Source organism: Quercus robur, chromosome 3, assembly GCF_932294415.1.
Source record: "Quercus robur chromosome 3, dhQueRobu3.1, whole genome shotgun sequence".
In the NCBI taxonomy this organism is placed as follows: Eukaryota; Viridiplantae; Streptophyta; class Magnoliopsida; order Fagales; family Fagaceae; genus Quercus; species Quercus robur.
This window is the reverse complement of record NC_065536.1, coordinates 58,463,817-58,522,568: the sequence shown is the minus strand read 5'-3', so window position 1 is coordinate 58,522,568 and position 58,752 is coordinate 58,463,817. Positions and strand designations below refer to the sequence as shown.

The 58,752-nt window shown below is 36.5% G+C and overlaps 7 protein-coding genes and 2 non-coding genes across 14 annotated transcripts; 5 read left to right on the top strand and 4 right to left on the bottom strand.

Moving 5' to 3' along the window:
• Positions 1 to 3,849: 3,849 nt before the first annotated feature.
• On the top strand, positions 3,850 to 10,653 carry LOC126718584 (DNA polymerase lambda). Of its 4 annotated transcripts, none has more exons than XM_050420872.1 (14): positions 3,850 to 4,031; positions 4,340 to 4,477; positions 5,271 to 5,618; positions 5,748 to 5,841; positions 5,931 to 6,061; positions 6,652 to 6,714; positions 7,076 to 7,255; positions 7,357 to 7,410; positions 7,720 to 7,808; positions 8,586 to 8,676; positions 9,004 to 9,093; positions 9,418 to 9,485; positions 10,137 to 10,221; positions 10,303 to 10,653. In XM_050420872.1, the coding sequence occupies exons 1-14, from the start codon at positions 3,921 to 3,923 to the stop codon at positions 10,399 to 10,401; spliced, it is 1,641 nt and encodes a 546-aa protein (XP_050276829.1). In that variant the 5' UTR covers positions 3,850 to 3,920; the 3' UTR covers positions 10,402 to 10,653. The 4 variants fall into 4 exon arrangements, with proteins under 4 accessions (XP_050276829.1, XP_050276828.1, XP_050276827.1 ...); XM_050420869.1 differs by having other exon boundaries at positions 3,852 to 4,031; positions 9,013 to 9,093; XM_050420871.1 differs by lacking the exon at positions 7,076 to 7,255 and having other exon boundaries at positions 3,851 to 4,031.
• A 972-nt stretch (positions 10,654 to 11,625) lies between these two features.
• Positions 11,626 to 14,155, top strand: LOC126718593 (protein PLASTID REDOX INSENSITIVE 2, chloroplastic-like). 2 transcript variants are annotated; one of them, XM_050420891.1, is made up of 3 exons: positions 11,626 to 11,996; positions 12,124 to 12,216; positions 13,726 to 14,155. In XM_050420891.1, the coding sequence occupies exons 1-3, from the start codon at positions 11,721 to 11,723 to the stop codon at positions 13,918 to 13,920; spliced, it is 564 nt and encodes a 187-aa protein (XP_050276848.1). In that variant the 5' UTR covers positions 11,626 to 11,720; the 3' UTR covers positions 13,921 to 14,155. The 2 variants fall into 2 exon arrangements, with proteins under 2 accessions (XP_050276848.1, XP_050276847.1); XM_050420890.1 differs by having other exon boundaries at positions 11,657 to 11,996; positions 12,121 to 12,216.
• A 629-nt stretch (positions 14,156 to 14,784) lies between these two features.
• On the bottom strand, positions 14,785 to 18,280 carry LOC126718592 (uncharacterized). The gene is made up of 3 exons (XM_050420889.1): positions 17,835 to 18,280; positions 16,515 to 16,682; positions 14,785 to 15,142 (listed from the first exon to the last, which is right to left on the bottom strand). The coding sequence occupies exons 1-3, from the start codon at positions 18,151 to 18,153 to the stop codon at positions 14,931 to 14,933; spliced, it is 699 nt and encodes a 232-aa protein (XP_050276846.1). The 5' UTR covers positions 18,154 to 18,280; the 3' UTR covers positions 14,785 to 14,930.
• Positions 18,281 to 20,724: 2,444 nt separating this feature from the next.
• On the bottom strand, positions 20,725 to 27,699 carry LOC126718587 (uncharacterized). Of its 2 annotated transcripts, XM_050420878.1 has the most exons (11): positions 27,467 to 27,696; positions 26,697 to 27,078; positions 26,329 to 26,487; positions 25,631 to 25,714; positions 24,152 to 24,247; positions 23,686 to 23,778; positions 23,467 to 23,610; positions 22,421 to 22,528; positions 21,362 to 21,413; positions 21,228 to 21,269; positions 20,725 to 21,126 (listed from the first exon to the last, which is right to left on the bottom strand). In XM_050420878.1, exons 2-10 carry the CDS (start codon positions 27,039 to 27,041, stop codon positions 21,238 to 21,240), a joined length of 1,113 nt encoding a protein of 370 aa, XP_050276835.1. In that variant the 5' UTR covers positions 27,042 to 27,078; positions 27,467 to 27,696; the 3' UTR covers positions 20,725 to 21,126; positions 21,228 to 21,237. The 2 variants fall into 2 exon arrangements, with proteins under 2 accessions (XP_050276835.1, XP_050276836.1); XM_050420879.1 differs by lacking the exon at positions 22,421 to 22,528 and having other exon boundaries at positions 27,467 to 27,699.
• A 13,591-nt stretch (positions 27,700 to 41,290) lies between these two features.
• Positions 41,291 to 44,780, bottom strand: LOC126718581 (uncharacterized). Its single transcript, XM_050420867.1, has 4 exons — positions 44,150 to 44,780; positions 42,318 to 42,525; positions 41,567 to 42,112; positions 41,291 to 41,464 (listed from the first exon to the last, which is right to left on the bottom strand). Exons 1-4 carry the CDS (start codon positions 44,712 to 44,714, stop codon positions 41,377 to 41,379), a joined length of 1,407 nt encoding a protein of 468 aa, XP_050276824.1. The 5' UTR covers positions 44,715 to 44,780; the 3' UTR covers positions 41,291 to 41,376.
• A 77-nt stretch (positions 44,781 to 44,857) lies between these two features.
• Positions 44,858 to 44,931, top strand: TRNAV-AAC (transfer RNA valine (anticodon AAC)). The gene has a single exon. It is a non-coding gene; the product is annotated as a tRNA-Val (tRNA).
• A 4,537-nt stretch (positions 44,932 to 49,468) lies between these two features.
• LOC126719852 (uncharacterized) lies at positions 49,469 to 50,125 on the top strand. The gene has a single exon (XM_050422363.1). It carries the CDS (start codon positions 49,469 to 49,471, stop codon positions 50,123 to 50,125), a length of 657 nt encoding a protein of 218 aa, XP_050278320.1.
• Positions 50,126 to 50,714: 589 nt separating this feature from the next.
• On the bottom strand, positions 50,715 to 54,777 carry LOC126719851 (uncharacterized). Its single transcript, XM_050422362.1, has 2 exons — positions 52,137 to 54,777; positions 50,715 to 50,794 (listed from the first exon to the last, which is right to left on the bottom strand). Exons 1-2 carry the CDS (start codon positions 54,775 to 54,777, stop codon positions 50,715 to 50,717), a joined length of 2,721 nt encoding a protein of 906 aa, XP_050278319.1.
• On the top strand, positions 54,290 to 54,398 carry LOC126720081 (small nucleolar RNA R71). Its single transcript, XR_007653247.1, has one exon. It is a non-coding gene; the product is annotated as a small nucleolar RNA R71 (small nucleolar RNA).
• Positions 54,778 to 58,752: the final 3,975 nt, after the last annotated feature.

Below are 58,752 nucleotides of genomic sequence, written 5' to 3'. Positions count from 1 at the left end.
AAATAGCACCCTAAAACTCAAATCAATAACAATAAATAAGTAGAAATTAAATAACAAGCACACACAAAGAACACAAGAATTTACATGGTTCAACAAACTGCCTACCTCCATGGTGACGATGGAGAAATTTCATTATAAAATAGGGAGATACAATAGTGACAAGAACACTCTCAAGAAGCCCAAATCTCAATTATACCCTAGCACTCTCTCACAAAAGAAACAATAAGACTAGAAGCTGATTGCCTCTCTAATTCTCTATTTTCCTATGTGACTGCACTGCTAGGTTATTAGAATATTTGATGCTCTTTTGATTGCCTCACATAACAACATATATATATATATATATATATGTGTGTGTGTGTGTGTGTGTGTGTGTGTGTGTGTGTGTGTTATTAACCAAGTCAGCAAAGGAGTCTTCTTTTACTACTCCTATTCAGTCAAATTTAGGTTTGTCACTAAAATTACTGAAGTGGGCTTGTGTTAAAGCCAAGCCACACATGGGCCCACATCAACAAATCTCCACCTTGGCTTGAATTAACTCAAGCTACACGAGCAAACTCTTCCATCACCTCCACCTTAGCCCTTAAGGGCTTACAAATTGCAAACACTAATCAAGTCCAAGTAGTTCTTGAACTTGTTTGTTGGAATTGGCTTTGGCAACATATCTGGGGCATTCTCTTCCCCTCTCTCTAAGTAATCCTTAGCCACTAACTGTGCCTTGAATTTTTCACCTTCATTTTCTGATAATGCTGTTTTCTTGCGGTATACCCACTTGCAACCAATAGCCTAATTTCTCTTGGACAATTTCATTGATTTCCAACTCTTATTCTTCTATAGTGACCCAGTCTCTTCTACATCCTTATAAAGACGATGGATCTCCACTACTGGTTATAAGAGCAAAGCTAACAATATCTTCAAAGCCATATCTCTGTAGTGCTTTGTGAACTCGCTTCTCTCTACCTTTAGCAAAAGAATAAGGCTATTCTTATTGCTGCTGTGGATCAATATCATTATCATCACCCTCATCACTGGGTGAACTATTTTTGTCAAACTCCATCTCAACAGTTAATTTCTCCTGTGGACTATCATCACATGTCTCTGCTTCATTTTGTCTCAATATAAAGGTTTCATCAAATATGACATCTCTATTGGTCATCGTTTTCTTTGAGATTGGATCCCAAAACCTGGAGCCTTTAACACCTTTTTCATAACCAAGAAATACACATTTTTCTTGACTATGAATCCAATTTAGAACGTTCCCCACTCGACGCATGCACATAAGCTAGACAACCAAAGATTTTTAGACTCAAATAATCAACTGGTCTACCTGACCAAACCTCTTCTAGAATCATGAAATCAATGGCTAATGATGGAGATCTATTAATAATGAAGCTTGTCGTGAAATCAACTGGTCTACCTGACCAAATCTCTTCTTTCCATTCCTCTTTTCCTCTAAATGCTCTTTCAACTCTCTACACTAATTCTTGTAGTGTCATTTCTTGTGACAATAAAAGCACTCTACATCTTTCTTTGCACGTGATCTAGACTGAGATCTGTTCCCGTTGGATCTTGACTCGCTCCTACCCCGATTGCTTGACTTTGACTTTACAATAAGTCCATCAGCCTAAGAACCATCACCATCTTGCTTCATCTTTACATGTGACAAGAGAGCACTAGTCATCTCATCGAGTACTATAGTCTCTTTCCCGTACATCAACATAGTCACTAGATGATCAAAATGTGTAGGAAGCGATGCTAATAAGAGTAACAATTTATCTTCGTCCTCATAATTCACCCCAAAACTTGACAATTGGGTGTTCAACATGTTAAACATGTTGAGATGCTCTAACATATCCAAACCCTCCTTCATATGCAAACTATACAATTGCTTCTTCACGTACAACTTGATTGTCAGATTCTTTCTTATATAAAGACCTTCTAGTTTTTCCCAAACTTCCTTTGCGGTCTTTACTTCTAGGATGTTGTGAATGATCTCATCACCTAGGTTAAGACGAATAGTGTTAGCTGCTTTCTCATCCATCTCTATCCATTCTTCACCCTTCATCATTTCCGGTTTCTTCTTCTTTCTAAGTAAGGCCTTATGAACTCCTTGTTGAATTAGAAGATCCTTCATCCGCCTTTGCCAAAGGGAAAAATTTCCCTTACCACAAAACTTCTTTACGTCTTACTTTGTGCTTGACATCTTTACTATATTCAAAGGATTGAATCCTAACCTTCCTCTGATACCACTTAGCACCCTAAGACTCAAATTAATAACAGTAAATAAGTGGAAATTAAATAACAAGTACACACAAAGAACACAAAAATTTACGTGGTTCGGCAAACTGTCTACCTCTACGGCGACGACAGAGAAATTTCATTATAAAATAAGGAGATAAAATAGTGCACAAGAATACTCTTATGGCCTTTTTGGATAGAGAGGTGAAGGAGGGAGAGTGAAGGGGAGTAGAGTAGAGTTAGCTTAAAATAGACTAATTTTGAGCTAAATCTACTTTACTCTACTCTACTCTCCCTCCCTCTCCCTCAATCGAAACGGGCCATTAAGAAATCCAAATCCTAATTATACCCTAACACTCTCTCACTAAAGAAACACGTGTGTGTTATTAACCAAGTCGGCAAAGGAGTCTTCTTTTACTACTCCTATTTGGTCAAATAAAAGGTTGGGCTTGTCACTAAAATTATCGAAGAGGGCTTGTGTCAAATCCAATCCACACACGGGCCTACATCAACAGTATAAAACACTTAATAGACACACAGTTATGGTCTAATTCAACTTGCCCCCTTTATAGAGGAAACCTTTACACACCTGGGCCGGACTTTACGTAGTTTTTGTTTAAAGGACCCAACGGACGAAGATGGGTTTTCAAGCAATGGGGCAAGTGAGTTTCTTTCTAGTCAAAAACCTGTAGAAAATGCCATTGTTAGTGAAAAGAGGGTATTTTCTATGAGACTTGGCAAATTTAGAAGTGGAGTAGGAGTTGTAGTGGAGAAAGGAGTGGAAGTGGGAAAGAGTAGTAGTTTGGATGCATGAAGAGCTGCAAGTTGCTCTATGTGCCAATGGAGTTGGTGGTAGTATGAGAATTGTGAAAGGGAGAGGTGGACAAAATGGGACTTCCATAATTGATGGGGATGGTGAGGGGAAGAAGATTAACATTACAAGTAAAGTTGTAGTTTTTCTGTTTCTAAGATCTATTAATGGTCCAAGTAGAGTAAAACCGGATTTGAATAAAGAAATGAATACATCATTTATCCCCTAAAGTTTCAATCCATTAATTTGCTCCCCATACGTTAAGATTAGGCATGTTTTTTTTAGAAACATGAAGGTATGGTTTAGATTTACTCCATATTGGCATTTTGTCAATGTGTCATGCCTAATTGTCCGTTAATTGTCAAATTAATAAGTTCACAATATTTTCACAACAAATCATAGATGGTTAGTTGTTATTGGTTTAAATTTGAACTTAGCACTAAGATTACTTTTTTGCCTCAACAATAACAACCAGTAACAACCTGCCACTTAAGATTTGTTGTTAAAATGTTGTGAAAATGTTATGGACATATCATTTCTCAATTAATAATAACAATAAAAAAAAAACTCCAAACATAAAGGGTTTAATATCACAAAATCCCAAAGATAAAAAAGGTGTAAAATCAAAAGAAATACAAATACAGTGGGTGTATTTTTATGCCAATTTGGTATAGTATAGTACTGGAACACTACAATACATTGACATGAGGGGGCAAATAAAAAATTGAAACTTTAAAGAACAAAATAAAAAATTACCCCAAATTTTAGGGTATAATTTGTAATTAGAAAAAATACCATCATTTTCGGTTACCAGTTTCAACTTACAAAAGTCACTTGGATTGTAGGAGAAGAAGCAAAGGGACTGATACCAATGGCGCCAAAGACAACGAAAAACAAAATTATCCCTCAAGACCCAGATGGGATTTTCGCAGGAATGGTTGTTTTCTTAGTCCAACATGGAGTTCAGCCTCGCCGATTACAGGTTCTAACTCCATCTACGTTTGTGCTTTGTTTCTAGTATATTATCAAACAAAACTTAGTTACAGTTCCTAGGTGTTCTACATTAGCTTCTCCAATTATATTCTAACACATACATAACTGCATTTATTTTCATTCTCTTTGAGAAAGTTAACATTAATTTTGTTGTATTGGTCAATGCAAGAATTTTATTGTTAACTAAGGAATTTGTACTTCAGTTTTGCCCATATATCACAAACCCCACCTAGCTACACAATATTTATTTGCATTTGAATCTTTCTGTCTCTCTTTTTTTTTTTGGTATATAAAAAGATTTGGAAGCAGAAACTGGTGCAAATGGGGGCTGCAATAGAAGAGCGCTTATCCAAAAGGGTCACTCATGTATTTGCTATGAACTCAGAAGCTCTTCTCAAACAAGTGGCTACCGAACGATTGGAACGCTTTAAGGGAGTGAGTCTCAGTTCTTGTCTCTCTGTTTGAGCATGATTTTCATTTTGTATGATGGTTTACATATTCCTACATGGTTGCATCATTTAATTTAATATGGTCTTACTTACAAGTTTGACATATAACTTTAAGTCTAATTATATTGCTTAAAATTTTATTACTTCCATTCAGTTTCTTAGTTAGAGTTCTTGATTAATATTTTTACTGAAGGACCAAATTAGCAGCTAAATTTGCTTGCTAAGATTGAAGTTTGAATGCGATTTGCTGTTTGCTTAAGGGGATTTTTTTAATATGGGGCCCACCAAAATATGCTCGAAAGCCCAAAAAACTGGCCTTTTTGTGCTTGCAAAATACACACAAGTGTGCTTAAAATCATAGCAGCTGACAAAGATTGTAATCAAAGTGGTGTACTTATAAAAAAAAAGTGGTGTACAGTGTACTTTACCTCTATGTTATCTTATGTTGGACTCTTGTTAGTTGAGTTTAATGACCCACCTCAATTATGGGAAATCAGTTATGGTCTAAGGAGTTACACTTAAACTACTACATTGCCTACACTAAAATCCTCAGAGGCTATTTTTCAGGAACATAGATTTTGGATATAAAGGACATGTCATGGCAAGACTCTCTAGTTAGGTATAGGCCAAGTTCAACATTCAACTCTGTAGGACTTCTCTATCAAGTAGTTTCTGATAAATTATTTTGACTTGTTTCTTGAGAAAACTTGATAATTTTGTTAGATTAGATTTTTTGTCTTCATATATCATATTCATCTATGTACTACATCTTTTTGCAGAGGGCTCTCCTTTATCAGTGGCTAGAGGACAGCTTGAGATTAGGAGAAAAGGTATCTGAGGATTTGTACAATATTAAAGTGGACCGAGAAGGAGATAACATCCCAGCCAAGTCTTTAGTTCCTAAAGAAGCCAACAAAAACACTACTAGCGACGAAGAACCATCACATAGCAAAAAAATCAGATCCTCTCCTGAAGATTCAAAAAATGTAAATGCAGAAAGCAAGGAAGATGCAAAAAGTAGTGCTCTATATGACGCACTGAGTACTCCTGGAAGTTCTGAGGATTCACCCAGTACTCTAAGCCCAGTGAATACCAGTCCACTGACCCCAGATCCTTCTAATAAGGATGTAAGATGCCAATAATTCAGATATTCTCTGGAACTTTGAATTGGAAATTTTGTAGCCATGGCAATTGTTTTGTGGAATTTAGGCTTTCTTTTCTCTTTGCAACTAAATACTTTTACTATTTTCAATCAGGTTGACACAATGCAAACATCCTTGCCATATAGTCCTCCTGATTTAAACAGGAATATAACCGAGATATTTGGAAAGCTTGTTAACATATATAGAGGTGAGACTAAAATTAATTCTTTATTTTTGGTTGTCTTTTTTCTTTGACCTCTTGGTGATCTGATTCCTTGTGATTATTGCTAATGGAAGCATTGGGTGAAGACCGGAGGTCATTTAGCTACTACAAGGCCATTGCAGTTATTGAGAAGTTGTCCTTTAAAATTGACAGTGCAGACCAGGTCAAAGACCTACCCTCAATTGGGAAGTCACTGCAAGATCATGTAAGTGAACATGCTCATGAGTAGGTGTTTGCATTATTGGCCTAGGTTGTTTACTTGGCTTGTCTTTTAAAGCTTAGTCTTTTATCTCAAGTTGGTCATCACATTAATTCTATACAAATGTTTTTTTTTGATAGGTATGAATTCTATACAAATGTTAAACATTGCACTTCTAAGAATGGTACAGCTGACTAGTTTCTTAGTCAGCTGACCCCTTTTAAGTTTGAATAATAGGGTAGTTTATTATTTGCTTATATGAATGTTGAATATATGATTATGAGTCACCAGGAAATTTTTTTGCTAAGTCATGAGTCTCATCATGATATTGTTACATGCTTAGCTGAATTGTGGTCTGTTATGTAAAATTATCTACATTGTGTGCTTCGAACATTGAAGATTAATGTGGTGAGATATTTAATTCCAATCTTGAAACTCAAAACTTTGTACATTAGTTTTGGATCCTTACACATAAGAGTTACAATCAGAATTTAGAGAAGACTATGTTGTAAGATTATGCACTCTCTGGTGTACAGGATGCTTTAAATTCTATCATCTAAAGTTTATAGATTTTTTTTTTTTGTAATTACTTGCAGATCCAGGAGATAGTAACAACTGGGAAGTTATCCAAGCTGGAGCACTTTGAAAAAGATGAAAAGGTGTTGCAAAGGTCCTCAGTAAAACTAGAATTTACTATCATGAACTGCTAAATGCATCATGAGTTATTTACATTCTTTCTGATTGTTAAGTATCTTCTTCCTTGTTATCACATTTTTGAATAAAATGATTATTCCATTAATTTGGACTTGCTTTCGTGAATCTAGTCTTTGTATGCCAATGATTGAAGATCTTATTCTTTTAATATTTTTTTGAAGTTTTATATTTGGAGTGGGTTTTAAATTGTTTATCCACTTACGCAGTATTGGAGATTATGAATATATATACATATATACAAGCTATATCTGACCATAATTCTTATCTTTTTAATAATCTTTCTTTCAACTGCGTTACCATTTGCAGGTAAGAACAATCACCTTATTTGGCGAAGTTTGGGGTATTGGTCCTGCCACTGCCCTTAAATTATATGAGAAAGGACATCGTACACTAGATGATCTGAAAAATGAGAATTCATTAACAAATTTACAAAGAATTGGGTTAAAATATTTTGATGATATCAAGCAAAGGATTCCACGCCAGGAGGTCTGATATCCATGTTACTTCTTGGAATTTTGCATTGCTAATCTGGAAGGTCTAGATTTACTTCACCTTGGATGTATTTGAAGTTATTTCTGATTCCACAGGTTCAAGAGATGGATCTTCTTCTTCAGAAAGTTGGGGAGGATATTTTGCATGGGGTGAGCACTGTAACTTTTTCTTTGGTGCAAATGCTTTCTGCCCAAACTTTCTTTTAGCAATAGATATGATTTCTTTTTCTCTCTGTGTGTTTAGCATTGTAAATTAGTTGGTTAATATCAGGTGACAATGTTAAATGAATTGATTATATGCGAATTTAATTTGGTTCATCATTGTTATTCAATTAGATGTGGATCGAGATATATTCATTGGCAATCAAATTTCAGGGCAAAAGCATGGTTTATAATTCTAGCATTAATTATGCATATTTGTATATGGGTTATCCTACTATTTTGATGTCTGTCTTGAAGGTGAACATAGTCTGTGGAGGATCATTTAGACGTGGAAAAGCTTCCTGTGGGGATTTAGACATTATAATTACACATCCTGATGGGAGAAGGTACAAAATTATTTCATCTCTTAGTGTGTCACCTTATATTTTGTTTCATTGACAATGTTCACTTGTCTTGATCTTAGAGAAGATCAGTTGCTTTTAGGTAAACTGTTTTCTTCTTTCCTGAATTCAGCTTTGTTCTCTTTATGACATCTCTTTCTTCCCTTGACAGAATGAAATATAAATGTAAATGGTAGAAGAAATATACTTATAAAAAAATTTATCTTCAAATATCCAATGAGTTGTCAAATGGCACCTTTCCCCCCTATAAGAAAAGGGTAGGGGTGAGGTCGTGGGTTTCAAACCCAATGAGTGTATGTGTAAGCTGCCAATAAAAAAAATGTTATGGTCAATTAGTATAAGAAATCCAAGACATTTTTCTACAGACCCTTTTTTTTTAATAAGAACTCAAACATAGACCTTATCTATTTGTTTTTACCTATCAAATAAGTTTTTGATTACCCACCATATATCTGGCTGATCTTGGTTCCAAAGAGTGTAGATTAAATTACTGCATGCCTTCAAATTCCAACAAACAGTTTTTCTACAAACATAAAAGATTCTATGAAAGACATTATTTCTTATGACCTAATTGAATTAACCCTTGATTGCTGCAGATCTTGTCACTTTCTGCCCCAATTCTTTGACATGCCTTTTTTTTTTAATGTTATCATTTTTGTTTTATGTCACCCCTTTACCTGTCTTACATTCTTTTATGACTTATAGTCTTTCTGCTTTGTAAATTCTAACTGTCATATATGTGTTATTACTCTGTACTCACAGTCATAGAGGTTTTTTATCAAAATATGTTGAGCGTTTAAAGGATATGAAGTTCTTAAGAGAGGATTTGATTTTCACTACTCACAGTGAGGAGGTAATATCATTTTTCTTCTGTTTGATTGACCTATCTCTCTCCCTCCCTCTTTGCAGAATGCATGACTCTCTTATTTCTTGTATTCTATGTTATATGTGAGAAGAAGAGATAAATGAAGTTTATAGGTATTTATTTTTTGGATGCTTCCTTTTTTATTTTTGGTCATCTTGTGTAGCATATTTTAAGAACCATTGTTTTACAATAAAACTTGTGAATTTTGAGAGCTATTAGTTTGTTTCTGCAAATTGCATTTTGCAATCATAAGAAATGAGATCCTCGTGATTGTCAGACTTGCTGTAATATGCCCACATTAACTTTATGCAAAAGTTTGCACAGGGTACTGATTCTGGTGTTGACACTTACTTTGGTCTATGCACATATCCTGGGTGTGAGCTGCGGCACCGCATAGATTTGAAGGTACTTGATTGTTTCCTTAATTTCAGACAAAATACCAGAAGGAACAATGTGGGAGAAGAACCCCTCTTCCAATCCTTTTTTCATGCTTGAAACCACGCCCCCACCACCCCTCCCCCACCCACGCAAAAAAAATGCGTTACTTCTAACAGGGAGGGAAAAAGAAGGCGGCCAGTCTTTTCTGGTTAATTCTCTTAGTTGACTATCTGTTCACATATACACAGCCACCTTTGGTTGTACACAGCTTTTAATTGTTATACGTAGAATTGCAGAAATGTATATGATTGATTTCGTGATACTTTTAATGCATATATTACATTTTTGTAGGTATACCCAAGGGATATATATGCATTTGGACTTATAGCTTGGACAGGGAATGATGTGTTAAATAGGAGGTATAATCTCCTTACTGACTATTGAATTCTGTAGTTTCTTAAATATTCTACCTTATGAAGCATTTGCCTAATGAAAACAAAAGAAGTTCACAGAATGTATGTCTGATCCCTCTGCATAAGATATTGTAGGCTTAAAAAAAAACGTGTCAGCTGTGCCAAATGTTGTATATTTGCAAATGAACAAAGGATGAGGATGATGCATCTATCAAAAATATTTAATATTGGAAAGAGTGTAGTGCTGTTGTTGAATAACATGTCTAGCAATTGTTGTATAAGTTTCTAAGTAATATGCTATATTGCTATAAACAGAATTTGCTGAACTAACATCTTTTGGAAAGCAGTAGATTAAATTAGGGGGAAAAAAACAACTAGCTTTTTTGATAGTACTGACAATTATTGCTACCAACAGAATGGTGTTGAGTCTTCCAGAACCATTCCTTGTACCTACTTTTCTCTCATACCAAATTGATTCACTTTCTATACGTACTCCATATTTTGCATCAATTTTAGAATGTCTTCATTATGCTTGGGAAATATTTATGACAAATAGACTTATGGATCAATCAAGAAAGTTTTTTTTTTTTTTAAAGAAATTCAAAACCACCCAAAGTTGAGTAAAAGTTTTACGATTTACTTGATACTTGGGTGTAGGTTGAGATTGCTGGCAGAATCTAAAGGATTCAGGCTTGATGATACAGGGCTGTTTCCAGCTACTCATGGTTCAGGCGGTAAACGGGTAATGAGTTTATATGAGTTTGTTGTACTTTCACTTGTTTACATGGTTCATCTAGCTTTAGCATGCATTGTTCAATTGCAGGGAACAAGAGCTAGTGCAAGTTTGAAATTTAACACGGAGAAAGAGGTGTTTGACTTCCTGGGATTTCCTTGGCTTGAACCACACGAAAGGAATCTGTGAGCTGTGAATAGTTTGTATAAGCATGCTGTACATAAGAGTTACCATGCTTGGTTTTGCATCATTCTTCCCTCACTCTTTGTTGCTGAGAGTTTTTTGGCATGCTTTCCTTGTAAATTATGATATAGCAACAGGTTAGAAATAGAGGGATTTTTCTTTGGCATGCTAGCCTTTTAAGCCATGTAATTCAAACAAAGGGGTCCAAGTAAAAACAGTGATGCCACCACAGGGTTGAGCTTTCGCTTTGGTCCTCAATTTCCGCTGCATTATAATTTTTTTTAGCACTAGAAATATACGGCAAGGAAAGGATTAGAGGGAACTGGGAAGAAAGGATGAGGGTGAATAACAAGAAAAGAAGAAACCATCCATGTGATATGATAATGAATCAGTGGTTAGATAGCCAACTTGCCTTGGGTGGCACTAGTGTGGCATTGGGTTAAGAATTCTGATGCCTAAGGTAGTGATGATCTAACCAAAAAAAATAGTTTTAGGAGGTATTATGCACTTAAATTCAACTACATTATGTGGGCTTAGAAAATTCAAGCGTGGTTAAATCCAAACTGTATAATCTATATACTTTATTTGTTGGATATTTATTTTTCTGAACAAATGAATTCATTAAGCATAGACAAAGAGGGTAACGAGGAGATGGTTGGAAGCTCCCATTCATCACAAGAGGTCACATGCATCATAAGAGGCAACCCAAAGTTGCTAAGTTATGAGCTACAAAATTAAATTCTTGCCAACATAGAAAAAATCTGTCCACAAAAAGGGGCTAACCTTATTAGTGTAGTCTAATATTATTATTAATATTTACCTAAAGTCATGAGTGAATCCTGTTGTGTGGGTTTTAGTTAACTTTGTATATCAGAATTATATCAGTCCTATTTAAATAAATAAATAAATATATATATATATATATATTAAAAATTGATTAATATCATGGTTCAATAATAAAAGAGGATTTATTATCATGAAGTATAACATGTGGTTTAATTAGTAAAATCTTTTATCGTTGAATTACACTTATATAACCCCCCAAAAAAAAAAAAAATCAATCAATAGCTATCATGCCATAATAATACTAAAAAACAATCATGGAACAATACTTTTTAGATTTTAAATCAAAAATCTTGTCCTTCCATGTTACTATTTTACCATTCCGAACTTAAACACAAAAGCCACAAACGAGGGGCTGAATCTGTAAAATGCTATGGTAATAGTAAGTAGCAACTGGTATAAGTACGTTATAAAAGTTTTAAAACCTCCCTTATTAGCAGCAGGGTTTATCTGGATAGACCACAGAGAGTAGACAGAAGAGAATGGCTTTGAGAATAGGCACAGCTCCTTCAACTTGTCACTCATCCTTCCCTTTCTTTTCTTCTTCTTCTTCTTCTTCCTCTTCTTCTTCATCTCCATACAGTAGCTCAACTGGTTTTGGGTACATATGTTCCTATCCATACCCTTCTTCTTCTTCTTCTTCGTTAACCAAAAAACCACAAAGCTTGCCACTCTCGCTCTCCTCCTCTTTCACAAACCATATTTGCAAAGCAGCCGAGTATAAATTTCCAGACCCAATTCCTGAATTCGCTGATTCAGTAAGTCTCTTTTCCATTTTACGTGTATAACGTTGTGTTAAACCATTTTATACTGTTAATACTTACTATTATTTAAGTTTGGTTGCTACTTTTTATTTTTTTATATTATTAAAATTGGGTTCAGGAGACAAAAAAATTTAAGACCCATCTCCACAAGAAGTTTGTTAAGAATGAAATATATGGAGACTCAGCTGAAGAAGTTGTTGAAATCTGCACTGAGGTACTCTCAATTTCCCTGCATAAAATTTACATTTTGCTTGTTATGGCATTTTTATGGGTTAAGGTCAAGTTGTACCAAATTTTTGTGCTGCTCAACTGCATGTTCGACTCCGTAAAGATTAATGCCAAGGACACAATATTTTTCACAATTGTTAACATGGTTTGTTATAATTGGAACAATGTCACTTTAACATAGGGCTAGCACTGACATCAATTTTATCATGTCCAATGATAACTGGCTATGTCAGCAGTTGTTTTGTTACATGTAATACACAATTCGTTGTCATAAAACATTAGTTTTAATGCTATCTTTGTTGTACAAGAAAATCAATATCTTGGGGTTCACTAGAAAAGTAGTTGCTATGGAAAAGTAATTTCTAATTTTAGGTTTTCTTTGGTATTTGGCAGAAAATTATTCATAGTGCTTATCCTACATTGTTGTAAATAAAGCTTTGTTGAGTTAATGTAACAAATTTCTTGGTTTGAGTAGCAGTGTTGCAATGTACAAATTACAATGCCACTTTGTGTAGGACCTGGACTATATGTAACAGGCCTGTTGGCTAGCAAGACATCATTGCATTTGATTGCATTGGCATTTAATTTATCATGTAGAAGAGACCCAATTATATGTGATCTTCCTTAGGGTGACAGTAGATGGAGAGATCACTTTTGTTGATACTGATCCAGTGATCCTAAAAGTATCCTTGCCTTCCTGAATTTCATAGTACTGAATGCCCCTATATATCCTTGCTCTCTAGTATAAATAACAGCTAGAAATAGGTACCACTTATTGCCGTTAATTTGATTTGTTGGTTTCTGAACTGCTTCACAAGCAAGCCACTATAGCCTGCTTTAGAAACACCCAACAAAATTTCAGGAAACTCTCTTGACCCTGATTTGTTTACCAGTAGAATTTGTAGCCTTTGTGTGTTGTCTTCTACAAATTGACTGGTGTTATCTTGACTAGACCTGTAAAATGTTGAAGGGATATGCAGAGACTCCTATAGTCGAATAGTAATAATTTTAATGTTGTAAAAGAAGAAGAAAAAAAAGGGGGGGTCCAGTTACTCACTGGATGTATCAATAAAATGCATCCAATCAGTTGTATTCTGTTGTTGAATGGTGAAATCTTAAATAATGTAAACGTTATTGTTTACACTTCTTTGAAAAAAGAGATTGATCAAATGGGTTTGGGGGGGTACCTAGGACACCGACTTTTTCCAAACCACTCATTATGGCAAAATGTCTCCTACTCAACAAATTGTGGAAATTTTATTCTGTATTCTTCTAGAATTTTGTAGGTATAATTTTGCTCTGAATCTTTCAAGTGTCATACTTTTGTCTGACCTAAAAAATAGAAATATTGAGCCTCTAATTTTGTAACCTATTTTGTTGCAAATGTATGTTTGATTGTCTATTTATCTGAATCTTTGCTGATGAACTTGTTCAGTTGATGTGTGGAAGTACACTGGTACTTAAACTATGTTGCCTGTGATAATATTTTTAACAGATATTCAAAAACTTTTTACACACTCATTATGGTGGTCCTGGAACACTATTGGTCCTTCCATTTATTGACATGGCTGATACTATAAATGAGCGGGGATTGCCGGGAGGATCACAGGCTGCACGTACTGCAGTCAAATGGGCACAAAAACATGTTGACAAGGACTGGAATGAATGGACTGGTGGTGATAGTGATTAAGCTGAATGCCTCTTGCTGGCATGAGTATTATCTCCCTAGTATTGTCAATGTGTGTTGTAAGAGCTATTCATTAATTTTGAATTTTTGATATGTACGGCATTTCCTTATGACAAATGAAATTCGAGTAGGTTTTGGGGTGTTACTAGTTGTAGGGAAAGCATAAGCTTGAAAGTGTATCATTAAGTGTAAAACTAATAGCATTTTAGATCAACAGAAGCTATTCAATTTCAGTGAACCCCTCCTTTCCTTCGGCTAAAAAGGTGTGACTGCTTGTGTTTCTTTAAAAACCAAAAGTGCAATGCAAACTTGCCATGTTTTCAATGGAGCAAACCACACGCAAAATTATTGCCCATCCTAGAATCAAGAATTCAGCAAACTTGATTCAGATCCTGCATTTCTATGATCAAATTTTGTTGAAATTTTAAAATTTCTTGCATCTAGAGCTTAAGACAATCTTGTGCATTGGTATTTCTCAGTACTTGAAAGAGATCACAACTAGCAACACAGTTTTAGGCAATTGTATGTTTTTGAAGTTATGTTTTACTAGAATTTCCTGAGTCAAGTAATCAAGTAACCAACACTGTTTCAGCAAAACAGCTATGGATTTACCTTGTTCTTAGAGCAGGAAGGTTTATGCTGATAGGTGTTCAGCAGTTCACTGATAAATCAGTTTGCATCAAGTTATTTCCATTGTACAATTATACAGACTCTTCAGGCTATAACAGCTGGCATTATTAAGTTTTAAATATTCAACGGCTGACTGCATTCTAATTACTGGTGCTCCAAACCAGGCAGCTTGAATTTAGTCAGTGCAATCAATCTAGAGGGCCAAAGAAAACACGATCATTTTTAAAAACTGTATAATTGACAGAATAGTGCGTGTTGAATATTATTGCAGTAGTATCTTATCATCGGGTAACAAAACTCATTGTTTGGACAAAAATAGGCTTGGCTAATTAGCAACTGGCATGTACAAGCAAAACATGGGTGATGGCTAGTTACAAATCTGATCAACTCCGGTCCATCATTTCTTCCCTATCAATGAAACGTTCAAGCAACTCTTTCTCTTTCAAAACTAAACAATCTTCACTCTTCCCGAACCAATTATAGCGTCGCTTGGCAATGTAATCGTAGACAGGATCCCTAAGCGGAGTTGGAACTACCAAGAGTGCGCTTAAGGCAGAGTATGGTAGCGGCAAATATGACATAACTTTCAAGGCAGCTGCAGAATCACATCACAACAAAAGTTAAGACCTTGGCACTTGGCAATAATAATGTTAAAATGTAGATTATAGGAGTAGGAGAAGCAGCCTGGTCAAAGAAAAGCAATAGTAACTGACATGATATGCATTCACATGTCTGTAAGCACAACAATCTGCACAAACATTCATAAGTTTGTCCTCTAATGGATGTTCCAATTTTGATACACATGCATTGAAAGTTGAAACCACAAAATTCTCTTAAGTCACTAAAACTTGAAACTGAAATTCAGTAACAGAAGAAATTCATTTTGGAACTTATGCAGCATAAAGTTTCTAGTTACAAATATGTAATGGGATCGGCTGTTATAAGGAAAATAAGCAAGAATCTAATAGCTTTTAAATAAAACTGTTTCATCAACTGAATCTTCCAAGATAAAGTGCAAGCAGTGTTCAATTACACTTCTTTCACTCTCATAATTTGGCCAAAGATCAAACCAGCAGTAGTGTTAATCAACCCAGATTTGCAGCAAAGTAATCCAAAGGATACAGATTTAAAAGGACAGTAAGGATGCCAAGGATATTTAGCCAGACCCAAGTACTTGGTAAAAAAACATTCATTCCTGAAAAGAATTATGCATTACCAATCTAGACAATACTATTTAATAGGCACAGGGTGTAAAAAATTAAATAACACTGTCCCTGGGAGTTAAATCTAACTCAAGTTTTGGGAGAATCACTGTAAACTGTTTCCACCATTATATTTAAAATAAGTATTCTGTACCCTGATAAAAGCTATCATTTATATATGAGCGGATCTTAGAGTAATCATCAGTAGTCAATGAAAATCAAGTTGATTTTCAAATCCATAACTAGGATAATTGATAAAGAGCCCCCCAAAAAAAAACTTCACCATGTTGACTTTGAGCTGCATTTATATGGTGGTTTCTATCATCCTCACAGTCGAGGGATGGAAAGGGAAGACACTAGGAGAACAAGTGGGAGGGGATAGCCAGTGATCCAATAACTTCCACAATTTAAACCAATAGAGTTCTATTGAACAAACATATGCATAGAAGAGTAGATAATGCAAGAAAGAGTTATGATAGGCATTCTCCAACAACATTAAGAAAACTTCTTCCCTCCTTTAATCAAATACTATTTAGCAAGGAGAACATAGATCCACTGCAATCTATATTCTGCAGACTGATATGTTTAGATAGCTTGCAGCTACAAGGTAAGTACAGATGAATCAAAATTTTAAGCAGTCAAGATGGAGAAATCCTTAAAAAACTAAGTCTAACCAAATGTGAAGGAACACTTTTAGATAAAGCTTTTCATTAAAAACTAATACATTTAGTTGAAAAGTAATACAAAGCTGATGAGGTTTCTAACCAGTTGATGCTTGGTGATACAAGCCAGGGCCTTCAACAAACAAAAAGCGACGGAGAACATCCTCTCGTTCAAGACCACACAATCGCAAGTATGGTTCAGCAGCCTTTGACTGAACGCAACAATACCTGATTTTCTTATACTTGTCTGCTTGAATCACCCATTTCACCCCTGTAAACATAAAATATCTAATTTTAAATCACTACATTAGATACCAGAAGCTACAATCCAAGCAATCATTGCAGTAATGCAAAAAGCATCTCAAAAACCAGCATCAAAATTCATTAACAAATGAACCTAAACAAAATGTGACTACTCTCTGGGTTTTGAAAAAGAGACAAGGTCTTGAAGAAAGTAACAAGAAAGAACATTAAGGATCATTATGGTTTTGAATTATTGTTTTGCTTGAAGCATTAGAATGTAAGTAACAAAACTATTAACAATTTATTTTGTTGCCAAATTGATGTAGGTCATGTGACTTTTCAGATACCCATTACTAAATATCAAGCTATCAATCCATACCTACGACCTAACATCCTTGTTTTTCATTAGCTTTTACAGAGTTATGAATGGTAGGATTGCAAAATAGAGCCTAATCAAACATCACATACATTTGCCATTTGTGATTCGATTCCTATCAAAACAACAAAACTCATATCCAATTTATTGCCAAAAAAAAAAAAAAAAAAATGAAGACACTAAAAGTTCATGATCCTCAATAAAAAAAATAAAAAATAGACATAATCTTAGCTATCAAACATTAAAACAATGGGGGTCATTTGAAATGTGCACTTTAAACTAAATATTCTTGCAACCCGACACATCGATTTGAGACCAAATTTCCATGCCCATGCCACCATAAAAAAATAAAATTAGTAAACTAATTGGGGTGGCATTGCAAATCAACAGGACATTAGTTCACTCCACCTCTACCACCCAACCAACCCACTAAACTTTGCCTAATTTTGGCACTAAATTGGAACAATGGGATAGGATAGACATTGTCAATCAATCTCAAATTCAAACTGTTAATTATAAACCTTTTCACAGTTTAAAGTTTTGTTTCAGCATATTTTCAAGCTTAAAGTTTCAATTTTTTTTTTTATTGGTTCTTAAAAAATAAAAAATAAAAAAAGTTTCATTTTTTAGGTGCAACTGTGCAAGTGTAACCGTACTTTTAAACAGTTTAATTTTTTTTTTTTAATAAATAAATGAATATAAGCTAATCCAAACATGGGTTTTTCACATAACAGTGAACAAAATTTTTTTAAAAATAAATAAAGCCTTAATAAGAGAAACACTCTGAAAAAACAAGTAAAGTACCTCCGTGACAAAGGTGGCAGACACCGTCATAGACGAGGACACGTGGCTGAAGGAGAGTGGGTTCCACCGCGGTCTTCTCCGTGTTCGAGAACACCACCTCTTCTTCTTCATCTTCATCGACATCGGCCGCGTCAGGTACAGCGTCCGAAACGACGTCGGACGGTATTGCTGCTGCTTTTGCTGTTGTCGTTGTAGTTGTTGCGGTTAAGGTTGAAGAAATGGAGCGATTGTAAAAGGAGGAAGGTGTTTTTGACTTAGTTGTTAATAATAAGTTTCGAACAACACCTCGCGTCAACGTTGTCATGTTGTTCCTCATCATTTAAATTTTGGCTTCTTCTTTCTTTCTTTCTTTTCTGATCTCTCAAATTTTGGGTTCTGATTTTGAGAGATTGGTGCATTTCTTGATGCGCAAGTCCTGCAGGGACCGCAATTACAGTTTACAATAGGAAAGGGTCCCAAAACAAATATTTTGGTGAAATTAGTTTTTACTATTTTAAATTATACCATTATTACATTTTACCTTTTAAAATTTAGAGTATACGTTTTATGCTCTAAATTATGATTCTTATTACATTTTTACATCTCAACACCAAGTTTGCTGTTAGTACAAAATGAAATTAATGGTATTCTATCAACAACAAAAAATAAATAACAGTATAGTTTAGGTAAATGTGGCAATTTTTATCCAAATTCATTAACTCACACATGATCCACTTGATTTAGATAAGTCTTAACCCAACCTAATTAGGTATTTGAGTTAAATGGAGAAGAGCCAAATGGGTAATTCAATTAAATGAACCTTAATGGGTAAACCAGTTGCCACTTTCTCCACTTCTTGCATCTAACATAAAATTTTCTCCTTCATTTTCTTGCACATTTTCTCAACTACCAAACGGGACAAAATATAAACCATTTTCTCTCTCTTTAACTCTGTCTTGTAGAACACGCCACAAAACCTCACTCACTCACATAAAAAGAAGGAAATCATAGAATGAAAATCAGAGGCAACATCATTGGACTATGATTTGGATTCCATGGAGTCAAAAATCGAACTCCATGGTGTCAAAACCGTGGATCTCATCCACTTGAATCCACTTACCAATCTATAATTACTCTTTTTTTTTTTTTTTTAAATTAATCCTATGTTTGGTTGCCAAAAAAAAGTTAGGGGAAAGGGAAAAATAGCTAGGTTAGGTTTAGTTTGGCATTGTGTATTTGCTATTTTGCTTTGTTTTAGGGAACAACTTGTTTTAAAAAAAAAAATCTGGGAAAATTTGAATTAGTTTTTTATTGAAAATTTTATGTGATTTGCACATTTTAGATCAAGATGGATAGACTTGAGAATGATTCCTCAATTCTTATATTTAATTTATATTTTTTTTACTTATCCTCTATTTGGTTGCCAAGAAAAGTTAGGAGTAAAGAAAATTTGCAAGTTAGATTCAGTTTCGGTGTTCTTATTTTTGTTCTCTTAGCTCTAATTGTTTTAAGGGAAAGGTAAATTAGTTTTTCCAAGAAATAAAAAACTCAAATGATTTGCATAGTATGGGTGAGAACAAGTGAAAATTTTGATAATTGGTTAAATGGGTGGGTTGCACATTAAATCGGTTGGGTGGGTAATGGATATTTAAAATTTTTTAAAATGGATAATAAATGGTTAAAAGGGTACCACCCTTAAATTTAAGGTGGTAAAGTATAATTTCTTCTTATTTTTAAGAGATTAATAAGAGGGGCAATAGAGTTTATACACGTGATGTTATTTTTTTTTCATTTAAGTTAACAACAAACTTAATTTTAGAGTGTAAAATGTAATAATGGTTATAGTTTAATGTGCAAAATATGTATTTTTGAACAATTTAAGATGCAAAGTATAATTTATGATATAGTTTACAGTGATAAATGGTAATTTCCCTCTTCTTCCTTTTTTATTTGTTTTCTGTACATGGATAAAAAAAAGTGTGTAATGAGGCCTAATTTTATTTTATTTTAATTTTTGATCAGAAGAGGCCCAATTTTAAGGTAATTTTTTTAATCAGAAAGGCCCAATTTTAAGCCCAAAGTGAAAGTGAAACCCAAAAAGGGCAGTCCCGTTATTATGTACATAGATAGAGCGCTAGAGGAAGGGCTCGACCTTGTGGTTAACAGCCACACGCTCCAACCAACTGAGCTACTCCAGCCACTGACTTTTTCTCAAAAGTTAAAAATATCAATCTGTTTCTTTTTCTTAACAAAAAAAGAAAAGTAATTTATTGCTTTCTGTGCCAAATTGCCAATCTTGAGGCTCTATTGAAATCCATTTATAATGAATTAATGGATTTGGATTATCCCTCTCTACTCACAAAATATTTTTACTACTTTTAACTTTTAACTTTAATTTTATTTTATTTTATTTTTTACTTTTTCTCACTTAAAAAAGAAATTCAATGTCTGAATATCATTTTTACTAGACATTCTTATTTTCACTACTTTGCATCTAGTGCAATACTCCTAATCTTAATCATGAATTAATGATAACGTCATAACCTATTGTGAACTGTAATCTCATAATAACACTTTTTTTGGAGATAAAAAACTACTGGTGAACTTCTCTTAACAATGATCATGGTATAGTCCTATTTATTGATAATTTTATATAGATGGTCTCCATCAAACAGATGAGTAAAGAACTATGATGTTAAAGCAAGGTATAACGTGCCAATTTTTTTGAAAGAAAGCCAGTAAACATTAAACACTGTCAACGAGTGAATCCCACTTATTGTGAGAGGATCATAAGACCAAATACCCGTCCTAGGTATATTACATGCCCTGTCATTTTATGAATTTGCCTCCTCCTTGATTTTCATCACTGAAGGGATATGATACAAAAATAAACTTTAAAAAATAACACAGATTTTAACGACAAGTGAAATAATGATTATTAAAGCAAGTAGGAATACAAATAGGTATGACAAATTTCTTCACTTGTTTCTTTGTGTACCACATTCTATTAGTTGGCTGGATAAATTTCTATAAATTTGAGGTTCACTTGCATCACTATGAAAAATCAAAACCATGTTAATTTACCCCGGTTCCTGCCAAGGGGTTCAACCAACAAAAAAATTTCCCATCTCTTGCTATGACATTAAAAAATACTCCAAATTTGGTTAAGATGCAGAGATCATGCTAATGCTTCTTGATATGATGCCCAATCATCTATGTGCTTGTAAACCAGCAACTCCCACGGCTCATCGTGGCAGTGAGTTTTAGACAGAAATCCCACTCTTCAGGGTTTGATTGTCATAATTCAGGTAACCTACATAAAGCAAAACAATTTAGCCCAAAGAGTAACACAAACTTGTCAATGTATAACATTTTCTATAGTACAAAACAAAATAAGCATATCCAGAAGCCTACCATAAATTGATTACTTCTCCATATCCACCTGGATTTGACCATCTGCAGCAGTAGACAGGTTACACAGAAATCAATGAAATTAATTGTATATGACTAAAAGCCAAAAAAAGCTATATAATTCTTGAGAGCCTCACCAGCAAGATTGACTGCCAAGTTTGCTTGAGCATCAGCCTCAGAGTTTAGTTCCTTTGAGAGGTGAAAAGAAAATGTCAGAAAATTGAAAAAGAAGCAATGACATAAAAGCAGCAGTATCAGGATTCTTCTGCAACAAGTAACAAAGAAGTACATGTTTCTACACATAAATCCAGGCTGAAAGCATGAAGAGCACAAAGAGTACACCAAAAGGGACATTGATAAAGACGGTAAGAATAAACAGGAATCCTATGGATTTACCAGAAAATTTGGTCCTAGGTGAAAGCTGCATGGTGAATAGGAATTGTCTAACACATCCCAAGTAGTTGAAATTAAGGCTTCCTTGAGTTGAAAAGTCCATGCTATTATGTTATAAAATACTGAACAACCAACATAAGAGGCCTCTATCGTGGGTTCTGAGCTGCAAACCTCAAAATGAACTAAATCAATAGGTTCTGGCATATTTAGAATCCTATAACAGAGGTCACTAAATGCCGAGTAAACCAACCAAAATGGGAGATCAGATTTAGGTCCAGACTTAGATGCACAAGACATAGTTTCCTCCCTTAGGCATAATATACTCTTTGATAAGGTAGCTTGTTTCAAGCAGTATAACCCAATAGATGGATGCTTTTCTTATCCTAATTAGGCCTTCCATTGAAACACCTATGATTAATGGCAATTTGGGGCTTTATCAAAACGTTGTTATTCTTCTGCTTTGCCAGGGACAGATGATCAAACTTGGCTGAATGATAAGCCCGCACTTTTTTCTTTATCGATAGTCTTAAACTGCACAACTATGTTACACTAAGCAACGGTTGTATGCATGCTACAACTACAAAAGCACTCTGCATGAAAAGTTCGACATTTTTTTTTTTTTTTTTTTTTTATTATTATTTTTTTTTATGGATTATTCCCTCTTTATTTATATTATGATTCCATTTGTTGTGAGGGAAGTGATGATCAAGTTCCATCTGAATTCTGTTTACAAAATCTATAGTGAAGGGCCCATAAGAACTACCATATAGCATTAAAACCAAAAAAAAATCAACTGTGCCCACCCTTAAGACATGATTTATCTGGAAGGAAAGAAATTGATCCTTCAGTTTTTTGGCCTCCTCAAACAAGTCAGACATGTTCTGGTTTTTGACTTTCCACAAACCCTGAACCTGTTCCATGAAATATCATTAGTCATTGAAAAGTAAGGGTAAAAAAGGCCAAGCACAGGAATTGGCAACCAATAAAATAACTAAAACCAGAAGAACAGTATCACTGATATCATTGGGCACCAACTTATGCATTGGCCCCTGTGATATGGCCCTTTTCACTTCACTACTCTGAGGTTTGAAATTTCACTGAGGTTTATTCCACAAGACATCAAAATTAATATAGATTTAATTACACATATAAGGATATGCAGCAGGTAGGTAAACTGTAAACTGTCTACAGCCAAAAATAATGGAACAAACCTGTCAAACTTCCAAATTGTAAGGTCATCTCACAAAAGAAAAATGTATGATTTGATCCTTTGAGGTTAAATGTCAAGGTGTAGTAATACCAAAGCCAAAATTTTGCTTTAAACTTAAAACCCCAAATAAAGTAACATCATATCAAGTGATCACCTTGTAAATCAAGCCAGGAAAAAACATCAATCTGAGTATTACAACTCATAACATCACTGGAAAACGCAAATGAGAGCCTAAAAATGTGGCAAAAATCCTTGTAATTGACAATTAAATATTGTAATAGATACATAATCTCTTTAGTCTCCAAGAAATTTGGGACTAAGGCTTGGCTGTTTTTGTCGTTGTTGTTGTATATAATATCTCTTTAATCAAACTCTTTTTGACAAGAATTGAATTTCTTCAGGCTTTTTTGACATTTAGTCCCAACTCCTAAGTAGTGGCAACCAAAATATCTATTTGTATTAGATAAAATTTTTTGTTAAGTATTGTATTAAGTATTTTAACCTATATTGCGGAGAAAAAAGGCTGGAAAGTGGAAGAAACATATCACAAGAAAAATCTACAGCAGAAGATAATTTCTAGATAAAAATGTATTATTGACAACCAATGCACATGAAAGGGGAAAAAAAATATCAACAAACCTGCATACAGACGAGCTTGGAGTCTCCTTGGACACGGATGCTAGTAAAACCCCTTTTAAGAGCATATCTCATCCCTAAAATCATAGCTCGATATTCAGCAACATTATTGGTTGCTATGCCCAAACCTTCCCGCACTCTACCAATCTATGAAGAATGCAAAGTTAGATATAGATATTAAATATAAGATACAATATAAACCCCAAAAGGTCAAATGCATACCAAACTGCCATCGTCAGTTCGCAACACAGCTCCTGCACCAGCTTGTCCTGGATTCCCTTTTGATGCACCATCAAACTCAAGAATACAAGTTCGCTGCACAGACACATGATTGAAGGGTCAAGTTTTTGAGTTCTACCACACATGCAAAGCATGAATACATTGCCAGACTTTAAACAAAGAATTACAAATTTCTGTCCACAGGCTTGGATAGGTTCTGAGGAGGGTCCCCAGTAAAAGAGCCCATAATTAAATACATTCATTAATAAGAAAATGAAATAAGAATGGTCCAATTCTCAGCCACTTATTTGGCTTCATCCAGATTATAAGGCGAGAAAATAAGACTCGCATGAGTACAAAGGATGGTTTGGAGGAGCATAAATTGGGGTTGAAATAAGGGCAACCTAGAGGGGGTTTTTTTTTTTTTTTTTTTTTTTTTTAATTATGCACCATCACAATATCCACTTACAGAAGCAGTGGATGGTGCAAAAGCCAGAGCAGAATGATCTAGCTTGAGATGCTTCGCAGAGGGATCAGTTGAAATAGATGCAGAACCGCTTACTTCCTGCAAAGCATTAGAAATAAAGGACAACAACATAGATCATCAGGGGAAAAGAGTATGATCAACCTTCTACTGAATAAAGTATGAGTCATAATATTAAAGAAGCAAATATCAGTTTGCATCATACACCATGGTCATAAAGTTAGCCTAGGAAAAACAAATGACTCAATTACTTTAGTCAATAGTAAAGGAAAAGTACAAAAAAGAAGGATAAGTACAAGTCAAAGGAATCCTACGATGAGGAAAATACTGCCACATAAAGAATGACTATAAACCTTTGGAATATTACCACCCACCCTTTAGATAAATCAGCCCCATTCTAGCATATTTAGACACCTATCTAACCCCCAGCACTAAATAAAAGTAACAAATATCTATTCTCTGGCATCAAATGCCCGCACTGACAAGGCCCTAGACAACCAGATCTCACCTAGTCAATGACAGAAAAATCATCCTCAAGAAAAAGATATTCATAGCAATAGCTTCCTTTAGGCCATCATAAAAGACTCAGATATATGCTTAGGAAGTATGTCAAAACATTTCTGATAGAACTAACAAATAATCTTAAAAAAAAAAAAAAGGAATATTATGAGAGCATTAAGAATAAAAGTTGCTAATTGCTCCTACAAAATCATATGAGATTCCTCAATCAGGCAACAAAGAATCAAACCGTCCACCTAACATCTAATCCTGCATCTAAGAAGAGGTTTCCTAACAAATTAACTAATTAATATAGTGTCTGCCTTTGATTAAAATATTTGAATCTCCAACCTTAAAAATGCAGAAAAATTTTAAGTATGAAGATTATTCACTAAACCTTTCCATAGATGACAGCCTCCTCAAGGCACTTAATAATTTTGTATTTTTCATTGGATGTGCTTAGTTTCTACCTCCACAGGCCCACACAGACGCCCCCAACTCCCCCCCCCCCCCCCCCAAAAAAGATAGAAAAACAAAAAGAAAAGAAAGAAGAAAGATGTGCTCCTCTAACTGATGATAAGATGTGAGCAATTAAAACTGTTACATGTACTGCTTCTAGAATTTAGAAGAGGTTATTACTTCCAACTTTTTAACTACTGACAATGACAAAGATTCAACTCAAAGTTCTGCTAAATAGCAAACCAATAACAACACTTTCAAATCATTACTGTAGACATATGTGCCATCCATGGTTCTTTATGATCTTTTTCTGTTGACGTGGAACCTCACCAAGGCAGGGCCCTTTGGACCCACCCTTGGGGAGTAAACCACAAATACACAACCCCACCCACTAGAACCGTGTATCAAGTAATTCAAAGGAGCTAGTATTGGGGATTGAACCCCGGATGTCTTTATGTTCTTGAACAAGGATTTCTATTTAAAAATATGTGAGTACACCCAACTTACCGCAATTTCCAATCCAAGGGCTGCCTGTGATCTTTTTTTAGAAGCATCCTTGCTAATTGTTTCACCTCTAAAAGAAGCTGGATCCTGATACATAAAAGAGAATTTAGTCTTCTCAATTATATAAGCCACCAATCTCAAACTTCTCTGATGCAGTAGGCACACATTAAGCATATAACTTTTGGTTGAGCTGTTAAGAACTCAGATTCCATATTTTAGCGTGTAAATCAAAATCAACCCTAGAGAGGCAATGTCGTCATAAAAACTACTAGGTAATTCTTGACATAATAAAGAATGTTTTGGATATACAAAATAAACAATGAAGATGAACTAGTAACCAAAATGAACAGGAAAAAAGGGTCAAATAAGGGGCAAAGTTCATATAAATACAAAGGCCAGCATGATCATCATCTTCAACCTTGAGAATAAGAAACAAAGTAACTAACAAGAAGTAAGGTTACATATAAAATGATGCCTCATTTAGCTTTTCAAAGTATAAGCAGAGCAGTTTATGGCTGGCACATTCAACTGTTTAGGACATTGTTAGAGATCCAAAGGAACTAGTCGAGAAGTTAAACCCACAGAGAGAGTAAAACAAATATGTTTGCATCAAATTGGCACAGATAACTATTTTCCTTCACAGTACGAGTGATAAAAAGAACAGTTTACAATTCAAGAAATTCACAAATAAGTCATCTTACTTGAAAAGGGCAAGGCATAAGTGTGCCGAAAAGATCTTCTTTCAAGTCTGCAGCTCTAATAGTGTAGACAGCATTCTTAAGCCCACGGGAGAGAAGATATTCCTCAGTGTCCTTAGGCAAAGAGTTTCCTTTATAGACACTAACAGGAGGATCACATATCTACCAGGAGAAGTACAATCATCTGTTCAGTAATCATAGGTGTAACATCTACACAATAAGAATCGGATACATTTGTAACTCTACACTCTTTTAAATACTTCGCAACAAAGCAACAAGCTTTAAAATATGACAACAACTTGGAAAATCCAATCAAGGAGGTAATATTCAATAAAATTACAGTAAATTATAGGGTGGCAAAAGGGAATTACTGAAGATCCAACTTGAGCCTGGCAATCAGTCAAATTCTTATAAATACCGACAATATCCCCTTTCCGCACAACAAAGAATGCATCCTTCTCTTGTTCCATCACCGGCTCAGAATCCAACTTCCGTGTACGCGATGATGCACTCTTGGCGCCCCTTTTAGACGAATAGCACTGAACACGAAGCCTTGTCAGCACAAGTTCTAAACTGATAGCCTTAACACCAATATGTTTTCTTTGCCCTCCTGAGAAAGTAGCACCACATCCATACAAAGAACTCCTCGGCACGAAATGACTGGTCCTCCTAAATATAGCCGCGGTATACGAAGAAACTTGCGACAAGCAGTTCATCAGAGTGTAAACCTTCCCAGATTGTCCAGATTTTTTTCTGAAATTTAAAAAAAAAAAAAAAAAAAAAAAAAATCCCATATTTAATTTTGGATTCCCTAATTCTACATTTGGTTGCTAAGCAAAAAATTAACAACAACATGATTAAAATAATTATTTCCTCTATTTCTCATCTTTTTTTTTTTTTTTTTTAACTTCAAAATTTTGATTCCATGGTCTTTACGCAATTTCTGATATGGGCACAGTAACACAAAGCTAATTGAAGAGAAAAAAACGTGAATGGGATCATTGACAAGCCAATTAGGGAGAGATGAGATAAAGTGATAAACCCTAAAAATGAGCAAAATTGAATTAGTGTGCTATTTTGATAGTGAAAGAGAATAGTTAATACTAAATGAGAAGGTTGGGAAAAGTGTAATGTAAAGTACCAGATGATCAGCAGTGAATAGTGATGAATGTTTGCGCCTTTGCGGAGATACTGGAGCAGTGGCCTCTAACGTCAGTCAACTCCGGAGAGAATCAGAAAATGCAGAGGACAGTGTGTGGGTTTTGGGTGGGTTTTTGGGATTCAATCATTTTGTGTTGGGTCGATAGGCGAGTATAAGGAGTGCGGGTCGGTTTTTTTTTTCAAAAATACTTTTATTTTTTTTGAGAAACAAAAAAATACCATCTTTCGATCTGCATTTTTGAGTTGCATCATGGCCACGTAGTTCCCTCATTTTTGTAGAAGTCGGTCTTTACCGTCAATCACATCATTTTTCTTTTCTTGCATTTTTTGGGCAACCAAATACAAAAGTATGAATCAAATTTACTAATTTTTAATTTCAGTTAAGACAAATATCAACTTAGTAACTAAAACAAACTCATATTTGAACCTAAAATGATTGTAAATTAAAAATAACATAGATCAAATTAACTGTAAGTTGAAAATAACAAAGATCAATTTGAATACTACTAAAATGTGTTGACCAAATTGATAATAACTCCAAAATGGTATTTTCACCTAGTTTTATAATCAATTTACAACACCATTTATAATGGATAAAACTTAGATTTTTTTTTTTTTTTTTAACAATTCTGTAAGGACAAAGTTTGGAGCCCAAGCCCACACCGTATGGAGTCCTAGTCCAAAAAGCCCAATACAATGAATTTTGTAGAGTATGGGTCAGAGAACTAGGTTTAGATGAGTTAAGCAGTGGCTTGCATGGGATTAAGGAACACACAGACAAGAACAAAAGCTATTATAATCAAAAGACCTTCTGTCCGAGGAGACTTAGAATTTTATTTATGGATACAGATCACTACATTAGGGTTCTTTTGCATGTTACAGTATTTTCTCCTTCTTTTTCTCGCCCCCTCCTCATGGGGGCTTCTATACATTATATAGATTCTTCTTGATCATCTAAACCCCCACCTGAGCACCTATCCCATCAGACACCCCTTTCAGTCCTTTATGAGTTGCGGCAGCCAAGGTAACACTGTTCAGGGGTCTTCTTCACATTAATGCGGCTAGGAAAGTAGCTGCAATGCATTTAATGTGGTGGTGACAGCTTTTGCTTAGATATTTTGAGTTTTCTTCCTTTTCACGTGTTTAGGGGGTGTGCTTTAGCGGTTTGAACATACATCTGCTCCGGATTTTCAGTGTCCAAGGAGGAGTTCCTCCTTGGACCCTCTTTCTTTGTCTCTCGTGATAAAGCTTATAACGTAGATCATCTAAGCCATGTTGTCTCCTCGGACTCGCTAGTGTCCTCGGACAAGCCCAAGGCCCAACTCGTTACTTTGGGCCATAGCCCCCACAAATTCAATGGTTACAATGAAAAGAGAGATTCATTTTGATGTCCCTATTTGAAATACAGACAGGTGTCAATTGAGTTCTATTGGAAATACTAAAATGATTATTAATTATGAATAAAAATAAGAATTACAAATAATACAAGATAATTAGAATAATTATTCATATATATATTTTGGTGATATCATATAATTAGAATCATGAATTATTTTTTTTCATAGCTTGATATAGCATGATTTGAGGATATAATTGAGCTATATTTTAATCAAATTTCTTAAAGTTAAAATACTCTTATATAATTATATTTATAAAATGGGTCTCACTTAACATTTAATTATGTATAAATTAAATAATTGTATAATTTTTTTTAGGAACAAATAATTGTATAATTGTATAATTGATATCATTGTTCTTTGTCCAAAATTTCTATCTTCATAAGTGTACCAAAAAAAAAATCTGCCAACATCTCCTCTAAATATTAAATTCTAATAAATGACAAATTTACTTTTTTAAATTTTAAACAAAAGGGTGATATATAAAAATTAAAAAAAAAATATTGAAATTTTCCAAAAAGACATGTTTCATAAAAAGTCAAAACATATTTGAAATTTAAATTAATAAATAAAAAAACGAGTTCATAGTTTTTTTTATTAAATGTATAACCAAAAGATAAATTGATTAGGTTTATACTTGTCAAAAGTTTTTTAATTAAATTATTACATGGTTCTAAAAAAATGAAATTATTTCCATCAATAGTTAAGATGTCACATTTTATTGAAAAATAATAATCTTATATTATTTCATAAATGAATTTATAAATACCATTGCCATCTTTATTAAATACCAAAAAAAAAAAAAAAAAAAACTTGGAATGATCTTAGGCCAGGCCCAAAAATTCATTTTTCACCACTAATAATAAAACCCAAAACATGAATAAATCCTGAAGATTCATCCCCACCGAGTTTTATTTTTTGGTGAGAAAACTTCACCAATTGACAAACTAAGGTGGGCATTGAGACCTCATTTGGACTGTAAAAACTTGGCCACAATCCAAAACATATTGTAGACTTCAAGACAAGCTCAAATTTATATGAATTGCTTTGAGATTTCCATGGTTTCTATAAAAACAAAAGTTTTGGATTCAGGCTGGATCAATAAGTGCCCAGAAAATGGAAAAATGTATCAGAATATTTTTCTTCCATGGTTTCGCCGTACCGGTTGTCAATTCATCTTGTCTATATAAAGGCAGTGCCAATAAATTCATACGGGGCCATCTTTTCTTAATGTAATCTTCACTCTCTTTTCTTTTACGACTAGCTTTTTCTCGGGAACCTTTTCTCGGTTTACTTTCGCACGTAGTTTTTTCTCAGGAACCTTCTTTCCTTTTCCTTTAGCAACTAGCTTCTTCTCAAGTACCTGGACTCTTTCTAGCTTTGAGGAAGAGGAATCAGTTAAAGAATCCTTCCTTGGTTGCATATTATTATTGCCAAAATTTATCTTCAATATACCAACCGTTGCCAGGTTCTCTCTACTATCTCCCACTTCTACTCTTACAAACTCATCATCTCTGTCATTAGATTCGTCAGAAATGGTCTCCTCCCATGAACCCAGAGAAGAATCATCCACATTGGAAGCTGTGTTTAGGTCTTCTTCCATGCCAAGAACTGCTAGCTGGCGAGAACTGTTGGAAATGTCTGTTGATTGTACATGAGCCAAACTTGGAGACTGTACCAAACTCAGTTTGTCTAGAAAATATTTGTACAAACCTGCCATAAGAGGATTATTGTTTTAGTGAATACGATTCTAGCAAACTTAAAAACTTTGGCTCACTTTGAACCAGCAGAGAAGTCTGTCCGTGCCAATCAGATGCAATGTTTAGTATGGAATAATGTCATGTATTACAAGCAATTGAAATGAGAGAGAGAATTGCTCTAGAAAATGCTCTTGATGTATGGAGGATGAGAGAATCAAGGATTTATGTGCATGTGCTTGGGAGAGAATTTAGGTTGTGCTTGTTTCGGGTGTAAATGGATTTGGGAAAATATTTTACACCCCATGCGTGTTTGGTTGCACATGTAAAATATGGTCAAACTGAAAATCTTTTCACTTGACCGTAAAATAGGGCCCCTTGACCTGTAAAATATTTTACACATTAATTTTACCTTCAATTTGTTTTCTGGACTCACACACCTGAAGACAGAGACAGAACTATAAAGGGAAAGTAAAGAAGACAACCCAACCTTCGCCAGTCTGATTGCACCACAAGTTCATGCCTAAGCCTCATCAGACCGTCATCGTCTTTGCTACAAATCTACATCGCCGGTCAAGGAAGCTTTCTCTTCTCTCTTCCTCTCTCTTTCCCTCTAACCAACCAAAGTTGAGAAGCTAACACGATCTTTGATCTACAAACCAATCTCGTCGTCGTCACCTCCTTCAGACCCACCCACCGATCTCACTACTATCAGACCCACCCGCAAATCTCGCCGCTATCAGACCCACCCGCAAATCTCGCCGCTATCAGACCCACCCACCCATCTTGCCTCCTTCAGACCCACCCATCGATCTGTGGTCCTTTACCTCTCTCTTTCTCTCAATCTATCTCTCCCTCTCCCTCTCTCACAATTGGTGCTTATTTTTAAGAAAGACTGATATTTTTTTTTAATGTTTTTTTTGTTGATTTGGTTTATATATTCAGATTTCCTATTATAATATTTGTTTGGAAGCTGAGAAAATGTGAGAGAATGTGTTTTTTAGAGGATTTTCAGAAACATAACCAAACACCTTAAAATATTTTCCAAAACATTTTTTGTGATGTGACTAAACACCTGAAATCAAATTTACCAATCTTCAACTTCAGTAGACACATATATCAGCTTAGCAACTAAAACAAACTCATATTAGGACCTAGAATAACTACAAGTTGAAAATAGAAAATAACATAGACCAATATGAATGCTACCAAAATTGTATCAATCAAAATTGTATTTTAACCTAATTTTATTATCGATTTGCTATCATACCCCATCAATGGATAAAAAAAAAACTTGGGTACTTTTTTTGTTTTTAATTCAATGGTTACAATGAAAAAGGGGAGGTTCAAACCCTGGATATCCCCATTCGAAACACCAATAGGTGTCAATTGAGACTATTTGAAATACTAAAATGATCATTATTTGTGAATAAAAATAAGTACTACAATGAATACAAGATATTTAAATAATTATTCATATGTATCTATTTGGTGATAACACATAAATAGAATCGTGAATTTGTATTTCATAGATTGATATAGCATGATGGAGTTGTATTTCAATAAAATTTCTTAAAATATCCTTATATAATTATATTTATAAAATTTATGCGAGTTTCACTTAACATTTAATTATGTATAAATTAAAAATTGTATGATTAATAACACTGTTCTTTGTTCAAAATTTCTATCTCCTTCAATATAAAAAATAAATCTGCCAACATCTCCTTTAAATGTTAAATTATAATAAATGAAAATTTTATTTGTTTCAACTTTAAATAAAGGGGTGATATATAAAACAATCTTTATTTTTTTTTCCAAATAAGACATGTTTCAAAAAAATTCAACACATATTTGAAATCTTAATTAATAAATAAAAAATGAGTTTATAGTTTTTCTATTAAATTTATAACCAAAATATAAACTGATTAGGTTTACTTATTAAAAAGTTTTTGTAATTAAAATTGTAAAGACTCAATTTGTAGCGACCCCAAAATGGTATTGGGTTCACACGTTAAGGGTCCAAACAATATAATTTGTAGAGCGTGGGCTTAGAAGGCTAGGCCTTGGTCACCGGACGGTGGTTAGTCATAGTACTCATGGTGGACGCGTAGAGACGAGCTAAGGTTGTCCATGGATCTTGTCCATGAAGCTTAATGTTCTCATTCTTCCTCTCCCTTTTTGGGTACCCTGGTTTCAGGCCCCCCTTTTTTTGGCGCATAAGCCTTTACATTATATAGCCCTTCTCGGTTGATCCTAACCTTCCATCTGTTGATCAGGAAGGTAACTACTCGAGTACCTGTCCCATCAGCCGCCTCCACCTACTTTCTGTTAGTTGCAATAATCGAAACCACACTGTTCAGGAGTCTTTTCCCACCAATATGGCTAGGACGTTTGTTGGCGCATTCAATGTGGAAGTGACGTCTTTTCCTTGAACCACTCCCACTCCGTACCCCTATGCGAGTCACATTCTACTCGCATTTTCTTCTGGAAGCGCTTTGGAGGCTGCCTTTGATGACATGTCGTTCTTCCCTTTTAAGCCTTGGGATGCCGAGGACAGGGTCATCCTCGGCTGTATCTCTAGGCTACTTGGCCTTTCATTACTTGTCCTCGGTAACTACTCTCCTCGAAACGGGCCTTGGGTCCTAATGAAAAGTGGGTCGGGACATAAATTCTCTGGCCCCACAATAGCCCCTCAAAATCCTGCTGTTCGGATCCTCAGACGGATAGGAGGGTTTTGATGACATCAGACCTCTATCAAAGCTTGTTAATCCTTGTCACCTATCGGTTCCCAAGACTCTTCGTTTGCCCGAGACACGTTCTTGGAGCCTTTGGAAGGTGAAACATGTCCACATTAAATGCGGGCGGCTCTGTACTTCCCACATTCAACGGCGCGATGGTGATCTAACGGTGAAGATTTCCTTACCTTTATGGGTGGGAAAATTCGTGCAGTTACTTTCGATGGGAGGTATAAATGATTTTTGGAACTGATTTGTCTCTTCACTTTTGCACTTAAGAGTTCTAGCGCATATATCCTGGGTTCATCCAAACTTTCATCCAAATTCAAGTCTATCTCCAGCACAAAAAGCCTGTCCGAGGCACCTTTCCCCTTTTCTGTAAGTTCTCTACCTTCACTAACTCACACTTTTTCTTTTCTGGGTTTATTTTTCTCTTGTTCCTCTCCTTCTTCCGTCATCCACTGAGTTTGTTTAGTAGCTCTTAGAGATGGTTAAATTGAGAAAATTAGTTAATACTGAAGAGGTGATGGAAAAGTTCATCGCTGATTATAGGATTCCCCCCAATGTAAGTTTGAGGCACTGTAAGATGGGGGAGTGGCATCTTTTGAGAAGGACGGGCGAGGTGGTAATTCCCATTCTCGCCTTCGTAGAGGGGGGTATGAGAATCCCCATGAGGCCGGTAATGAAGAGTTACCTTAAGCATTTCCGATTAGCCTCACCCAGTGCGCTGCCAATATGTTTAGGATTCTGGGTTGTGTGGATGCCTTAAACGAAAAAATGGGGCTAAGACTAACCCATCATGACGTAAATTGGTGCTACAATCTCCAAAATTTGAAGGACAAATCCTACTACATAAAGACGAGAGACGATAGGGTTCGGCTAATCCAGTGCCTTCCCGACTCCAACAAGGGGTTGAATAAGGACTTTCTTATCGTTTCCGGGGAATGGCATGATGGCCTTCCATGCCCAATGGTGGAGAGAGAACCAGGTGGGGTATAGAGAGTAGAAGGGTGCCAATCCTTTGCGCCATTTTAATTTGGTGTGGTTCGGTTACTAACCATGCACATGCCTCTTTTTGCAGATCCAAACGCCTTTCACCGACACTTTCATCTGGTTAACCGGGTTGATTTAGAGATTGTTCTTTAAGCGGCAGTTTTTGTAAATGACGAGGATGGTCAAGTCAGAGCCGCTCACAAAATCTTAGGGTACGATCCCATTCAGAAGTCATTTGCCGACCCAAAGCACGTGGTCAGCGCTAACCATCCTCGGCTTCCAAAAATTACCGTAGTCGAACAAGGGTTTTTGATCTCCAAAAGATCTCCTATCCCAGAGGGCATCCCATTGGTGGACTCTTCGTTGTCTCATAGGCAACGGAGGACGAAGGTAATTTGGGTCTATCCGAGGAGGGTTTTGGGGCATTTGACCAAGCTGACCTATTCGAGGATCCTTCTGGTGATCTAGGTGACCCTGACTTGTCCAAAGCGGAACTATTGTCAGTGGGAACATCCTCCCGAGCCGAGATGGGTCTTAAGAGAAAGCCCCGACCAGCTTGTTCGACTTCATCGAGGGTCAGCCGGGGAAGGGTGCACAGGGAAAACCGCAATCCAATGCTTCAACTCCGCCACCTCAGCCCCAGCCCGACCAGATTAGGTCCTCCTCTACTAAGTCGCAGCCACAATCTCCCCGTCCCAAACTTCCTGCTCCTCCCCAATCAGCTCTACCTCCTCGGCCGGAGCCTACTGACTCAAAGAGAAAGAGGAGTCCCAAGGGTAAGGAACCCATGGATGGGGGAAAATCCCAATCCTCTCAGGAGAAGGACGAAGCCCCGCGAGCTCAGAAACAGTTAAAAATCGGGCACCAAAGCCAAGAGAAAGGGATCGAAGCCCAATCTGTGCCGAGTGCTTGGCTTCCCGCCCCAATGCTCCACGGGGAGCCATTGTTGGAGAACGCATCCATGAGGAACCTTGGAAACGGCGAAGGCGGTTATGTGGCCGACGCGTTAGGGAGGACAATGCTGTTTCCTACTAATATGGAGGAGTTGAAGAATATGAGGATGCAGGAGGTTTTCCTCAGCGCGAAGAGGTACTTGGGTATGGTAAGACTCTTGAAACCTAAGACTCTATCAATTCTTACTCCCGGATTTTCATTCACAATATACTTGTCTCAATTGGCAGGCTATCCAGGCCACCTATAGGATGGAGGAAGAAGTTAAGGGGCAGAGTAAGACCGCCGAGGTTGAGCGCACCAAACGCATAGATGCTGCGCGAACCCTCAAAGCTTCCGAGACTGACCTCGCGAAGGCTAGGGAGGACTTAAAGGAGGCTGCCCGAGACAGGGATAGTGCCTTGGCAGGTTTAACTGGTGCCCAAAAACAGGTCGAGGAACAGATAAAGTGCCTACTCCCTGCCGAGGAGCAATTGCAGATAGCTAAAGAGTAGATCAATAATTTGAAGAAGAAACTGATCATGGCAGACAATGCTAAGGGCGTGGCGGAGTTTGCCAGGGATGAAGTCGTGAGGGCCAAGCAGGAGGCTGAGTTTGCCAGAACTGAGGCTGAAACTGCTAAGGACAAGGCCAAGGAGGAGGGTTACGAGGCGGGGGTGGCTGATACCCAGGCCTCCCTTAAAGCTCAAATCCCAGGAGTATGCAGGCTATACTGCTCCCAGGTTTGGGAAGAGGCCTTCAAACAAGCTGGGGTGGAAGCTTCGTTCGACTTATGGAAGGCGGAGAGCGTATTTTATCCTCCAGCCATCCGTGAGACCGCCTCCACCAGCTCTAAGGCTATGAGCGCTCCAAAGGAGGCTGATGCTGCTCAATCAGAAGCTGCTCAGATCGTCGTCTCTCTTGGCGAGTCAACTGAAAGAGGAGAGCCTCATGCTGCGACAGAAGCACTTGGAGGTCTGAATCCCGAGATGCCTCAGGAGTTCGCCCTGTCTATAGTCAGTGCCCAGATCTCCTGTGCCGAGAAGTCAGCCATCTTTGTTCAGCCCCTTCAGGTCATTCCCCTTACTGATGTCCCCCAAGGCACCGAGGCTGATCTTGCTAAGCCTTCCCAAGAAGGGGATGTCTCCCAGGGCTCTGAGGCTAATCCCGTTCAGCCTTCCCAGGATGTGGCCCAAACGAAATTGAAGAAGTAAAAGCCCTGGCCGACTTTTGTATTTGTTTCTGGTTTAACTGTTAACTAGTTTCCTTTTTGTTTTGAAGACTTTATAATTTGCTTGTAGTTGAACTCCTTGACCACATATATGAAATTCTTTTCCTCCTTTTTTCCTTTAAATTACATGTTGGTTATCCTTGCCGATATTTATTATGGTTACGAATCTCATGGTTTTTGATCTAGTTATCTTAACATGGATGAATAGTTGTACACATAACATACTTGGGATCATATCTCAGAGTTTGAATTTGTACCTATACATACTTCTAAGGGACTAAAGGCATCATCCGAGGTGCCATGCGTGTTATTGGGCCGTATCTGGTACTTAGATTTTCTTGGAGTATCTAGTTTCCCCATAGGCCTGAGTCCGAAGACCATGCAATACCTTGGTTCTATCCACAACTTAAATTTTTCTTTAAGTAGTTGGTTTCCTCATAGGTTTGAGTCCGAGGACCATGCAATACTTTGGTTCTGTCCAAAACTTAGAATTTTCTTTAAGTAGTTGGTTTCCCCATAAGTTTGAGTCCGAGGACCATACAATACCTTGGTTCTGTCCAAAACACATAATATTCTTTTTAAGTAGTTGGTTTCCTCATAGGTTTGAGTCCGAGGACCATGCAATACCTTGGTTCTGTCCAAAACTTAGAATTTTCTTTAAGTAGTTAGTTTCCCCATAAGTTTGAGTCCGAGGACCATACAATACCTTGGTTCTGTCCAAAACTCATAATATTCTTTTTAAGTAATTGGTTTCCCCATAGGTTTGAGTCCGAGGACCATGCAATACCTTGGTTCTGTCCAAAACTTAGAATTTTCTTTAAGTAGTTGGTTTCCTCATAGGTTTGAGTCCGAGGACCATGCAATACCTTGGTTCTGTCCAAAACTTAGATCCTTTTTAAGTAGTTGGTTCCTCCATAGGTTTGAGTCCGAGGACCATGCAATACCTTGGTTCTGTCCAAAACTTAGAATTTTCTTTAAGTAGTTGGTTTTCCCATAGATTTGAGTCCGAGAACCATACAATACCTTGGTTTTGTCCAAAACTCATAATATTCTTTTTAAGTAGTTAGTTTCCCCATAGGTTTGAGTCCAAGGACCATGCAATACCTTGGTTCTGTCCAAAACTTAGAATTTTCTTTAAGTAGTTGGTTTTCCCATAGGTTTGAGTCCGAGGACCTTACAATACCTTGGTTCTGTCCAAAACTTAGATCCTCTTTAAGTAGTTGGTTTCCCCATAGGTTTGAGTCCGAAGACCATGCAATACCTTGGTTCTGTTCAAAACTTAGAATTTTCTTTAAGCAGTTGGTTTCCCCATAGGTTTGAGTCCGAGGACCATACAATACCTTGGTTCTGTCCAAAACTCATAATATTCATTTTAAGTAGTTGGTTTCCCTATAGGTTTGAGTCCGAGGACCATGCAATACCTTAATTCTATCCAAAACTTAGATCCTCTTTAAGTAGTTGGTTCTCCCATAGGTTTGAGTCCGAGGACCATGCAATACCTTGGTTCTGTCCAAAACTTAGAATTTTCTTTAAGTAGTTGGTTTCTCCATAGGTTTGAGTCCGAGAACCACACAATACCTTGGTTATGTCCAAAACTCATAATATTCTTTTTAAGTAGTTGGTTTCCCCATAGGTTTGAGTCCGAGGACCATGCAATACCTTGGTTCTGTCCAAAACTTATAATCTTCTTTAAGTAGTTGGCTTCCCCATAGGTTTGAGTCTGAGGACCATGCAATACCTTAGTTCTGTCCAAAATTTAGAATTTTCTTTAAGTAGTTGGTTTCCCCATAGATTTGAGTCCGAGGACCATGCAATACCTTGGTTCTGTCCTAAACTTAGAATTTTCTTTAAGTTTCGAGGATTAGCCCCTCGGCCTAAGTGTGGAGCGTTGACTTGATGTTGGAACCCCCTAGAACTGCTCATGCCACTGGTGCTTCGAAGCGCAGCCCCTAGTGGAACTTTATATGAGGGTAACAACAGCGGTTTGCTGGAGATGACGGAGGGGCTTTCTCAGTCCCTTGTCTGACAGGAGCTCGATCCTTCCATCGCCTGTGCTAACGCACGGGCCTTCCTCACAGACGGCGCCAATTGTAAGGACTCAATTTGTAGCGACCCCAAAATAGTATTGGGTTCGTACATTAAGGGCCCAAACAATATAATTTGTAGAGCGTGGGCTTGGAAGACTAGGCTTTGATCACCGGACGGTAGTTAGTCATGGTACTCATGGTGGATGCGTAGAGACGAGTTAAGGTTGTCCGTGGATCTTATCCATGAAGCTTAATGTTCTCATTCTTCCTCTCCCTTTTTTGGGTACCCTAGTTTCAAGCCCCCCTTTTTTTGGCGCATAAGCCTTTACATTATATAGTCCTTCTCGGTTGATCCTGACCTTCCATCTGTTAATCAGGCAGGTAACTACTCGAGTACCTGTCCCATCAGCCACCTCCACCTACTTTCTGTTAGTTGCAATAACCAAAGCCACACTGTTCAAGAGTCTTTTCCCATCAATATGGCTGGGACGTTTGTTAGCGCATTCAATGTGGAGGTGACGTCTTTTCCTTGAACCATTCCCACTCCGTACCCCTATGCGAGTTTCATTCTACTCGCATTTTCTTCTGGGAGCGCTTTGGAGGCTGCCTTTGATGACATGTTGTTCTTCCCTTTTAAGCCTTGGGATGCCGAGGATAGGGTCATCCTCGCCTGCATCTCTAGGCTACTTGGCCTTTCATTACTTGTCCTCGGCAACTACTCTCCTCAGCACGAGCCCTGGGTCCTAATGGAAAGTGGGCCGGGACATAAATTCTCTGGTCCCACAAAAATATTACATGGTTCTTAAAAAATTAAATTATTACAATCAACACTTAAGATGTCACATTTTATTGAAAAATAATAATCTTACATTATTCCATAAATTAATTTTATATATGATATAGTCCAAGTTATACTTTGCGTATCTTAAGAAATGTTACACCATATAATAACTTTTTATTGTGTTAATATTTTGAAAATCTCAATGTTAGATTACATGTTCTTTGATGTTCTTAACATGCATGTTGAATTTCATGCCAATAAATTTTTGTTTACTATTCGATCTATAAAGTCATATTTTATGTTTTAAAACACAAAAACATGAAATTAAACATTTGATTGATGGTTAGTTATTGATCTTTGATTATTTTGAAAATGAAACCCAACAATAAAATTTGTTAAAATTCACATTTAATAAAATAAAATAAAAAGATTGAATAGTGTAACCTTGTTTAATGCTATACCATTTGTAACTTGAACCTAACTCATATATATATTATCTTTCCCAAGACACACATCTATCTTAGCACTCTCATTATCGCTCATCTCCTTTCTCTCTCATTACTATTCCATTGTAAAAGCCACTTCATTAAGGATAGCAAAATGCATCCACTCATCCTGCTTCGCCCTAACTTGTCGCACTCTTACCTTTTATAGGTTTACACATATTCTATTATCTTTCCCAAAACACTCATCTTTCTTAGCACTTTCATTGTTACTCATCCCCTTTTTCTCTCATTACTATTCCATTGCAAAAGCCACTTCATTAAGAATGGCAAAATAGATGCACTCATCCCGATTCGCCCTAACTTGTCCCGCTCTTACCTTATATAGGTTTTCCTCTTCTCGTAGAGAATACAATGCAAGGACGAGATTCCCAAGAAAAACCCAAAAATACCTTGGAATGATCTTAGGCCAGGCCCAAAAGATCATTTTTCACCACTAATAATAAAACCCAAAGCAAGAATAAGGCTGCGTTTGTTTCGGCAGTAAATAGTTTCCGGAAAATATTTTACACCACTGGGCGTGTTTGGATTGTCTCAGAAAATTCAATCAAATGGAAAATGATTTTCGTTGACTGTAAATCATGCCCCAAAACCCTGTAAAATATTGTACACTTTTATTTTCCCTACAATTGATTTCCATCCCAGGAAAATAGAAGAGAGAGAGAAATAGCAAAACCGACGAGAGCTCCGATCACCACCTCCAAGCACCGACGAGAGCTCTGATCGCACATCCAAGCACCGACGAGTCGCACCCCAGCATCGACGAGATCGTCGCACCCCAACACCGCCTAGATCGTCACCACCCAAAACCGATCTCGTTCTCGACTCAAAGCTCACCTGCGCCGCCGTTCTCTCCATCGCTCTCGACTGCCGATCTATCTCTCTTTCCCTCGACCGCCGGATTTGATGGATTTTTTTTTGTTGGGTTTTGTTTCTCAATCTTGACTGCCGATCTATTGAGAAAATTTGGTATTATATATTTGTTTGGAAGCTGAGAAAATGTGAGTAACAAGTAAAAAAATGTGTTTTCTATAGTATTTTCAAGAATACAACAAAACACTAGAAAATATTTTTCAAAGCATTTTTTGAAATGCAACCAAACATTTGAAAATATTTTCATTTCCTGAAAATATTTTACACTGAAGCAAACGCAGCCTAAATCTTGAAAACACTTTTCCATTGAGGGTTTTTTTTTTTTTTTTTTTTTTGGAGAAAACTTCCCACTGAGTTAGACGAGCTAAGTTGGGCATAGAAGCCTCATTTGGACTGTAAAAACTTGGCCACAATCCAAAACATATTTTTAGACTTCAGGACAAGGTCAAATGATAAGAATTGTTTTGAGATTTCCGTGGTTTCTTTAAAAACAAAGGTTTTGGATTCAGGCTGGATCAAAAAGTGCCCAGAAAATGGAAAACTGTATCCAGGATATTCTTCTTCCATGGTTTTGCCGTACAGGTTGTCAATTCATGTGGTGGTGGTGGGGTGGGGGGGGGGGGGGGGGGGCATCTTTTCTTAATGCATATGCAATTTACACTCCATATGTCTAGTAACGGTCTCATCTTATCAAAATTTAACTGATTTACACTACATTGGTTAGCTCCCTTCCTTTGAAGCCGTCGCAACTTGTACTCGATATTTAGAGAAAACATCAGCTAAGATAGCCTTCTCCCTGACCTTTAACCTGCATAATGATCAACAGAAATTATATGAATTAAAAATTAATATAAAAATAAATTAGGAAAATCAATCGAGTCAACAACAAAATGCAAATGCAGGAGATTACGTCTTGGCAGATCCTGGAATGCCTAACTTCGGAATCTTCACTCTCTTTTCTTTTACGGCTAGCTTTTTCTCGGGAACCTTTTCTCCTTTTACTTTCGCATGTAGCTTTTTCTCTGGAGCCTTCACTCCTTTTCCTTTAGCAACTAGCTTCTTCTCAAGTACCTGGACTCTTTCTAGCTTTGAGGAAGAGGAATCAGTTAAAGAATCCTTCCTTGGTTCCATACTATTATTACCAACATTTATCTTCAATACACCAACGGTTTCCAGGTTCTCTCTACTATCTCCCACTTCTGCTCTTATAAACTCATCATCTCTGTCATTAGATTCATCAGAGGTGGTCTCCTCCCATGAATCCAGAGAAGAACCGTCCACATTGGAAGCTGTGTTTAGGTCTTCTTCCAAACCAAGAACTGCTAGCCGGGGAGAAATGTTGGAAATGCCTGTTGATTGTACATGAGCCGAACTTGGAGACTGTATAATATCACAGTTTATCTGCTTCTGAATTTTACCAAACTCAATAGTTTGTCTAGAAAATATTTGTACAAACCTGCCATAAGAGGATTATTGTTTTAGTGAATACAATTCTAGCAAACTGAAAAAATTAGGCTCACTTATGAACCAGCAGAGAAGTCTGACCATGCCAATCAGATGCAATGGTTAGTATGGAATAATGTCATGCATTACAAGTAACTGAAAAACTTTTTGTTTGATTGAACTCCTTTCAGAAGGAAAAAAAAGAAGATAACAAGTACCTAGTTGCATCCTCCTCAGACTTGAAATCAACAAAAGCAAAACCCTTACAGATGGGTTCCCTAGTCTTCTTGTTCCCATAAACTGCTGGGACTATATTAAGTATGCCAGGGACCCCTACAAAAGCAGATTTCAAATCCCTATGAATGTTCTTTTTCTTAGGAAGGTTGACAACTCGTACTCGAACTCCACTTGGAACAACTTCAGGAGCTGCATAAGTCCAATGCAGTAAACTCAGACTCACTTTGGTAAAAATGGAGAAGTAAATAATTCAATGCTATAAATTAACCTGAAAATAGTTATTGATTAAATGTTTAATGAATATCACCAACAGCTTCGCCAAAGCACATAAAAAAAGCAACCTATGAAATAATTTTTCACAGGCAAAAGAGTATTAGTTTAGCAACATAAATGACTGATATTACAGACACAAGGGTATCCTATTAGTCTCTGTTGGCTATTGTTGCTGGCTTGGTGCAGAGATTTTCTGTCACCTAATTGGAGTAGGTCATTGGACCTAACTTTGTTTTCTTTTCAGTTGAATGAAAATCCTTACTGATTCATACAGAAAAAAAGAAAGAAAAAAAAAATGTACAGTTTGCATGGCCATAGTGTAAGACAGATGCTCTTCAGTCTCTATAAACCACATGCCAAGAATTTTATTGGAGAAAATTTAGAGAATGTATTTGAGCAGGGAAAGAAATTCAACAAAGAAAGGAGAATGATGACTTCCAATTCTATATCCTAATGCTGTCAAAGTGTTGACAGATGTTCTTCAGTCTCCACAAACAAAAATGATATTCCATTAACAATAGAGAAAATCAATAGAGTGAACTTAATTGGGAAAACCATGCAAAAATAGAAGTTCCTTAGAATTGAAAGCCAATTGGAGATGCATAATAAACGAGGGTTTTAAAAAAAGCTTCACTCCCATCATACATTTTGAACATAACAAAATCATAAACTGGTAGGAACACTAAAAAATTATGCATTTTCAGATGAGAACTGTGCTTAAGGCTATTGAAATTGAACTAAGGATAAGGAACAATGGTCTTTCGGAAGGGCTGAAATACTGCTGATGGTGATGAGGACAAAGTGAATATTATTTTGGTTTCTAAAGAATATGAAAAGGTGGCTGAAGAATAACCACCGAAGCATTGAAATGAGCGTCTACCATTATAGCCATGATACTAAGCCATAAAGCTAAACTTAGATTAGCTCAATTAAGGATAAACTACTTAAACAAGATGAAAAGGTAGACTGGCTTTGCTTGCCATTATTAACATCCTTATTGGTAAGAGGAGAAAACAAAAGCCTCTTCGTAATCAGGCTACACTAATCTTCCTAAGTTCTTGACATTAGCAAGCTAAGGTAGTTCACTACCTTTCCTAGAATGCTTGTAACTGCATAACATGAGAGTAAATTGATTCTTTTTCTTTGGAAGCTTTGGTCCCATCGACCACAAATGAATGCTTGAGCAAGACTTTGAGTAAAACTATACTGTTCTGTTCTGTACTTCTGTTTTCCACTTACCAATCAAAACCACTAATGTCCAGCATCCATAACCATACATACACACACACACTTTTTATAGGATGTGCTATGTGCATTTCTATGATATACAGTGAATCACAGTGTCATTCTTGACAACCTTACTATCACCAACAATAAAACACTACTTGTACAAACATTATAGTCAGATAAGATGAAAATCCAACAGATATATTCCAACAAAAATACAAAATCAGCAAGACCCATTTGAGCAAATGGGTATATCAACAAATAAACCAACCAAAACATTCATCCCCTCACAATTCAACCAAAAAAAACTAACCTGTACTCTTTTGATTGTCTTTCTTGGAACTGGGCATTATGGGGTTTTTCTTAAGATTTCTAACATTAGTAGCCTGTGCTTGTATACTGTGCTCCAATTCCTCAAGCAGCTTGTCCTCAATACCAGTGTCGTACACCTTGCCTTCACCAAACCCACGTGGCTTGTTCTTCGTCCAATTCTTCATATTCTCAAAAGGTACAAACATCTCCTCCTCTTCCTCTTCCTCTTCCTCTTCCTCCTCCTCCTCATCATCATCATCTTCTTCTTCTTCTTCCACATTATCATGATTAAAGGCATGAATGGCAGCTTGGCCACGCTTATTCAAAGCATGTAGGGGCAACCCAGAACGTGGATGCCCAATAAAGAGAGGAAATTGGAGATGGGTTTGGTGGAATTTGGAAAACACAGTGAAGAGAGGAACAATTGAGGTTGAGCATGTGTTTGTGGCAAAAAAGAGGTGGGTTTTGGTTGGGAATGAGAGAGAGGTAGTGTTGGTACATTGAGATGTTAGAAAAGAGTTTGAATTGGAGAGTGGTGGAGACACTACTGTGCTCAGCTTCACCATCTGTTTGAGATTCTGCCTCTCAGGCTTCGCTTCAAGTTCCTCTATTTTCTGAAATCCACTGTTACTAGAAGATAATTATGCCACACTAAAGAAAAACTGAACACATTGGATTTATATTAAAAGTTGAGTAGCTGTTTCATCATGGTGTCGTGGTGTAGTTGGTTATCACGTCAGTCTAACACACTGAAGGTCTCCGGTTCGAACCCGGGCGACGCCACAAAGTTCATTTCCAATTTTTATTTTCCTCTTGTCTGACTTGCCGATCATCCTCTTTTTTTCATATAATTTACTGAATGTACAAACATTTGTTGATTGGTGGACCGGGTAGGACCAAGGTGGCAAGCTGTAAGCTCAAGGGGAAAAATTCAAACTAACTGAAATCAGTCATTTAAATTTGTAGAAGAAACGATGAAATTTAGTATCTAGATTCTAGGGTATGTGCTTAATGTGTATGCAGTAGGGACGTGCACATGCCATGAATACCAATTATATTTTGTTCCATGAGTGGACAACAAGGTGGTCAAATCTCAAAGTGATTAGAGAGCTAATATTGAGAAAAAGATAATACATGGTATTACACCTAAAGAAGATTAATTAAGTCCCATTAATTGTGTGCAGCTATTTTAATTTGAGTGATACTATAAATACTACAAATGTTATTATATAAATTTTACAAACTGATATATCAACTATTATATAAATCTCACTACGACCTAGAATCGCCTTACCCTATCTGATAAGGAGGGTCCGAGGTGCTACCTAGATGAAGAATTTAGCTTGGAGGAATATCTAATAGTCTCACATTTTCTCACAAAGCGTGCCTTAAACATCGATGCAATTGCAAAAACTTTTACTCCCTTATGGTGGTCATGTAATGGCTTTAAGATTCATAATGTGGGTAATCACAAGATTTTGTTTATGTTTGATAATAAGACTAATGTTGATTTCCTTATAAGCGAGCCCTGGAGCTTCGACAAACACCTGGTGGTTATGCAGCGTTATGACAATGCCCTCTTAGTTGACGAACTCTCTTTTAATAAGACAACTTTTTGGGTGCAAGTCCATGGCATGCCAACTCGGTATATGAATGTTAAGGAAACGGAAAAAATATGTGGGGTGTTGGGGTAGATTATACCACCTAAGGATCTTGCTGAATGTGAGGGAGAGAACTTTATCCGGATTAGAGTTTCAGTGGATATTTCTGGTCCCTTGTGCCGTGGCCGCCTAGTCTCTCAAGGGAAAGAAAAAGAAGTGTGGGTAAGTTTCAAATACGAGCGCTTACCAAACATATGCTACTAGTGCGGATGCCTCAACCACGACGACAAGGATTATGGGCTCTGGTTGGATAGTAAAGGAATGTTCTTACCAAACTAGAGGTAGTTTGGGCAGAGCTTGAAAGCCCCACCTTTCGCTCCATCACGTAGAACGGTGATCTCTATTCCAGGCTTCTACAAGTCCAAAATGGGGCCATCACGTCACGCGACAAACAAAGATCAGGTACATGCATCCAACGAACACAAGACTGATGTCCATCAGTCAGAGCAGGGGGTGAAGCCGCCAACGACAAGCAGGGAACCAATAAATGATCCGTTACAAAAATTCTCTGAGGTTTTTATCACAATTAATCCAGCGTCAGTGTTAAGGGATACATTACACACTCAACATCCAGCTAATGAGGGTGTTATCGAGATTGTAGGAAACCCTAATTATCTCTTTAATGAGATGAATGAGGCGTTAAAGGAGGTCGAGCCAATCAGGTCAACAGCCACAATAGGAAATTTCGGGTCCACCCCAAATTTGAATTCCTGCCTTTTTAAAACTTCTACAGATGTAGGTAAGTCATCACGTGAGGAGCATGGGGAGTTAAAAAATAATACACAAACATCCCTTCTTTCTGCCAACCCGAGATGGAAAAGGACTGCAAGACCAGATGCCCTAGACAACGAGGTCTTAAAGGAAGCACTACCAGGGTTAGGCAAACGTGACCTAATGCAAGTTGATGTCCACCCCAGGTTACCAAGCAAAAGACAATTGGTTTCAAGGAGTGATGAGGTTCTTAATTTGGTGGAGTTTGCCAAGCAGCCCCACCAGTCACAATGAATTGTTTAGTGTGGAACTGTCATGGGCTTGGGAACCCACGTACAGTGAAAGAGCTTGGAGACCTTATCCGGGCAAAAGATTCTTTTGTTGTGTTTGTAGCCAAGACATGGACAAACGAAGCTAGGCTAGATCAGATTCTCAGAGATATTAATTTTGATAATAAGTGGGTGGAACCTAGAGAGGGGCATGGAGGGGGCCTTACTCTCTTTTGGAAGTCTTCAGTCGACCTTGTGATTAAAGATTCATCAAAATGCTATATTGATACATGGATAGACAAGCATAAGGAGAGTGAATGGCGTTTCACAGGGTTTTACGGTGAGCCAGAAACTTCCAGGAGAGGTGAAGTGTGAGAGACCATGCCCCCCGGCCTATTTTTAGGATGTAAGGCCAAACCCACGTGAATGGGTGGAATCGTGTTATTACCTCTCAAAATGGAGGTTCGATTAGTACATAGGATTTTACAATGAAGTCGCCACTTATTTAATTATTGGGATAAATAAAAAAACTAAAATTGAAAAATTCCTCATTTTATTAATTTCCAATTGAATTTACATTGATCATAGGAAAATTATATGGCTTTGGTCCTAGATACAATCTAAGATAAAGTACATAGTTTTGTTTCCTAGTTACAATCTAGAAATTGAAAATTACAAGGATAAACATTGGTCTATCAACCCTTGATCTAAGTTCGGAGGCTATGTTACAAGGTGGGAAGATGTTAGGCACCCACATTGCCCGGTGAAACCGGTCTTCTAGACTATGGTGGCCAACATTCATATCACATCATCCAATATGTTATCCATCAATTTGCATGTTGAATTCATTGTGTGTGCATGTGATAAATCCTAATTCAATTTATTAAGTATTTCATTTGGATTGAAAAATAAATTCTAATGAATGTGTGTGGATGATGATAGCCTAGATTCAAGGATTTGAAAGAATTATTAAGCAAACATATTTTTCATATTTTTGATGTGGATTTAAGATTAAAATTAGTGTTATACATAAACATGTGATGAACAACTAAGAACATTGTGAAGAACATATAAGAACAATTAAGAACATTCAAACATATTCAAGGGAATTTAAATGATTACTATCATACTTTAATCTTAAACTCTCATCGTGGAAACATAAAAAACAATTAGGGAAATAGATTATACCTTCATGCAAGATCCATATGGTGGAGGAGAAGACTCTTGAGGGAGGTCCTAAGGGTAGAGGAAAAGAAGAGTTAGGAGAAGGAGAGTGAGTCTCACTCAATACCTTGAGTCTAGGAAGATCAAGATATGACAAGAATACTCAACTTCACTAAAAGTCAAGAGAGGAGAAAAGATGGAGGTTTTTTTGTGTGTCTTGGAATGAAGGAGAGAGGGGGGTTTATATAGTAGTAGTGGAGAAAATATGAATGAAATGTCATTTATGAGGGTTGACAAAGAATCATGAACTTAGACCTCATTTTAGCATTTGGGGAAATCTAGTGCATTAAATGTGGAGATTGGTGAGAGTGAGGAGCAAGCAAAGTTTGGTTTTCCCGTAGCTACTGTAATAGCTTGTAGAGCCAACTTCAAAAAATCACATCTTACTCAATTCTGATCGGAATTGTTTCGTTCTTGTGCTCAAATTGAAGCCCCGGATGTCCAGTTTTTGGAAACATTAACCTCATTCATAGATTCAAAATATTCTGAGAGATATCAACGAAATAGTGAGTAGAGATCATTTGTTAGAAAACAATTTTAACACAATTAGTATTAATAGGTCCCAAATTAGTTTCCAATTAACATTAATAGGATCCAATCATTCCCATTTCAGACCTAATTAGTTCCAAATTCACCCTAATTAAAAGATAATTGCACAAATTACTTATTGAATGATTAATGTTTAACTATTTAGTTAATTAGGTGTGTGCAACCCTACCATAAAATGTAGTCCTAACCAATCAAATTATGACACATCATCGTTCTCAAATTGATTATACTTATAATCAATTGAAATCAATTGTTCATAATCACATATAGTCCGACTCAATTTGTGATAGTGCATCTCGACTATTAGAACTTGATTTGATAATAACTTTCAATCTGATGGTCTGATTAGGGCTTATGACCAATCGATTTGATTGTTACAATATCAAGATCATTTTGGTAAAATGAGATTAAGAATCTAGTGACCAAAATCAAAATGCATATTTCCAAGGTGAAATTACCCTTTTACTCTTCATGTGAGATTAAATGCGGGTTGCAAAATGGGGTGTCAACATGAAGCATGGGATAGCCCTCATTCCTTAAATCATCATCCTAATATCCCATGGCTATGCGCAGGTGATTTCAATGAACTGACTAGGCAAGATGAAAATTTGGGTGGTGCTATTTGGAGCCATGGACAAATGCAATCTTTCCAAAACGTGTTGGATGAATGTGGGTTTATTGATCTTAGCTTTGTAGGACCACGTTTCACATGGAGTAAAAAAATTTCAGATGGTCATTCCATATGGGAAAGACTCGATAGAGGCCTAGCAAATAATAATTGGTTTCACAAATCCTCGGATCAAGAGTGCATCATCTACAATGCTTCGCATCTGACCATTGCCCTTTGCTGATCACCTTGTCAGGCCTTAATCCTCTTCCCACAAAAAAGAATTTTGCTTCGAAGAGATGTGGCTTTTCGAAAAGCGTTGTACTAAAATTGTGGAAGCAACATGGTCCCATCATGATTTCGGCACAAATGATAGCAATATCTTAAGGCGAGTTGAATCTTGTGGTAAGGAATTTGCATGGTGGAACCGAAATATATTTGGCAACGTGAAAAGGGAGTTAGAAAAGAAGATAGCACTTTTGACACAAGCTGAGAGTGCAGCCAGGTATACAGGTTTAAACCATCGGGTTAGAGCTTTAAGGGAGGAAATTAACACCCTCATGGAGTGGGAAGAACGCTTATGGTGCCAAATATCACGTGTGTTATGGCTAAAAAATGGGGACAACAATACAAGATTCTTTCACAGCCATGCTACCCGAAGATACAGGAAAAACCGAATCCGTGGAGTAAGGGATGAGTTGGACGTGTGGCAGGACCAATCGGATAGAATTGGCTCTACTATACTTGGGTATTATGAGAATCTTTTCTCCACATCCACTAGAACATCATACACGGCCCACCTGGACCATATTCCCCATTTGATATTTGAAGAAATGAATCAAGTTCTTATGGGTTATTTCTTAAAAGCAGAGGTCTCTTTAGCTTTAAAGCAGATGGCACCACTCAAAGAACCTGGCCCAGACGGGACGCCACCATTGTTTTATCAACACTACTAGAGAGTTTTTGCTATTCCTCGAGCAAAACAGATAAAGAGTAAAACAAAACAAAGAAATTAAAAAACAAAGAAAAAGGAAATCCTAACTAATCCACTTTCGCTGGAATTTTCGATTGCATTTAGCGTATGCAACAAGCCTTTAAACCCCTAGCTTACACTAGTGGACGAGTTGTAGTCTCGTGAGGGTTTGCAGGGAATATACCCACAGAATTCTGAGAATGAATACTAAAAAAAACAAATAAATAAATAACTAAACAAAACAAAGAAAATCACTTTTTTTTTTCAATTGCCTTTTGCAAAGAGGATTAGTTGAAGTTCAAAAACACTACAAATGCTAAAGAAATTTCTCATGCCATCAAAACTCAATGTGAGTGAAAGTGGTAGCCAACCCAAACATACTCTTAGTTTTAGAATAAACTTGACTCGAATCTCTATTTGAAAGTATGTTTCAACTCAAATCTTTCCGGTGTTATCACTCAACAATTGAAATCACTCTAAAATGGGGTGTAACACTCTCAACAATATATGTGAGCGGAATAATGTAAGCAAAATCAAACACCTCACATATAAATCACATGAAAAACGCTTAATCAAGAAAGAACAAGTAGTCTCATGAAAGGATGCCAAAAGTATTCATACCACACCTTTTTCTTCTCAGTCATATCAATATCTGAATTACACAATCTTCAAGATCAAATAAGGACTTTATTAGGACGTAATGTAAGGTAAAAGCAAAGGGAATGAAATAAAAATGGGTGAAGGTAAATAATAAGAAGTGTTTTCAAGATTTGTCGGAATGTCAACTCTTTTTGGAATTTCCATTCAACAATTTTTTTTTAACTCTTCTTCTTCAAAGCAATACTCCTTCCTTACATTTCACTTCTCAAAATTTGATGAGAACCCTTTTTATTTTCTTCTTTTTGACACTTTTTTTTTTTTTTTGAATTTTTTTTTCTTCTTTGAATTCTCACACAAACCACCACATTGAAACAAACTGATCAAATTCCATCTTGAAACACTATGGATAAGGGATTTAAGAAAGAAAGGCTAATTAAAAGGCTCAACGGGGTGACTAGCGATAATGTATCAAGAAAGAAAAAGAAAAACACATATATGGCTCAAAGTAGACAAAGATGGCCTAATCTCATCTCTCAAAGACTAGTATAGTTCATTTAATATCAATGACTTCAAAAGATTCAAGTGTGGCATAAAATCATTTTTTTTTTCTTGGCCAAAAGAAAGAACAATGAGACTACAACAAGGGAAATATGTTACGCACTTCCAAATGAACTTTAAGATTAAAAACAATAAATAACCCTCCAAAAATAATGATTGGCTCAAAACTCACAGGGGTTACAGTCTCCACATTGTTATCATCAAGATTTTCTAATCATTTTTATCCTTCAACAACAAGTTGTGTCTGAGTGGCTATGTGCATGTGCAATGAATTGAGCATGAAAGCAATGAAATTCTTTAAGCAAGAGTAGTATAATGAACTCAAAACATAAACCTCAAGCTAGGCAAAAGTTTTGTTTTTTTTTTTTTAACACAACTAAACAAAACAAAAAGATAGAAATCTATATGCATCCCCCCCAAACCTAAACCAAACATTGTCCTCAATGTTAAAAATGATACTCTCAAATATATGTCTTGAATGAAAAGAAAGCAAAATATGAATATGCAACATGAGAAACTCAAGTAGGAAAAGTAAGGTAAGGAGAAGGAGGAGACGTACCTTAATCAAGCTGATTGTTATAAATTTTAATTTCTGTCAAATATCAGCTAGAACAAAAGAAAATAAAATGAAACAAGAAAATAAACACAAAGATTAATCTAAAATCAGAAAATAAACAAGAATTTTTTTTTTTTTTTTTTTTTTTTTTTTTTTTGCAAAAAGATTTAACACAACTGGAGATCAATCCTGATAAACAGGACCATCCAAACCCCAACAACACCATGGAGATAAATAATTCATATTATGAATGGACTAGTCCAATGATATTGTAACTTACCTGGGTCAAAAACATGTTGAGAAGCTTTTGCAGTGTCTTCCAAGTGAATTCTTTGCATAACCAAAGAAGCACTAATACCCTTAATATCAGCAATTTTCCAACCTATAGCTTCCTTATGCTCTTGAAGTATACTTATCAATTGGTGTTCCCAAAAGTCACCCAACTTTGGTGGTTCTACAATAGATGGGAATGGGGATGAAGAAAGTGGAAGAGGGATCACTTTTGGCTGCCAGCTATCAATATTGAAGAGAGGAATAGAATCCAACAATGCATTGACCTCCTCTATTGATTTTTCAGTATCCAAATTGCAATCAAAACGGGTTAAGCAAGCATTTGGGAGATCCTCACAACTTGATTGTAGGAAAGTATCATGGACTAGGCTCCCAATCATGTTAACCTCACATATATCCTCATTGTCTAGTACTTGCTTACTTATGTCAAAAATATTAAGCTCAACAGTCATATTCCCAAAAGAAATCTTCATCACACCACTCCGACAATTGATCAAAGCATTGGATGTGGCTAAGAAAGGGCGACCCAAAATGACATGGATTTGTGTACTGGCATTTAGAACAGGCTCAGTGTCTAACACAACAAAATCAACAGGAAAATAGAATGCATCCACCTTAATCAGCACATCCTCAACAATACCTCTAGGGATTTTCACAGAACTATCAGCTAATTGAAGTGTCATGGTTGTGGGTTTCAACTCCCCCAAACCTAGCTGTAAGTATACTGAATATGGCATTAGGTTCACACTTGCCCCCAAATCTAGCAAAGCTCGCTCAATGAGATGATCCCCAATCCTGCATGAAATTGTAGGAGATCCAGGGTCTTTACATTTCACTAGATATTTATTCTGAATGATTGAACTAACTTGCTCTGTCAAAAATGCCTTTTTAGGAACATTTGTCTTTCTCTTCATTGTCACAAGATCTTTTAGAAACTTAGCATAAGCAGGAACTTGCTGAATTGCATCAAGAAATGGAATATTAATTTGCATTTGCTTAAAAACCTCTAAAATATCTCCAAATTGTGCACTTTTCTGAGGACTGATTAAACTTTGAGGGAATGGAGCTTTAGGAACAAACCTCCTATCAAGGGGAGAACTAAGATCCTGAATTGGAATTGAGGTTGAGTTGCCCTTCTTTTCTCTATGATCATCCTGTGAACTATGAGTTCCCTTTTCCTTTAACACAATATTTTTATCATCCTCCACTTCTGGCATTTTCACTTGATTATCAACTTGCTTACCAGACCTAAGGGTAGTAATAGACTGAACAGATTCATGTGCATGAGTAGAACTAGAAGAACCATTAATTGCATACTGCCCTTTTGGGTTAGGTATAGGTTGACTAGGAAACTTTCCTTTTTCCCTCTCTCCAACTTGGGTTGCTAACTGGCCAACTTGATTTTCCAACTTCGAAATAGCTTGAGTATTCAAATGGGTGGAACTTTTTATCTCTTGAATGGCTTGGCTAGTTGATTGCATGAAAGTTTTGAGAGACTCCTCCAAAGATGATTGTGGTCTTGGTGGTGCCATAAACTGAGGAGTTGATTGAGGAATGGGAGGAAATGCTTGAGTAGGTGGACGAAATTGACTTTGTTGATGCAGTTGTTGTCCACCTATATTTGTGGGGGAATGGTTCTGCCTCCAAGAGAGATTAGGATGATTTTGCCAATTTGGATTGTATGTCTCCAAAAATGGACTAGCAAGTGGTTTTCCATAATTATTTAGTGCATTTGCTTGCTCAGTATAAAAATCAGGGTAACCAGCTATAAAGGGACACATTTGTGTTGTATGAATAGGACTTGCACAAATAGAGCATGTTTCACTTTGAACTTTATTGACAGAATTCATCCCTCTACCTAAAGCTAAAGCTTCAACCTTACGAGTGAGATTTTCCAACCTAGCTTTTATGTCTAAATCTTCACTGACTTCATACAATCCTCCTTTCTTAATTGTAGGGGCAGATCTCTCTTTACGATTGGAAAAATCCCATTGTTGTGAGCTTTCTGATAGATTCTCAAGAAATTTGTATGCCTCATCATCCCTAAGACTCAAAAATCCACCACCATTCATGGACTCAATCATGTTACGATTTGTTTGAGTCAAACCATTATAAAAATATTGTACTAGTCTCCATGTTTCAAAACCATGATGAGGACACTTTAAGATCAAGTCCTTAAATCTCTCCCAACTCTTATAAAATTTCTCTTGTTTATCTTGATAAAAATCTGCAATTTCTCTCCTCAAAGCATTGGTCTTGGCCATTGGGAAAAATTTAGAGAGGAATTTTGTGACCAACAATTCCCATGAATTGATAGATCCAGGTGACAAAGAATTAAGCCATGCTTTTGCCTTATCCTTCAAGGAAAAAGGGAACAAACGCAAGCGAATAGAGTCATCAGTGAAATTCTGAAACTTACAAGTAGCACAAATCTCAAGAAAATCCTTCACATGCATATAAGGATCTTCTCTATCCAATCCATGAAAAGTAGGAAGAAGGTGGATTATCTGTGGCTTTAACTCAAAATGTGCAGCAGTGGTTGCAGGCAATACTATGCAAGATGGAGGGTTGGTGGTTATGGGTGAGAACAACTCCCTAAGAGTTTTTGAATCATCTCCTGTTTCTCCCATTGTGGATGAATAATAAAAACTAATAAGACGATTTTCTTTATCACGTATCCAAGTTCTCATACACCAAGCACAAAGAAAAAAAAAAAGAAATTTTTTTTTGTTTTTTGTTTTAATTTAAAAATTAAATAAATTTTAACTACAACTAGTAGAAGGAAACATTCAATTAAGACCTAATTTATTTTCCTAACCAAGTCCTGGCTCAATTCAGTTACTATCCCTCACCCCATAAACCACACTTTTATTACCCTCATCCCAAAAATCACAAATCCTGAATATGTACAAGAGTATCAACCTATCAGCTTATGCAATGTACTGTACAAAATTTTCTCCAAAGTTTTAGCAAATAGATTGAAAAAAAATCATACCATCCATTATTACCGAACATCAATTTGTTTTTTTTAAAGATAGGCACATCTCTGATAATACTCTTATTGCCTTTGAGACACTACATTGTATGAAGAAACACAAAACAGGTGAAACGGGTTTCATGGCTGTAAAACTTGATATGAGTAAAGCCTATGATCATGTGGAGTGGGGGTATTTAGAAAATCTGATGAGGAAGATGGGTTTCAATAAGAGGTGGATTGGTTTGATTATGGTGTGTGTGAGAATAGTGACATATTCAATCCTGATAAATGGTGAACCTCAAGGCATGATACACCCAACGAGGGGGATTAGACAAGGAGACCCACTATCTCCTTTTCTCTTCCATGTATGGAAGGCCTACATGGGCTCATTCAACATGCAACCATGATGGGGGGAAATTAAGGGCTTCTCTCTATGTCGACAAGGCCCTAAACTAACCCATTTATTGTTGGCAGATGATAGTCTCTTATTCTGCAGGTCCACTCTAGAGGAATGTGGTAAAGTGCTTGGCATCTTGAACCAATATGAGGTAGCTTCGGGGCAAAAGGTTAACAAAAATAAAACAACCATCTTTTTTAATACATCCATGCCGGAAGACGCTAGACAAGAGATAAAGAGCATTTTGTGACTAGAAGAAATATCACAATATGAGAAGTATCTTAGGTTGCCATCTCTAGTGGGAAAAAATAAAAAAAGAAAGTTTTAATTTTATCAATGAGAAGATATGGAGGAAATTGCAAGGTTGGGAGAGTAAACTATTGTCTCTAGTGGGAAGAGAAATCCTAATCAAAGCAGTCATCCAAGCTATACCAACTTTCTCTATGGGGTGTTTCAAAATCCCGTTGGGTTTGTGTCATGAGATAGAAGCTATGATTAAAAAAATTTGGTGGGGGCAAAGGGGAGATAGAAGGAAAATCCATTAGATTAAGTGGGAGGAGTTGACAAAATCAAAGATGGTTGGTGGTATGGGCTTTAGAGACCTTTGTTCAACGACTCACTACTTGCAAAATAGGCGTGGAGGCTTTTGCAAAAAAAAAAAAAAAAACACTCTCTTCTATAGAGTTTTCAAGGCTAAATTCTTCTCAAATTGCTTAATTATGGAGGCAAAACATTCAAGATCCGGGTCACATGTTTGGACTAGTATTTTACATGGTAAAGATGTGCTAAAAAGGGGGTGCAGATGGCGCATTGGTGATGGCAAATCAGTGGGTATATGGCAGGATTTTTGGCTGCCAAGACAAAGCAATCGTCAAGTTCTATCACCTCCACTGGAATCTTTATCCGAAGCTAGAGTGGAAATCCTAATTGTAGAGTCAAAGAGGAAGTGGAACCATGGCTTAATAGATGGTATTTTTACTGCGGAGGAAGCCAAACTCATCAAGTCACTGTCACTCTCACAGACTGTACAGGAAGATAGCATCTTTTGGCCTCATTCAACCAACGGTGTCTACTCCAGCAAATCCGGGTACAGGTTTCTTAAACAGGAAGCCAGCACCAAACACCCCGACACACACCCTAAAGCTAGAAAAAATTTATGGCATAGCATTTGGTCCCTACAAGTCCCAAACAAAGTAAAAAATCTTCTGTGGAGAGCAACCCGAGAATCACTACCAACAAAACAAAATCTGCAGCACCGAACCATCACGGATTGCTCTTTATGTGATCGATGCAAACTTGAACCAGAGACAGCTCTACATGCGACATGGTCATGCCGGGAATTGGAAGTTGTTTGGGAGGATGTTGGAGTATGGGGTTTCCGAAGGTCAAGAAGCTTTCTGAGCTTTAAGGAGTTGCTGTCATGGCTCATAACGAACACCCAGGAAGTGGAGCTCTTCGCCGTCACAGTCTGGTCTATATGGAACCAACGGAATCGGGTTCGCATGCATCAACCCAGCTGTTGTACCCACTTGCTTGCTGCCACGACCAAGGAAAAGTTGGCTGAATTTTTGTCAGTCCAGCCAGCTGCTCCGTTGCCCATTCTGAAGACTCGGGTTCAGTGGCAGCCACCACCTCAAGGGATGGTGAAAATCAATTTCGACGGCGCAACCTCAAAGGACCAGATGTCAGGAATAGGGGTGGTTCTGCGCGATGAAAGAGGTTCAGTTCTCGCCTCTCTATCTCAGAATATCCCACAGGTTTGCAGACCTTTAGACATTGAAAGTTGAAACTTTGGCAGCATCAGCTCTCAAGTTTGCAGCTGATTTGGGTTTTAATAAGGTGCAACTTGAGGGTGACTGTAAGGTGCTTATGAAGGCTCTGAAGGGAGGAGATCAGTTCTTATCTACTGTTGGTTTGCTGATGGATGATATTTGTTATGATGCAAATTTATTTTATCAATTGCGTTACTCTCATGTAAGAAGAGAAAGAAATATAGTTGCTCATTCTTTAACTAGATATGCTTATTACAGACTTTGTTGCATGGATGGAGGATATTCCACCACCTTTGTTTTTTATTGTTTGACATGACATTGTCAGTTTTCGTTAATGAAAGTTCATGGTTTTGTCCCTCAAAAAAAAAAAAAAAAAAAAACTATTTTAAAGTTTAAACACACAAGTAGTTACAAGTTCTTTCTCAAAAAAATAAATAAAAATAGTTGCAAGTTAGCTTAATTGGTAAAAACATAAAGTTTTTGTCTTTGAATAAGAATTTTGTGGTTCGATCTCCGTTTATAATAAAAATCAATTGACATCTTGGTTTGATGATAAAGAAAAATTATCAAAATTTGATTACATAGATTAAAACTCTATGGTTCTCTTATGTAAGCTTCCAATGAGCTACGGGTGGTACACCATATATGGTTTGGCAAGGAAAGGAACCATAAAAAATAAAAATAAAAAATAAAAAAAAACACGAACAAAAAAAATAGAAATCGAAATTGACATGGCATCAAAGACGTAGTGGGAACTCTGCAAAATATGCTACCGCTACTACCATTCAAGTCAAATCTTCTTTGTACACATTATAACTTCACGGATGTTATTGATGGAATGTACTGTATGTTTGACTTCTACACGGGTTTGGGCTTGAGGTTTTTTGTACACCCTTTATTTGGTTACTTTGGAATAACAAAAATGAAGTGTGGTTAGGACTGCAACAGTCTGGACTCTTTTCCTGATTACCTTGTCCAAAGCACTGTGGATAATGCAACCATATTCTATTCAATCAAAAATTCATAATTGACTCTTCAAGTTTTGGTCTTTTTTTGCTTCTTTTTTTTTTGTGTAAATGTTTTTTCGTATTTATGTGTGATGGAACTTGCCGGCTATCAAAGAAACGAGACTCCATCACAATCTTAGATTTCTATTGAAATTAACATCAATTGTTGCTACAGGCATGTATTGTTCAAGGATAGATGAAGCAAACACTAAACAAATTTTTTTAAAGAGTGTTTTATTATTATTATTTTTTTTTGGAGCTATAAGAGTGTTTTATTAAATAATTGTGTTGATACCCATTTTCATGACATTATTAACTGGGCATTGAAAATTCAACAAATTAGAGTACACGTCATCGTAGAAGAATTTTGACAAATGTGTTATCTGGCAATAAGACAATACTTCACAATTCACACATAAATGTTTAGCGTCTGCTTCATCTATCCTTGAACA

Coding starts and splice junctions, on each gene's coding strand:
- LOC126718587 (XM_050420878.1), bottom strand. CDS start 27,041: ATGAACTGCTTGTCGCAAGTTTCTTCGTATACCGCGGCTATATTTAGG. Junction 23,611..23,685: donor GAACTGACGATGGCAGTTTG/GTATGCATTTGA, acceptor CATTCTTCATAG/ATTGGTAGAGTGCGGGAAGG. Junction 21,270..21,361: donor CTTGGCAGTCAATCTTGCTG/GTGAGGCTCTCA, acceptor CTACTGCTGCAG/ATGGTCAAATCCAGGTGGAT.
- LOC126718592 (XM_050420889.1), bottom strand. CDS start 18,153: ATGATGAGGAACAACATGACAACGTTGACGCGAGGTGTTGTTCGAAAC. Junction 16,683..17,834: donor CTGCCACCTTTGTCACGGAG/GTACTTTACTTG, acceptor TTATGTTTACAG/GGGTGAAATGGGTGATTCAA. Junction 15,143..16,514: donor GTATCACCAAGCATCAACTG/GTTAGAAACCTC, acceptor GTGATTCTGCAG/CTGCCTTGAAAGTTATGTCA.
- LOC126718593 (XM_050420890.1), top strand. CDS start 11,721: ATGGCTTTGAGAATAGGCACAGCTCCTTCAACTTGTCACTCATCCTTC. Junction 11,997..12,120: donor TTCCTGAATTCGCTGATTCA/GTAAGTCTCTTT, acceptor AATTGGGTTCAG/GAGACAAAAAAATTTAAGAC. Junction 12,217..13,725: donor TTGTTGAAATCTGCACTGAG/GTACTCTCAATT, acceptor TATTTTTAACAG/ATATTCAAAAACTTTTTACA.
- LOC126718581 (XM_050420867.1), bottom strand. CDS start 44,714: ATGGTGAAGCTGAGCACAGTAGTGTCTCCACCACTCTCCAATTCAAAC. Junction 42,526..44,149: donor AGACAATCAAAAGAGTACAG/GTTAGTTTTTTT, acceptor GGACTTATGCAG/CTCCTGAAGTTGTTCCAAGT. Junction 41,465..41,566: donor ATTCCAGGATCTGCCAAGAC/GTAATCTCCTGC, acceptor ATCATTATGCAG/GTTAAAGGTCAGGGAGAAGG.
- LOC126719851 (XM_050422362.1), bottom strand. CDS start 54,777: ATGGGAGAAACAGGAGATGATTCAAAAACTCTTAGGGAGTTGTTCTCA. Junction 50,795..52,136: donor TCAACATGTTTTTGACCCAG/GTAAGTTACAAT, acceptor TGTGTAATTCAG/ATATTGATATGACTGAGAAG.
- LOC126719852 (XM_050422363.1), top strand. CDS start 49,469: ATGTGGCTTTTCGAAAAGCGTTGTACTAAAATTGTGGAAGCAACATGG.
- LOC126718584 (XM_050420872.1), top strand. CDS start 3,921: ATGGCGCCAAAGACAACGAAAAACAAAATTATCCCTCAAGACCCAGAT. Junction 6,715..7,075: donor ACTTTGAAAAAGATGAAAAG/GTGTTGCAAAGG, acceptor TACCATTTGCAG/GTAAGAACAATCACCTTATT. Junction 9,094..9,417: donor GGCACCGCATAGATTTGAAG/GTACTTGATTGT, acceptor ACATTTTTGTAG/GTATACCCAAGGGATATATA.